Here is a 57,694-nt window from a genome sequence, read left to right as displayed (position 1 = left end):
CTGTCCTCTGTGTCCCATCAGGTGGTGACAGGTGGGGGTGGCTGTCCTCTGCGTCCTCCCAGGTGGTGACAGGTGGGGGTGGCTGTCCTCTGTGTCCTGTCAGGTGGTGACAGGCGGGGTGACTGTCCTGTGTCCTCCCAGGTGGTAAAAGGTGGGAGTAGCTTTCCTCTGTATCCTGCCGCGTGGTGGCAGGTGCAGGTGGCTGTCCTCTGTGTCATGACCCCACCTGTGTGATGGCAAGGCCAGGCTCATCTCCAGAAACCTCAGGTCAGCGATCCCCACCGAAGCCTTTTTACATCATGGCAGAATCTGGAAAGTCTGTTTTCTTTCATTATCTGAAATACTTTTAAGAGCTGATAACAGTAGCATTAGACTGTTACATGGATCTGGGACATCTGTAGCACTGGTGCATAAACGTCAAAGCCATTTCCATCATTTAACTTGTCCAGTCCTTTCAACAACCTTCTGTGCTGGGTGTGATGACCTGCTGTCTGCACAGATAAGTAAACTGAGGCACAGGTGCCACGACCCTTGCCAAAAAGTGAGGGAGCCAGAGATTCTAACCCAGGGCCCCGGCCCCGAGCTCGCCCTTGCCCTCTCCCATCCACCTGCTCCCTCCACAACCCCGATGCCCGACCCTGGGTGGAGAAAGTACAGGGAGGGTCTGCAGCTGCCCAGCAGTGTCCCAGCGACAGGACCCGGAGCGAACCAGGCCTCGGCATGGGCGCGGGTGAACTCAGGGCACGGGCGGGCCATTGGCTGTTTCTGGGTAACTGACCTACAGGTGATTTCTTTTTCCTCTTCTTTCTAAGCTTTAAAAATTAGTATTGTGATATAATAGAACTTTTCAGAATTTTAGATACAGTTTCTCTGTGTGAACAAGGCTTAGAGGATATGAGAATGTTTCTGTAGCTTACAGGTCATAATACTATCTTTGAATACACATATTGAAAAGCCACTTAAATATTAACCTTTGATTCTGAACAGGATGAGCTTAACGGTGAGGATCTGCAGGGCGTGGCTGGCTGGAGCCCGGGGCCGGCAGCCATGGCTGAGGGCATGTACTTCAAAAGGGATGTTTCTGTCCCACTAATACTGTGTAAATATGTACGCCATCCAATTTTTAATCAAATAAAATGTTCTGTCTGATGGATCCCTTCATCTGTATGACAAACAGTTTTAAGTAAAGAGGATCTCAGCTTGCAGAATAAGTAAAATTGTTTAAATTCTAGATGAATGTGTTCAGTGCTTGATGGGCTAATGCTGGCTGGATTTGTGAAGGTCAGTCATATACATGGAAATTCTTCTGCATTCACCTTAGGAGAGCGATATTTTTAGGCAAATAGAGCTTGCGATATTTTCTTTCCATGCCACCTGCCTTCTTGGTATCTGGCCCTGCGTCCTCAGAGGACTGTGGTGGGCTGGTGTGCTTGGAGAGGAGGCCTCTCCAGGACCACCAAGAGGGGGCTGTGGCCTAGGGTGGGCTCTTCTAGTGGCATGACGGCCACCCTTTATTCATGTAAGCGTTGTGAGGTGGGAAGGGAGGCCAGGCAGGGGAAAAGTAGAAGAATGCCTGTTGCTTGGGTTGGACGCTCGATGAACTTTCACCACTGGACATAGTGTGAACATTGGAGAGGCACGTTCAGCTATCACGTTCCACTCTCCCATTCCCCGGACCTCGAATTCAAGCCTGTGTAAGCAAAGGTTCTGTGCTGCCAGGCTGGGCCTTTGCCCAGGGAAGGCACAAGAGAGTGAATGCAGGGCTGGCCGCTGGGCCTAGCGACTGGGCTGCTCAGCATGCCCACAGGGCGTTCCTTGGGGTGTAGCCCGGACCGGGGCAGTAGGCTCCCTTGGACAGGGCTGTGTCTGGCTCACATGAAGCTGCCCTCATGGAACGGGGTGCAATGGGGTGTTTGTGGTCCTGCTGCCGTTGGCTGGGCGCAGCCATCCCTGCCGGCCCCCTGGCCTGCGCCCTGGGCCCTGCTGCACCTGGATGGGCGGGGGTCTGGGGCTGGCGGGGGAGTGAGGCCGCCAGTCACCTCTGCTGTGGTTGGTGTTAGGGCCGGTGGGGCGCAGAGCTGCTCACCCGGCTGACACCCCTTGTGCCCTGCTGGCCTCTGAGCCAGTTCTCTGGGGCCTCTGTGAGCGCCGTGGCCGTGAGGACCAAGTCTCTGCTCAGCTGGGGGGCGCCCCTGCCCCTGCCCTGCTGCAGCCTGGGCCACCGGGAATCCTGACAGATGCGGGGACACAGCCACCGACACCCAAACGCCGGGGTGTTTCACCCAAGTGTAAAAGTCTACACTTCCAATCAAAACCACAATGAGATACCATCTCACACCAGTTAGAATGGCCATCATTAAAAAATCAGGAAACAACAGGTGTTGGAGAGGATGTGGAGAAATAGGAACACTTTTACACTGTTGGTGGGATTGTAAACTAGTTCAACCATTATGGAAAACAGTATGGCGATTCCGGGCTTCTCAAACAAAAGAAAACAAAGGAAAACTTCAGATGCCCTGTCGATGGGCGTGTGTGGCCGCGCTGAGCCGCTCTTCAAAGCCGGCAGCATCTGTCTGACCTGCGCTCCGCCCCCTGCCCACAGGTCCTGTCCTCTGGCTTGCCCTGTCCTTCCTGGCCGGCTGTGCTGGCGTCTGTGACGCTCGGTCCTCTCTGCGGAAGTGCGGGGCAGCACCTTAAAGGCTGAGTGTGTCCCACACAGTGGGGCTGGAGCTCGGCACCTTCGGTTCACCCCAAACACCGCCCTCCTGCTGTGCATAGCCACTGCTGCCCCTGCTGCACCCTAACACGTGGGGAGTTGGTCTGAGCCTGCCGCACCCGCTCCCCTGTGATCTCCCCTCTACCACCCCCATCTCGGGCTCCATGTCCCTTCCTCAGTCCTCCCTGCCCGGGGCTGCTCTCCCGAACTCAGCAGAGCAGGGCTGGCCAGGAGTAAGGACAGGGGCGACCACTGGTCCCAGAAATCCTGAATCCAGGAAACCCCTCAGTCCAGGGCAGACTGGAATGGACGATCACCCTGCCTGGGGGGGGGCCTCCAAAGTCTTTGACCCTGAGCTAAGTTCTCTCTGCTTCTCTGAGTCTCTGTCTGTCTCTCTCCCCCTCTTTCTGTCTGAATGTCTGCCTGCCTCTCCCACACACACCTGAGACACAGGTCTCACAGAACAGCCCTTGGCCCTCTCTGCCAGGAGGGTGGTTCTCGGAGGTTCCTGTCCTCTGTGGGGATGCTGACAGCTGCAGGTCATGGCTGGTGCCACGGTTCCCATTCTTGGCTGCACAGAGCAGCTGGGGGCTGCAGGTCAGGCCCTGCCCAGCTCCGCATGGCCCTGGTTCACTAAAGTGACAGGCTGGGGTGAGGGGAGGATGAGGCCAGTTTGGGACCATCGGTTTCATTTCTGCTTTCAACCAGCTCCCTGAGTCAGGCACTGGCAGAGTGGCAGCTGGTTTGTGGGACACCCATCTGTCGATAGGGCATGAGTATCCTCGGCTCTGTCCTGCTGGGAATCATGGGTCCTGGCCGTGGCGCCAGGGCCGGCTGTGTTTGTGACCTGGTGCATCCTCAGGAGAAGGAGAGCAGGTGAGGCGCCAGGGAATGTAGGATTTGCTAATGAATTGTGTTTCAAAAAAGGTGGGTTTTTTTCTGTTGTCAGACATCAGGAAACAGGTAGAGGCTGTGACCTTTGGGCCAGTCAAATCTACAGAGATTAAAGGAGGATTGTGCAGTGAAAACCAAAACAAGCCAAACGTAGAAGAATCCGTTTACCCTTTCAGCTGCATGTTTCACTGTTGCCGAACCTTTATTAAAATGCTTCTCTCAAAGGGAAAATTGTATAGTTTTTTCCGGCTTTAAAAACCCAGGCCGTGCGTCTAAAGGTCACTTGACGAAGAGCACAAATCCGATGGTAAAGTGCAGGGTGTGGAGGGGTGGGCCTCCCGTCCAGCACCAAAGCGGGCTCTGGCGGGCTCATCCCTCCCAGGGAACTTGGGTGCTGCACGGACTTAGTGTGAGAAGAAAAGACTTCTTCAGACATTTTGAAGTTAACATATTTCATTTGTATTCAAGAGCTCACCCCTCCTTGGAGAACAAGTGCTAAATACGGCATCCACACAGCCAGCCCTGTAGGGGAATTTGAGATTGGACCGGAATGGTAGACTTGTTCATGTCATCCAGGACCTTCCACCCATCCATCTGCAAATCTGTCTGTCCCTCCACTCACCCATCCACTCATCCATTCCTTCATCCATCATCCATCCATCCATCCATCCATCCATCCATCCATCCATCCATCCATCCATCCATCCACTCATCCATTCATCCATCTCTCCATCCATCCATCCACACCTCCATCTATCCATCCACCCAAGCATCCATCTATCCATCCACTTATCTGTTCATCCATCCATCCATCCATCCACACCTCCATCTATCCATCCACCCATGCATCCATGCATCCATCCATCCATCCATCCATCCATCCATCCATCCATCCACACTTCCATCTATCCATCCACCCAAGCATCCATCTATCCATCCACTCATCCATTCATCCATCTCTCCATCCATCCATAACCTACCCACACATCCGTTCACCCATCTATCCATCCATCCATCCATCCATCCATCCATCCATCCATCCATCCACAAATCCACTGGCCCATCCATCCATCCATCCATGCATCCATCTATCCATCCACCCATGCATCCATACATCCATCCATCCACACCTCCATCTATCCATCCATCCCTCCATCCATCCATAACCTGCCCACACATCCATTCACCCATCTACCCATCTATCCATCCATCCATCCACAAATCCACTGGTCCATCCATCCATTCATCCATCTATCCATCCATGACCTACTCACCCCCTGCATCAACCCATCCACCCACACACCACCTATTCATTCATCCATCCATCACATACCCACCCACCCATCTGTCTATCCATCCATCCATCATCAACTCATCCACTCATCCATCCATTCACCTACCCATTCATCTGTCCACCCATCCATCCATCTATTCATCCAGCCATCATCTGCCTGCCCATCCATCCAACTATCCATTTATCCATCCACCCAACTGTAATCAACCATCCATCCACCCAGCCATCTACTCACCCCCTTTCCCTCTCACCCTCCCTCGGTTTCTCCCTTTCTTCTTTCTTTGGTCCATTCATACATCCATTCATTTACCCGTCCAACCATCCAACTATCCACTCATCCATTTATTCATCCAACCATCCACCACTCATCCATTAACCCACCCGTGCATTCATCAATCTACTTATCCCTTTCTCTTTCTCCCACCCTTTTCTCTCTCTCCTTTCATCCATCCAGCCTTCCATCTATCCATTCATCCCTTATCTATCCACCCATCTATCCATCCACCAGCCCCTTCACCCACCCATTCATTCATCCATCTGTAGACATATATTAAATGCCGCTGTCTTCCATGTACCAGGCCTGTTCAAAACACTGGCTGAAGTGAGTGAGACTAATTCAGTTCCTGCTGAGAAAAGAGACAATGAGTCATCTGCCTTTAATATGACACCTGCTGGGGAAGACCTGGGGAGAATGGAGGTTTCAAGGAACACTGGCCAAGGACCAGAACCCAGAAGCTGGAGTGGGAGCAGACTTCCAGTGGTGATGTCTAGGAGAAGCTGACATGGCATACGAGCTAGTGGGTTAAGGTTGGAAAGTTCATGGTGAGAACAAAAAGAAGGTAGTTCCAGATGAGGGAACAAGAGGAAGTATAGGATAGGAAGGAGAGTGAAGCCTGGGAAGGCGTCCTAAGGGCTGGTAGTGTCTCAGGTACCCAAACGCCCAGGCAGGATGGACGTGCTTTCTCTGGCGCCCTGAGAACATCCACCACAAACTGGATGCTTGAAACAGCAGAAGTTTGTCATCTCACAGCTCTGGAGGCCAGAAGTTTGAAATCATGGTGTTGGCAATGTTGGTTCCTGCTGAGGCTCTGGGGCAGCATCTGTTCCATGTGTGTGTCTCTAGCCCCTGGTGACGGCTGGCAGCCCTCAGTGAGCCTTGGTTTGCAGGCGCATCTCTTGATGTCTGCCTCCGTTGTCACACGGTGGTCCTGTCCTGGACTCTGTTTCACTGTCTGTCCTCCCCTTCCAAGGACACCAGTTGTGTTGGATTTAGGGTCTCAGTGTCTCTCCTCTCCTCTTATAGGATCCCTGTCATATTGGATTTAGGGCCCACCCTACTCAGGTATGACCTCGTCTTGTCTAATTGCATCTGCAACGACCTTATTTTCACATAAGGAGTCAGGACTTCAGCCTTCTCAGGGGATACAATTCAGCTTTTCCCACCACCCCACCAGCCGGTGCTGTGGCTCACAGACCCTTCCTGCCATGAGCGCCCACTCAGTGCTGGCCCTTCCTGCTGCTCCTAGTCTCGGCTTTTATGGCCACTGCACACGCCTCTCCATGTGTCTCTGTCAGGCATGCAGAGAGAACTGTGGGGCTTGTGATTGTCTCCCTTCAGTTGGAATCCTGCAGACTCTTGAGGGGAGATTGTTGTACTCCTGACTCGCTGGGACTCACAGGAGAAAACCAGAAGGAGAGAGTGGGAAACAGGCCAAGGGAAGGGAGAGGCTGGAGCAGACGTGGTTTCAGGTGGGGTCCAGTGGTCCTGATGGGGACTCTGGACATACATCAGACTGCAGGTCGGGATGGGGGCTTTGACCTCAAGGTGGTCGGGGTCTGGCCCTGGGCCACCCTGGCACAGGCTTCAATTCCAGGAGCCCCTGAACAAGGGCCCAGCTGCCCAAGGCAGGCCCTGGGGGCTCCAGGTGTGAGCTGTTGGCACGGCACCTGCAGCAGGGGGGCGTGGCCACCCCCGAGGGTAAGGGGCACCCTATGTGACAACAGGGAGGGTGGGGAGCAGCAGTAAGGCTGCAGGCAGGTTCAGCCCTCGTAGGCAGCACAGCACTTTTCCTGCCACAGAGTTCACACACCCACCTGAAAGGCACGAGCGTCCTTCCTGTCCACATGCAGCCACGTGCGTGTGGCACCTGCTATGATGCAGCAGTAGCGGTGCCTCACGTGCTGCTGGGCACAGAGCCCTCGGTGTGGGGTGTGCCCTCAGGCAGTTCGGGGCAGGGCTGCAGGTAGGGCTGGCAGTAGTTGCACTTGTCTTATCACAGGTCACTGCCTGGATGGGTGGCTGCCATGCTATCACAGGTCATGCTGAGGGCATTGGCATTTACTCCAAGCACCAGGATAACTCTGGGGTTTCCTTGGGATGTGGCCTGATCTGTTGGTATCTAGAAGAATCCTTTAGGCCACAGAACAATGAAAGACGCTTGGACTGAGGGCCAGGAGCCACTAAGATCTGGGATGGGGCTTGGAAGAGGCTCTTGGGTAGGGTAGCAGCAGTGGCCAGGCAGTATGGTTGGAGTCTGGACATGTGGGGAGCCCACAAGAATGTTGACAGGCAGGTGAGGGGCTGGGGGAGAGTGGTGCAGGATGGCACGGAGGTCCAGCCTGAGCAAGTGGGCACAACATAAAGCAGGTGCCATGACCTGCCACAGGGGACCCTGCAGGAGTGTGGACCTGGGTGAGGGTCACCACTGCACCCAACACTGTTTGGGAGCCCAGGGAAGGGGAAACAGGTCACACCCAGCACACCTGTGTGGGAGCCTGGGGGTGGGGGCAGGTCACACCCAGCACACCTGAGTGGGAGCCTGGGGAGGGGGACAGGTCACACCCAGCACACCTGAGTGGGAGCCTGGGGAGGGGGGCAGGTCACAGCCAGCACACCTGCGTGGGAGCCTGGGGAGGGAGACGGGTCACACCCAGCACACCTGCATGGGAGCCTGGTGGCGGCGGCAGGTCATACCCAGCACACCTGCGTGGGAGTCCGGGGAGCGGGGGCAAGTCACACCCAGCACACCTGCATGGGAGCGTAGTGGATGTGTTACCTCTAACATCTAGGCTTTAGGGGAGGCCAGAAGGAGAGATGGGCCAAGAGGCATCAGGTGAGGAAGGTTTGCTTGGGTGGCCTGGGGTGGGGCGGAAGCTGACCTCAGGGTATGAGCAGGTGAGCTCGGCCTGTGTAAATGGATGGCGCCCAGCGGAAACAAGGCAAGGAGGCTGAGGCAGTTTTTCCATTGTGGACATCTTTTATTGTGCTTAGGGACCCACACGATGCTGACTAGAGAGAGGTCGACAGACACGGACAACACCTGGGTCGCTACATGGAGCCCCTTCCCAGGAGGCGATGGGGAGTGCTGACTGCAGCGGCCAGAAGGCGATGGGGAAGCTGTCCTCTGTGCTAAATGCAGCCGCCTGGCAGTTCACAGGCTGACGGCTCCCACTGAGCATCACACTCCAGCCCCTGGAGCCCATGTCCACTTGCAGAGAACAGCCATGACTGGCCCTGCACGGACCCTGCCCTTGGGCAACACGCAGGCAGGCCCACCGACTCGAGGCACGAATTCAAACCGTGGCATCCACCTTCCCGTCAGTGGCAGAGGGCAGCGCGCCGTGGAGAGCAGCTTTTGGCCCACATCCTTCACTCAGTATTGCTAATGATTCTTGTAAACAAAAACTGCAGTATCAGCAGACAGGTTTGCAGATACTGCATTCTTGAATTTGTTTTGATTCACAGGTAAATATGATTTTAAAAAGCCATTCCCAAACATAGAAACTGTTGTTACTGATGTGACATGCACCTGAGAGAAATAAAATTCCAGTGGGGTCCCTTCCTGGAGGTCATGGCTCAAGGCCAGGCAGAGTGTGGTCTGCAGGCTGCCTGCGTGGGGGCCCTGCATGCGTCCTGGGGTAGTACACACTCCTGTGGGGTCCTGCATGCGTCCGGGAATAGGACATGCTCCTGCCAGGGCTTTCCCTACACTGAAAGGACCCACAGGCTGCCCGAGTGGCAGTAGCCTGAGCTGGTTTCAAGGAGTTTTATTTCTCTCTGCTACAAGAACATAAACAGAATTTCCTGGTGAGACGTACCAGGACCCCTGTCCTCCAGTGCCTCTGAACAGACTGCGATGTGTCAACTGAATGCTCAGTTTACAGCCTCTGCTGGGAGCCACGCATCAGGAAAGGACTTGGCGTGAATCCGTGGTTTCTTCCATTTCACCTTCTGCACAGCTAAACCAAGCAGAACACTTGGCTTTTTAATATGGGCAAAGTAAATGGTCTAGGAAGCTACTGTGAGCACGGGGATTCTCGGATTCTCAGCACAGGTGTGTCTACAAGGATCGTGATCCCCGCCTGAGAACACAGTGCCCCCGGGGCAGCCTCAGAGCCGGGAGCAGGGAGCAGGGAGGGAGGGAGCCAGCCTCACACAGACGGCATGAAGTTAGACATTTTTCTGCCCTGCAGGGACGGGAATGGGGTGGACCTCACTGTACAGATCTACGTCTTTATTACAGCAACACAAGACACGGCGAGGTGTGCTCCCGGCACGGAAAGGTGTAAACAGTCAGAAGAGAGGAGTCTTCTGCTTGGTTGGTTGTGTTTTCAGTAGAGGTTGAAGAGTAGAAGTTGCCCTCCTTTCTCTCTAAACTCAGATTTCCTTGGTTTGTTCGTGTCTCTCCCATTGCGGGATGACCTCCCGGGGTCTTCGTCTCTGCTCCCTCTACACCTTGAGCCAGTGGTGGAGCTGGAAAGAAAACAGGTTTATTCCGAAATGGAGTGTGTGGCTGCTGGGAGAAGGGCAGCCCTGGGGCGATGCCCCCTCTTGTGGCTAAGAGCAGCTGGAGGCAGCGAGCAGCCTGCAGCCTCCCGGCCACGTGGCCTGGGAGAGGGGGAGGCTCGTCGGGGGCCTGGACCAACACGCCCCGACGGGTGCCAGGGATCCGATGCCTCACTCAAACTTCTATAAATCAATGATTACTTGATTTTTTAAAAAGTCGTGAGACTGTGGTTGCCGTGGTGGCCGTGGTGGCCTCTGGGGCATATTGATCAGCTGCTGAGTCTGAGAGATGCCGGGCACCCTCAATCCGAGGCTGGTTCCAGATTGTACCCCAGTGACTCGGGTGTGACGTGGTGATGTCACCTCTCCCCCAGGTCATCCCACCTTCCTGGGGGCCTCAGATGCTCCATCCAAGTGACACACTACCTCTGCAGCTCTGTCTTGCTCTCTGCGACCCGGGCGGGCGCAGGAGCAGGGTGTCCTGACTGCTCAGGGACTGATGACATAGACAAGAGCAGCTATTTAGACCGCCAGCAAATGTCATTGCCTGCTATTATGCAGCCGTTAGTTCAGCCTATTTGTGAGCACGAGCCCCTCAATAATACTCAATGGCAAGAAGTGTGCTTCATAAACATTTCCAAACAGGGGCACGCAGGGCTTGCTTCTGACAAAACCGTGCCAGCCATGGAAAGCCACTGACGCTACCACTGGCCACATCACAGGTTCCTCCGGCCCCTCCACCGAAAGCCTGCAGGGACCTCCTCAGCCTGGGTGGGATCACACTGCAGGCCAGGGGTCTACTGGGGGCCTGGAGCAGCCACAGTTGACGCCAGCACAGGCAGCATCCAGGTGCAGCTCGGGGCTCAGTGAAGGAAGCTGGGGCAGGGAGCCCGGCCGGGACCCACAGCCAGGGGTGGCCCAGCGGCCAGAGCCCTAGAGCAGAGGTTCTGGGTGGCAGCCCCACTTCAGGCCAGCGATGAAGGAGCCATGCTTGGGACTCCAGCTGTGAGCCCCGTACCCCCGGGGGTGAAGCAGTTCTCTGCCCTGCCCTCTGACAGAAGCAGAAGGTTCCCCTCTGGAGGGAGGTGTGCTTGGGGGCTCCCAGATCCCCACAGATTAAGATCAAGCCATAAATGTAAAGACTAGAAACAGAAGACAGCAGCTCACTCTAAGTGAGTCCCCAGAAACCAGACCTCAGTTTGATCCCAAAGGACCGGAGCTGTTGCAACAGATTACAGGACGGCCACATAGGGGACCCTCGAAAAAGTGACACGTGCACATCGCAGTGATGAGAATTTCACAAGAAACAGCAGAGCACAGGCAGCTTCCAGAGATGAAGTAGAAAAGAGAAGGGCTGGGATGCTGGACCGGGGCAGGGCAGTGGGAAGCCGAGCGTCCATAGCTGAGCTATGGTTTGTTTACGTGACGGATGGTCAGGGACCAGTCACAGCAGGCGAAGCGTAGCTATGGACACAGACATTTCTGACCTAGACAGAATAACAGGGACCGAATTTACTCTACTGTCCGAAACAACCCCCAATCAAACAAAACACATGCACCAATGGCCTTCCAGACTGTGGACACCAGACCATAAGGGTCAGCGGTCCCTGAGGGAAGTCAACAAGGAGCCCCCCGCTGCCACCCTGCTCGCTGCCTCAAGGGAGTTTCCAGATTGCAGCACAGCGAGGGTGCAGCATGGTGCACTCCCTGGGTTGAGAGGCTGGAAAGGAGAGCGAGGGAAATGGAGGTGGCTGCAGTTTGCAGGCCAGAGCACCAGAGAGGAGGTGGCCACACAGAGAGAAGACCCGGGACAATGGCCCAGGACCCCTGCTGAGGGTTCAGTCAAGCACACCCGCTATGTATGAGGAGGCTGGGGAGAACCGCGGACAGGACCAGAGGGAACCACCTCTGATGCCCACACAGGGCTGGGCACAGTGCCTGCTCCCCCAGCCAGGAACAGTCACGACTCTCGGGAATTTGCATGGAGTGTGCACAGGGTCTTGCTTCAGTAGGGGTTGGTTAGGGCTACACCAAATGCTGAAGCCAAATAATACACTTTTTAGGAACTCAGGAATATCTAGAGATGTAACAAATGAAATTGTAAGAATGGCAAGGGAAAGATCAAGCTAGACTCGGAGACAGATGGGTGCAGGGCAGGCCGTTTCCACAGTGTCTACTTTTCCTGCTGTGGGCTCACAAGGGTCTGTTTGTTATGTGGACAAATTAATAATTTTAAAATGGCCACATGTGGATTAATGATAAGAGTGTGCTACTCAACTGTGCCCCTAAGATTCGAATGAAAACAGAATCTAAGTGAGGTAAGAGACCTGGAGGACCCGGGGCAAAGTGGATACACCAGAGCCTCATAACGGAAAACACAGAAAGGCAGACGCCCATCTTTCCACGTGTGGCTGCAAAATTCACAGAATGACAAGATGTGTGAATGCGCAGATCTGGCTACACAACATATCCAGAGAGGTTAAATAAAAAGAAACTCAGGTCCCGACACTCCACAGTGAACCCGCAACACGGAAATTACAGGAAACTTGGCCGTGTGCAGGGGTGAGGACAGAGCTTGCCACAGAGCAGGCTCACAGGTGCACACATCTCAGCACAGCCACGGAACACTGCTGCCTCCAAAACGCAGAGATAGTCACGGTCGGCCTGGACCCCTGAGCCCACGACAGTGCTTTCGTGAATGAGAGCAGCATAAAGACGTTCCCAGACACCAATAGTGAGGGAGGTTAGCAAGAGACCTCCTCACAGGAATGTCCGAAGGATGCTTTTTGAAAAGCAAGAAAATAGTCCTAGAAGAAAAGAAGTCGATAACAAAAGTATGGAAACCAATAAACACCAAGCATGCACATTAGTCCAAGGAACAGGATGAGTCCATACAAAATAGTAACAGCAACGAGAACAGTAACAGTGTCTAATAACAGTGGGTTAAAAAGACAGAAATAGTTCTGAGCAATCATGGCATATTCATCAGTAGGAGGAAGATTTAAGTCCTCGTAATGAGATGGGGTAAAAATACGGTTTAACTGTAGAGTTTAAGTGAAATATGTATGGTACAACCTCAAGAGTAGCTATTAAAGGAATAGAATAAGGCCAGGCACAGTGGCTCACGGTTGTAAACCCAGCATTCTCGGAGGCAGAGGTGGGCAGATCACTTGAGGTCAGGAGTTCGAGACCAGTCTGGCCAACATGGTCAAACCCTGTCTCTACTAAAAACACAAAATTATCCAGGTGTGGTGGTGGGTGCCTGTAATCCCAGCCATTGAGAGGCCGAGGCAGGAAAATCACTTGAACTCGGGAAGTGGAGGTTGCAGTGAGCAGAGATCACACCACTGCACTCCAGCCTGGGTGACGGAACAAGACGCCATCTCAAAAAAAAAAAAAAGAATAAAGTATATAAGTTCTAAGCAAGTAGAGAGAAATAAACAGAATAATAAAAATGAGTGAACCAAGAAAGAAAAATCAATCTATAAAAAGGCAATAAGGGAGAAAAATAAACACTAAAAATGGGACAAATAGACTAGAAAGATAGTAGAATCAAGTTCAAATATATCAATAATCACAACAAATGTAAATGGATTAACCTGCCCAATTGTCAGAGTAAAAGATTCTGGGTATATTCTGGGTTTGCAAAAGACACTTAAATCTTAAGATCACTGCAAAGGTGAAAGTTAACAGATTGCAAAAGATATTTCAGGCAAACTCAAAAGACACCTGGTGCAACTGTATTCATCCCAGACAAGTCAGACTTTAAGACCAAAAGCATCATTAGGGGGTGAAGATGCATTCATGTCAGCAGGAAGAGATGATCATTCCAGACATGGATCAACCTCAGAAAACAGCCTCAGACTACAGAGAGCAAACCCGGATAGAACTGAGGGGAACAGCAGACAAATATACTATCGAGGAAGAATATGCCACAGGCGTCTCTTAATTACTCACGGTCAAGCACCCCTAAAATTGAGAAAGTGTAGACAACGTGGGTAACACGATATACAAGCCTACTCAAATGGACAGAAGCAGAACTGTGTATTGACAATTAGAGAATAGCACATTCGTCTAAAAGATGTGCAACGTTTATCAAAGTGGATCAGGTGCAAGGCCCTAAAGAAGTCTCAATACATTTTATTTTATTTATTTATTTATTGGTTTGTTTATTTATTTTGAGATAGAGTCTCGCTCTGTCACCCAGGCTGGAGTGCAGTGGCGTGATCTCAGCTCACTGCAAGCTCCATCTCCTGAGTTCTCGCCATTCTCCTGCCTCAGCCTCCTGAGTAGCTGGGACTACTGGCGCCCGCCACCGTGCCCGGCTAATTTTTTTTTTTTTTTTTTGTATTTTTAGTAGAGACGGGGTTTCAGGGTGTCAGCCAGGATGGTCTCGATCTCCTGACCTCGTGATCTGCTCGCCTAGGCCTCCCAAAGTGCTGGGATTACAGGTGTAAACCACCATGCCCGGCCAATACATCTTAAATAATAGGTATCATGTGTGTTTGAGAACAATGAAATTAATTTGGAAATTAAAACCAAAAAGATGAGTAAAACATCCCCATATATTTGGCAATTTAAAAACAGACTTTTAAGCAAGTTATGAGTTGACAAAGTCACGATGGAAATTAAAATATACTTAGAACTAAAATATAAAGAAAAATGCTATGTAAAAAAATGTGGAATGCAGCACATGGAGTATTTTGAGTGAAATTCATAGCCTTGAGTGCTTCCATTAGAAAAGAACAAAGGATGAAAATTAATAATCTAAAGTCCAAATTAAAAAGTTAGCAAAACTACAACAGAGTAGATCCAAGAAAAGCAGAGGAAGAAATGATAGAAACAGTAGCTGAGATTAATGCGACAGGACGCACAGCAAGAATCCCACATGAAGTCAAATTTGGATATCTGAGAAGACTAGCAAGATCCTATACAAAGTGTAAGACCCCCCGGTATAGGATGCTCAGAGGAGAGAGCTCTGGTGGAGCTGGACCGGAGGCCAGTGGAGAGGGGCTGGCAGCCCCTGGACGGATGGGGTGGGATGCCTGGACACTCCTCCTGTGTTTGGAGCAGGCAAGTCACTGAGAGGACAGAGGAAAGGGTGCCAAGGGAGGGAGGCAGAGCCCACACCAGAACCTGACTTGCAGGGAGGAGGAACAAGCTGGGCAGATGTGTGCCTAGAGGTGGCTTCTCCCCACTGCCTCCTGGCCTGTTCCCTGCTCAGCATCTTGTTCTGCCTGACATCACCCCTCACCTCCCAGGCACACGGTCCCCCTCCCTCTGCCTGCATCCTTGCTCCTGCCCCATGTGCAGGTCCACGCTGGGCTCCTCAGGCGTGAGCTCACGAGACCCTGCTGGGAGAACTGTTTACGAGGACGAGGTGCAGAGAGGCAGCCAGAGGGAAGAGGCAGGCCCGAGGTGGGGCCGTGGTGCCCTCCACACTACGACCTTCTCTCCCCTCTGCTGTGCATTGGACTCTGCTGTCAGCATTAGGCTGCCTTTAGTGTCTGGAATCAGGTTGGAGCTGAGGCCGCTCTGGGGTGGAGGAGGACACTGCCACAGGCCCGGGGCACAGCCCAGGCTCCTCTCCTGCTGGCCAGCTCTGTGGTCTTGGGCACATTCCGGGGCCTCTCTGGGTCTCAGGGACCCTTGTATAGAGAGAGTGGTGGGCTGCCTCTTAGGGTTGGGGGAGTAAAAACACACCAAGTGTTTACTCTGTGCCCTGGGAATGCACCTGCTCCACGGCGTGCCATGAACATGTGCGCACACACCTGGAGGGCTCCCAGGGTGCAGGAAACACCTGGCATGACCATCCTCTCACTTGAAGCCCGCCCCAGGCTCCCAGGCCTCTCCCAGCCCCTCCAGGGCTCCCTGTGGCTCCCCATGGCCAGGCCCAAGCCTCCTCTCCTGGCACTGTCCCTCGTGCCCCCATGAGGCGGGTGGGTCCCTTGCTGGTCCTTAAGCTGGCTCAGCCGGCCCCACAGGGGGCTGCTCCCATGGTCTGGGACATGCCCAGGTCTTTGTAAGAACCATGCTTTCCTCAGGTGTGCGTGCAGACGCACCTCCCGGGGCCCCCGCATCATGCACCCCCCGTCCCAGGTGCACGTCTCCATTGTCACCTGCCACCGCCGGCGGCCTGTCCTCATAGAGCACATGGTGGCTGAGTAAATGAATACCATCTACACCAGCCTCGTCTACACCAGCCTCGGAGCCCTCTGGGGGCTAAGAACACCGAGCTTGGGATCATTCTGAATTCCCCTGAGAGAGGCTCAGCGGGGACCGCGACCTCACCGTGAACTGGCGCACCTCCCCTCTGTCCACCAGCTCGCGGTCCTTCTCAGGCGCGATGGCGTAGGCCAGTTTCTGAAAGAGAAGGAGAGTGCGGGGGCCAGTGCAGACCAGCACCCACCGCCAGCACCCACCACTGACTCACACTGCCAGGACCCTCACCTGCCAGCACCCTCACCACCAGCCCTCCTCACCTGCCAACGCCCACCCGCCGGCGTCCACACCACCAGCGCCCACCACTGACTTAACACTGCCAGTGCCCACACCGACCAGACAGTGATCAGGCCCGAAGCCGACATCCTGACGGTCCCCTTAAAGTCTAGTGCAGAGCAGGACATCAGCACTTGAGCCCTCGCTTGAAATAAAACATGGTCCTGGAGATGGCCCTTGTCTCTAAGTCATCACATGTGCCGGGCTCTGAGTAAGAAAGTGCTCACACCCAGGTGGGCTGCCTCTGGGCCACGTGCAGCGGACCTGTTCCAGGAGCACTTGCTTTTTGTCACCTGCAGCTCCTGGGAGAGTGAATGCAGGACCTGCCTTTCTTTCACTGCCTGCTGCGGGAGCTCCTGGGGCCCGGATGGCCCCAAGTCCTCCTAGAGCAGGCGGCATCTTCAGGAGCTCACACTCGGAGACCATCTTCAGGAGCTCACACTGGGAGACCATCTTCAGGAGCTCACACTCGGAGACCATCTTCAGGAGCTCACACTGGGAGACCATCTTCAGGAGCTCACACTCGGAGACCATCTTCAGGAGCTCACACTGGGAGACCTGGATGCCTGTGTCTGGATCTCTGAGGCCAGGTGACCTTTCCCAGGAACCCCTGTGTGTGGCTCCACCCTATGTCATCACCACAATTCCACTTGTACCTGGCTCAACTGCTGAGGTTTTACTTGGCTTATGTTCAGAGTTTGGCTGTGCGAGGGGTAAGGGCACTGGCTATTCAGGCCCACCAGGCTGCAGGTGTCCTCCAGCTCTGTGCGGACCTGGGCCCCGCTTTCCGAGTCCGTCCAGCCTCCCAGAGGAGCTCTCTCCCTGCAGGGACTGCCTAGCTGCCTGCTCTTCCCCTGTGCTGGGTCCTGGCAAGTCAGCGCGTGGGGGTCTGAGAGGGACCGTCCACAGCAGGGTGTCATCAGCTTTCCTAGGGCCATGGCAGCCCCAGAGCCCCTCCCACTCCACAGAAGCCCCCAGCCACACACTGTGCTTTGCCTGCACTGGGCCCTGGCCTGGCTGGGCTGCTGGAGAGACGGGCTCAGTGCCAGCCTGGCAGCACCTGCGCATGTCTGAGCCCAGGGGACACCGTGTGGCCCTAAGTTGGGATCCTTGAACACAGCAGGTACCACTCTAGGGTTTTGCTGCCCAGGGCCAAGCCAGTTCTTTCCGAGAAAGGCTGGGATTTAAGGAAGCAGCTTCCGGGAGCTCCCAGTGGTGGTCTCTCAGGTGAGGTCAACCCTCTTCCAAGGAAGGCGTGTCTTTGTCTCTTCCGGGAACCACAGAGCCAGGGTGTTAAAGGAGGACCCCGTGACTGGTCCACCTGCCTTTCCTCCACACAAAGGTGGCAAAACCAAGCAGAGGAAAGGAGGTGTGTGTCAGGGACTCCACAGAGCTTCCTCCACTGCCTGGGGCTCCAGCTGCCCCTGTTTAGCCAAAGTGGGGCTCAGCCCTGGGGGGCCTAAGTCACCCCTGATTCTACCGCCCTATGATGGCTGCTGTGTCCGCCCCACCACACACCATAGTGTGTAGGCATGCATGCACTCAGTACACACAAACACTCAGACACGCATGTGAGCACAGACCCAGGCACACACACACGTGCACATGGAGACAGCACATACAGACACGGATATACAGTGGACATACACACAGGTACATGCACACACAGATACATGCACACATAGACACACACATGTGGACATACATAAAGACACACACATGAATACACATATGTATACACACCCATGGACGCAGGCGTGTAGGTGGACACACACACACACTGTTGTGGTGGCCACCTCCAGTCTCCTCCTCTTGGTCACAGATGACCCAGGCAGGTGAGGACTGGGGCCGTGGACACCTTTCTGGTGGCCTCGCACTCAGGTGAAGGCGCCGTGTCCAAATACCCACCTCTCGAAAGGACCCAGGCAGGCTGCAGAACTTGTAGGCCGCATAGATGGGCACCATGGCCATAGAGGATGTGGCGATGACCCAGCCCAGCGCATTGGCCCAGTCGGGGAAGATGTAGGCTCCATAGTGGGGGGGCCTGAAGGTCACGATGCTGACCACGACCACGAACTGAAACCAGCAGACACAGGTCAGGCAGCTCTCAGTCGGCGGTGCCAGGACAAAGCAGGGATGGGGCAGGCACTTCATGGCAGAGGGTCTCTCAGCCCCTACAGCTGTGCACGTGCAGAACCCGGCCAGGCCTGCAGACATGGCAGCTGGGCATCCCAGGCAATCCATGTCCTCCTGAGGCATGATCTAGCCTGTCCTGTCCTATCCTGTTCCCTCCCTTCCCCTCCCCTCCTGCTTCGTCCCCTCTCCTCTCCTCCCATCCCGTTGTGTTCTATCCCATCCCATCCTGTTCTATTACACCAGATCCTGTCCTATGCCGTCCCATCCCATCCCATTCCTTCCTGCTCTATCCCACCTTGTTCTATCCCTTGCTTGAAATCACAACACACACAAAACTGGCCCCCAGCCAGTCCACTGAATCTATGATCCATGGCCTGAAGACACATGTGACCCATGCGGGGCCACCCGGGCCACCCGGGCTCCGTATCTCTACTCTTTCTAGAAGCAAATCTGATGAAGTCACAGACCTGTCTCAGAACCACCACCACGAAGGTAACACAGAGGGTGGCATGGATGCCACTCGGAGGGGCAGCTTCCCCCTCTCCAGAGGCTTCTCCTGAGGCAGCTCATGCATTTGTTCCTCCACTCCACAAACATGCACTGCCATCTAAAAAGATCCTCCACGTGCCTCCACATGCACCTCATGCCTGAATGTGTTCTGTGCACCCACATGTATACTGCACGCCTGAATGTGTTCTGTGCACCCACATGTGTACTGCATGCCTACACGTGTGTTCTGTGTACCTGAGTCCTTCCCAAGGAGACAAGGGAAGCTCTGATAGATACGGTTTATGATGTAGCTTAAAATGCATTTTTTTCCAAATTGTCCGTTTTTCCTCAATTTCAGAAAAGTTAAAACATCCAAGCCTTGCACCCGAAAAGCATGTTGGATGCGTGTCTCATGCCAGTCTCAGCATCTTCTTCACGTGCTGCTTCGAGCCACCCGCAGGTTTGGAGCCGGGTAGCGAAGGACTGGGATGGGGGTTGGGGTTGTGTCTGTCACGTGACCAAGGCCAGGGTGGGCAGCCATTTGGCAAGCAAAGCCAGCGTCCTGGAGCATCTGGGATTGGGGGGCTGCCTCCGCTGCACAGAGAGCCCTGAGCATGCTTTAAAGAGCCACGCGTGCATCCCTGGACATGTCGGTCTTGCATATCTGACATGTAGGTATGGCTGTAACGTGCTTTCTTGTACTGTTCAACTTCTCACTAGATACCACTTTTCTTAGAAAGAACTATGCCTCCCCAGGCCACAGTCTGCTCATGTGGGTTGCCTTTGCTCTGGCATAATTTCCCTTTAGCAGTGCTGCGGCGTCATCTGCCACAGAGTCATCTGAACAAGTCTGCAGCGTGTACACCCCTTACAACCAGAGGCCAGCACACGCCAGGGGGCAGGGGACTACGCCGCAGCCAGAAGAAACAGATGATAATACAGACATCGTTTTTCTGCTAAAATCAAAACTTCATAGGAATTGCACTGTAATACTAAATATAAAATGACACAGAGCAATGAAATGGTCGTGTTTCTCTCAAGAAGGCAAAACGAAGTCCTGTTTCGTATAGTTTGTAGGTTTATCTAAAACTGTACAGACATGTGTTTCTGTATGAAGTTCAAAGATTTAGTCTAAGACCAGTAGAACATTTTATCTTCTAAGATCGAGGTCAGCCCTCTGGGTGTTAAGAGGAGACACCACCTGAAGGGGAGCCGACGTCCTCATGCAAAACAGCTGTTTCAACTAAAGGCCGGGGAGAGCGGGAGGTGGGCAGGAGGCTGACTTTCCGGGAGGGCTTCCTCACTTTCCCCTCTGAACAGCTGTGTAGTCTGTGTCCTGTTAAAAGGCTGCCCCGTGCATCCAGGAGCCTTCAACGGGAGCCTCACAAGCACAGTTAACTGGACTTGGGACACTTACGTACAGTCATGCCATGCGGCCTGGAGCTCAGATATGGTGGAATTTCTACAAGATGCCAGGCGGCTTCTGTCACACTATGTCTAGCTTTTCCGGGATAGGGCCTGTCTCTCATCTCTTTCCTGTACCCTGGAACCTCTCTGCTTGCAACTACGGGGCTGTCCCACCTGCTGTATGCAGGTGACGAGGGGTCTCCATGCACACAGGCCCTGCTGACCCCGGGGCCAGCCTCGGTCCATGAGAGGGTGCGGCCTGAGTCCCCCGCCCTGTTCCAGGCCCCACCTCGTGCCTGCTGGACTCGGGACCCCAGGACCAGCCTCATCCATGAGAGGGTGCGGCCTCAGTCCCCCGCCCTGTTCCAGGCCCCACTCGTGCCTGCTGGACTGGGAGGTGCTTCTCTCTGTGAACAGCTCACAGACACTCTGCTTAGGCCTGGACAGTTCTTAGGTCTCCTGCCCAGACCAGGCGGCACAGCTTTGCTTTGTGAGCCTCTGGGCCTCTGTAGTTCAGCCGGGGAAGCACTGCAGGCAATCCCTAACGGATGGGCATGGCCACGTGCCAACAAAACTCTATTTACAAACACGGGCGTCCAACGGCCTGGCCTGGTGGGCCCTGACTCAGCGGCCCGGCCCAGATGATAGAAGTAAGTGCCTACTGGACTCAGTGATGCTGCTGAGCCACAGGGAGGCAACGGGACAGCGCCGAGGCCCCTGCTGAGCCAGAGGGAGGCCTGCGTGAGCAACAGGACATGGCCGAGGTCCCTGCTACTCTCAAGGTCTCCAGCACTCGTCATCCTCTGTCCCCGCCACCCTGGCAGCTCTAACTTCAACCTTGATCCTCACAGGTAGAGGTGAGTGGATGGCCAGACTCACCTCCAGCTTCCCCTCCCAACACAGCGGCACAGCCCAAGTGCAGGCCTCACACGGACTGTGGAAGGGGTCCAAGACCACCTGGGACCACACCTAAGGTTTTCTTGGTGGGTCTAGAGGGAAGGGCGGAAGGCACCTTCAGGAGACTAGAGATGAGTTCAGGGACCGGCCTGCCCTTCCAGGCTGAGTCCTGAGGCCCCTGACTCCAGCCACGGTGAGCTCAGTCTCAAAGCAGCCTTTAGGGGCCCACCCCAGGCCCTGCCCCCAGCCTCCTGTGCACACAGTTTGCTCAAGCAACAACCCATATGCGGGCGCTGGACCTCGGGGCAGGTGCCAGAGTGGGGGCAGTGGGCAGGGGGAGGGGCAGGCGACCCGAGGTCCCTTACCAGGAGGAAGCAGGGGCTGACCAGCTTCCAGCACAGCCGCCAGTACAGGCTGGGCCGCTGCCCGGTCATCTGCTGGATGTCATCGCTGAACTGCCCGACGCCTGAGGGGAGAAGAGGCGGCATCAGCGCCCATCAGGGCAGTGCATTCCCCTGATGCTAGACACACGTGGGGGTCCTTGCTGACTCCCAAGGGTCCCACCTACCGGCCCCAGGCTCCAGCTGCACCCAGCCTCCTGTGGAGGGGGCCGGGCCACACCCCAGCCCACTGGGTGCCTCGCTGACAGGTGGGAGCCACGTGTCCGCTCCACCCTGGAGACCCACCAGGAACAGCCGCACCCCGGTGGGAGCTCCCCGCATCCCCACAACAGCCCCTCAGGTCCTCCTCCTCATCCCACGGCTCTCCCTGCCTCCCTCTGCCACCGGTACTCCTTGTTCACTTAAAAAGATTGTGGCAAAATACACATAACATAAAACTTCCCATTTTAGCCATTTTTATGTGTAGAGTTCATAATGTATTAACACATTCACGTACTGTGTAACCATCACCACCACCATGTTCAGAACTCCATCTTCCAAAACGAAATTCTGCCCCCATGAAACGCCAACTCCTCCCAACCCCCAACCCCTGCCAGGCCCCGGCCCCATCTGCTTTTTGTCTGAATGAATGTGACTCTGGGGGAACCTCCCGTCAGTGGAGTCACGCAGCATGGGGCCTCTGCGACTGGCGTACTCCCTGGAGAGTGTCCCTGAGGCCACCCAAGCTGCAGCCACCTCAGCATTCCCTTTGGTTTTAGGGCCGAATCATATTCGGTTGTATAAGTATACTGTCACTGTGTCTTCAGAAAAGCTATTTCTAGAAACACAATAAACATTTTTTTCTACCCAAAAGCAAGTACCAGCAGTCCGCTTTAGAAAGGCCTGTTTTTCTTTCACTGGTATCATCTAACTTCTAGGAACTGACCACAAGACCTTAAGAGTGATCTCTCCCCCCACATCTGGCCTGGTCTGTGACTCGTGTGCCCGCGGCTGATCTGCTGAGATCTGGGGCAAGTCCTGCAGTCGTCCCGCGTCCCTCAGAAAGAAGCCTCCATGCAGAATCCCCTCTTCACACCCCACCCTGGCATCCGAGCTCTGGACATGAGAGATGGACGTGGGAGGCAGCGGGGATGCAGAGAGGTGAGGCAAGAAGAAGCCAAGGGGGGCGTCCCCAAGGCCCCTCTGCCCCCAGACCCTTCCTCCCCGGCCCCTGCTGGAGCAGGAGTCATCAGCTCCAAGACCTACAGGACCGCAGTGCGCTGGAAGCCCGGCGTATTCCAACGCAGCTTATTAGAGCACAGATTTTGTTTCATTTAGATGAGAGGGGCGTGGATTTCTCTTTGGAAAAATAACACAGATCTCGGTCTCCGGAGGCTCATTTCACCAGGGCCAGCTTCTCCCCATCTCCCGTGGTTCCAGAGGCCATGGCGCTGGTGAATTCGAGGCACTTTCTCCCTTCCTCTGTGAAGGTCTATGTTTTGTTCAGGGAACATGACAATGAAAGCGATAGACAAAGTATTGATTCCAGGCACCTGCGAAAGTACGACATTGATATTTCCCTTTTCTGTAGAGCAACACTGAAAACCAGCACTGAAAACAGCGTTCTCAGAATAGGAGCTATTTCTCCTATTTGTCTCAAAGCCAGGGCATTTATCTGGCTATAAATTCCATGGCTCTGCGGCAGAGAAAATGACCCCCTCGTTTGCAGGTGAGCTGGGCATCCTCCAAAACCAGGGCTCACACAGCACCACAGACGTTCAGCCGGATCCCCACATTTTTTTTTATTTTTTGAAACGGAGCCTCACTCTGTCGCCCAGGCTGGAGTGCAGTGGCACAGTCTCGGGTCACTGTAACCTCCGCCTTCCGGGTTCAAGCTGAATCATATTCTGTTGTAAGTACACCATCACTGTGTCTTCAGAAAAGCTGCAGCCTCCTGAGTGGCTGGGATTATAGCCGTGCGCCACCACGCCCGGATAATTTTTTTTTTTTTTTTTTTTTTGGTAGAGATGGGGTTTCACCATGATGGCCAGGATGGTCTTGATCGCTTAACCTCGTGATCTGCTCACCTTGGCCTCCCAAAGTGCTGGGTCACAGGTCACCGCGCCCAGCCTGCACATTCATGGTGAGATGCCCGGGTTCAGCCTTGCCACCTCCCTGGAAGCGACCTGGCCAAGTGAGTGGAGCTGGCACTCTGGCCCATTTTACAGAAGAGAGAACTGAGGGGAGTCGAGGTGACTTGTCCAGGTCAGCACGCAGGGAAAGGGCAGCCCTGGCTCCAGGCTGGGTTTTCTGTTGCTGTTTAAACCCCTGGTGGACATCCCAGGACCCAGCTGGGGCAGACCAACGGGCCGGCAGCTGCACCCGTTGGAGCACCTGTTGGAGGGCCACCCGCTGATCATCAGGCCCCGACTGCTCTGGGGCTCTGGTCAGCAGTCTAGGCCATGACGGCACCTTTGAAATGCACCATGTCACATCCCTGCTGAAACCCCCAGCATGGATCTGATTGTGTGGGACGGACTCGCCAGTGCCTCTAGCGTGGAGGAGGCGGAAGACGCCCGGCCACTGTGAACACCTCTGACCACAGTGTGCGTCTTCTGGCTGCCATCCAAGCTAAGCACCTCACTGATCCCATCAAAAGGACCAGGGCCAAGCCTCTCCCCTGTGCAGAGCTGTGATGACCACAACCCAGGCTTCCGGCAGCTGAAAGGTGTTTCCTCACAGCAGCTTTGTCAGAAGGGGAGCGGCACAGCCACCAAACAAGAGGGAGTTGGCCTGGCTACCTTCCCCCAGACTCACCGTAGAACCAGGCCACTCCGATGGCTTCAATGAGCACTCCAAAGAGGATGGACGTGCCGGCTGCAAAATGGTCCAGGAGTGTGAAGACGTAGATGCCACCCTGGAAGAGAGGGAGCCTGTGGACCTGCAGAAGGACTTTCCTCAAAGGTAAACCTGGCCTGGGACTCACTGTGCACACAAATGGTCTCACTCAAAGGTAAACCTGGCCTGGGACTCACTGTGCACGCAAATGGTTTCACTCAATGCAAACTCTGGTTTGAGTTCCTAAAATTCAATCCACATGCAGCTTCTTAGGGCCACGTCTATTACAAAAAAATAAAAATAAAAATGACCTCTCCTTTCCCTTCCCAGGGCTTCGTGTGCAATTAGAAATGGAAGCAACCGCACGTGGAACTTGGCAGTGCCTCCCTTGGAGAGGACGTGGCCTGGGCTCCCCCTCCCATGTAGATAGGCTCCGCCACCCCCTCCCACATACATGGGCTCTGCCACCACACCCCCAGCGCCCCCCAGTCCCCAAACCCTAGAGGGAGGCAGCTTCAGCCTTGGGCGCTTCTGGGGGAGCTGTCCAGGTGCTGAAGTGACTCTGGGACCAAGCTCCCATGGGCAGTTACCCTGTGCACTGCTGTGAGTCATTTTCTGGGGTGGGTGGGGACGCAGCTTCCTGAAAGTGCTGTGGTTCTGTCTGGCCTGACAGTCCCAGCCAGGGCACCCCGTGCCACGTGCTAAGGAGACATGACCAGGAAAAGGCGAAGCCAGCAAATGGTACGTACATTGGTGACACAGAACAGGGAGAGAAGGAAGGTCGCCAGGACGATGAAGAGCGTGAAGAGCTCACGGTGTCTGTGCAGCAGCTGGAACTCATCGATGAGCCCGGTGATCACTGACTCCATACCGCCCATCTGCATACAGAGCACAGGGTTGGGCTGCAGGCTGGCAGCGCTCCTGACCGCAGCCTGGGCCAAGATCTACTTGTCACCCAGGGGACACACACCCGGAGAAGGACACAGAACAGGGGGCGTGTGGCTGTCCAGGGTGCAGGACACCTGGTAGTGAGGACAGCTGTTGGTGAGGGCTTCTATGGTGGCACGACCACAGGAGAGAGGACCCAGAGGGACCACTCTATCCACGGCAGGGGGTTTGCAGCCTCTTCGACGTCTCTGGGTGGGTAAGATGCAGGGTGGCTAAAACAATGCCACCCCATCCACTGCTGCTGCACAGGCTCGGCTCAGCCAGATTTTCCTGAGCAAGATGCGCCCCCCACACAAAGCTTTCGGGTGCATCTGGCCCGGTCATTGGCTACACCTTCTCAATAGAGCCTCCCAGCTCCAGGCATCCTCCTGTGGGATGCCATCCAGGCACCTGACTCCTACGTAGTGACCTTCTTCACCTTGCTCGGTCTCGGTCTAGGCCCCCCCTTCATGCTTCCATGTCAGGAACACAAGGCCTGTGGTCAACCCAGGAGCTGTGGCTGAGCTAGATAGGATATGAGTGGGGGCCAGGTGCATGACCCGTGTTTATAAGGAAACGGATTCTGGGTTCTTTGGTCCCCAGCAGCTAACAGGGAAGAAGGAGCCTGAGAAAGTCCAGCAGGCCCAGGGCTGATCGAGGGCTCCACCCGCCACCCCCAGCAGGTGGAGGTGCAGGGGCCACACACAAAGCATTCAGGGCCAGGCCTGGGGTTGGTGGATGCCAGGAACTTCTGTTGCCCTCCTCATTTCTCGTGGGGTTGCCGAGGGTTCCAGGGAAAGCCATGAGATATGAAGGACCTGCTGTGTGCCCTCCAAGACCCCACCACTCTGGTGTCCTGAGCCAAGTCTTTGGTGGCTGGGGCCCTGCTGCACGTGCATGCATGTGTGTGTGCATGTGTGTGTGCACTTATGTGTGCACATGTGTGTGCATACATGAGTGCATGCATGCATGTGCGTGTGTGCGTGTGTGTTCGTGTGTGTGTTCATGTATGTGTGTGTTCATGTATGTGTGTGCATGCATTCGTGTATGTGTGTGCATGCGTTCGTGTATGTGTGTGTGTGCATGCGTTCGTGTATGTGTGTGTGTGCATGTATGTGCACATGTCCAGGATCTGTAGGTGGCTCAGGGCAGGGCACACGGGTACCCCAGAGTAGAGGGATAAAGGGAAAGTTAAACTCCAGTCACCACTCACCCCAGCCCCAAGAAAGGTCTCCCAAATAATCGCGGGGCTCGCCCAAGTTGAGCACAGGAGGTCTGGGGGCCATCCGTGAGCCCAGGGATCTTGCCTGGCCCTGGGAGGGCAGGGCCCCTTGGGTGGAAGGAACCCAAGTGCCGAGGACAGGGCCGGGTGGCGAGGGTTACTCACAGCACTATCGATACCCAGGGTGAGCAGCATGATGAAGAAGACCACGGCCCAGGCCGAGGACAGCGGGAGCGTGGCGATGGCCTCCGGGTAGATGATGAAGATCAGCCCCGGCCCTGAAACAGAACCCGCCCTGCTTGCCACAGAGCCCATGCTGTGCTCTCCCACCCATCCTGCCCCACCCGCCCCAAGAGGCCAACACGGCCTATAGAGACGGGCTGGTGCGGCCCTGCTGAAAAGCCTCCCTCCTGTGCATCCAGCAGACCCTGGCCTGGGACTCAGGAAAACGGACACCCAGAACCGATCGGAGGGCTTTGGATGATGCCTACCACCCAGCAATGGAGCTCCTCCAAATTACCTGTGTCCTCGCGGGTTATGGGGGCACTGGGAGAAGGAAGGGCAGAAACAAGGAGAGGGCAGGAGGGGCTTCCAGGCTGGTCCTGCCCTTCATCCCAGGGACACCTGCTAATGTCCTTCTAGTTAGTTTTTCCTGCACGTATCATGTGATACACACGCAGGCACATGCACGCACATATTTGTGCATTCAAACTCATCCATGCAAGAACACATCCACGTGCACACACACGAATAGACGCATGCACGGGCATGCACACACACACACACAAGAACACACACATCACACACGTCCACACTATTCAGTAGCCTAATTTCTAAATTTAGCAAAACATTAGGGATGCGTTCCTGACCTCTGCCTTCCAGGCACACGGGGAAGCTGAGGTCCTCCCACCCTCCCATGAGGTTAGACATGGCTGCCCTTGGCCAGTGTGCTGTGAACCCACGATGAGCAGGCCCCTGTGAGTGAAGCTTGGTAGAGGAGTGTGTCCTTTACCACTGCCCCTGCCACGGCGTCCCGGAGGCCACATCGAGACGGGCTCCTATCAGCTGGGGCCCTGAGGGCTCAGAGGAGCAGCACATCCTGACGGATACAGGGGCTCAGACGGTGGCTTGGAAGATAAGAGATAAACGTGCAATCTTGCTATCCCTGCAAGCTAGGGGCACGCCAGGGTGAGGGCGGCATGGCCAAGGCAGAGGAGGTGTCCCCCACAGCTCTCTGGGGAGCTGACGCGTGCTTCCTGCTACGACCTGGATGGAGGTGGAGGGGATGAGAATGTGGCAGGCACGCGACCAAAGTCAACGCAATTTGGTCTCCGATGACCCCAAAGTGAAAACCAGTCCTATAGGCAATTGACCACTGACCATTTCAGAAGCCTTGCATCTTCCACTGGCTGGGACAGTTTCCAGAGCCCAATCTGCCTGCAACAGGGTCCCCTGTCCTCAGCAGGCACGTGTCTGGCCCTAGCCTGCAGGAATAGGCCTGGGCCTGGTCTTTTAAATAATCAAAGGCCAGAGCCAGGGGCCGTTCCTAAAGGTCTTTCAGGGGCCTTACTGTCAGCCAAGCAGCGGGGTCAGACCTGGGCTCTCACAGCTCCCGGATACCCTGGTGGACGGGGACAGTGTCCACGTGGGGTGGGGGAGGCAGGCTTGCCTGAGACGTTCCGGGGCTTGGATGGTACCAGCTAGGAGCCTGGGAAGATATTCATCAGCTCGGGGAACGTAATGTCAACACCCTTGCCTTCGTTTCGGTACCTAAGTTAACATTTCACCTTGTTTTCTTGAGAATTACGCCTGTAAATGACATTTACTTTGCTTGTTATGAAATGCACAGAACATTCAACTTTATTTTCAGGGGTTAATAGAGGTTTCTGCAAACTATGCTAGTTATCATAATAAAGGGCAAAAAGAATGGAGAAAATGCATTAACGCAGCACCGAGTAAATTTCACTGCCCTGCATTTATATGCATGATGTTCCCTTTCTCTCGCTTTGACTGAATTTTTTTTTCCTAGAGGAAAGAACACGGGATTCGGAGGCCCACCTCTGAGCTGCGGCTCCAGCTCCGACCCAGGCTTTCTGTTGCAAGCACGGAGGGGCTTTCAGGTCTCCGAGCCTGTTCCTACCTGCGGTGCGAGGGTCCTAGTGCCTCCCTCTGTGAGACTCAGATGGGGTCAAGGCTGCCCCCGCTTGGTGCTTGTCGCTCCCTGCCCTCACTGAGCCCCAACACCCAGGCAGAGGTCAGTCAGCGACAACACCCACACCAGACAGGCTTTTCTGAGCACAATCATTCCTCACAAATGTAGCCTCCCCCCGTCACCCCCCACCCCCGGAGAAGACAGTCCAGAGGAAGCAAGGATGGGGATGCAGGATGGGAGCCCACCCAAGCCAGGGGCCCGTGTCTGGAAAGAAAGGGCCTCCTCCACATCTGTGTGGCAGAGCAGGCCTGGAGGCAGGCGGGGGTTCTGCTGGCTGACAGAGACTGAGAAGCCTCGGGACTCCCTGGAGCTCTCGGTTGGCCCAAGTTAGGGCTGCCAACGCCACAGCTTTCCACTACAAGCACCAGAGCCGGGCAAGTGGCCCCAAGTGCCTGGACCTGCCCTCAGCCCCTGCATCTGTGCCCGTCCTGCCGGCTTCATCCTGCCTGGCACACTTCCTGCTGTGGCCGAGGCCTCCCCCCAACTCACCTGCGCCTGCCCAAGACCTGGACCCCTCCCCACCCTCTCGGAGACAACTCCAGGTGTGCAGGGACACTCAGCGTCATGCGTCGGCCTGGGCAGCAGGCAGGGCCACCCTGTGCTGGAGGCCTCAGGGATCTCCCGGCTGCTCTGTGGCCAAGCCGACGTTTGCGCCATCCCAGCCTGCCTCCAGGTGTTGCTGGAACGGCTCATTCCTCCCCTTCCCTGAGCTGCACGTTCCCATACCACGTGGCAAGCAAACATCTAGAGGGCCTCAGTGACAACATCCACGCCAGACCCCGGTGGGTCAGCCTCATGTGGCATCTGCAGGGAGCAGCCGAGGGACCAAGGCACCAACTGTGCTGCTCAGTTGCATCTGGGCTTGAGGCTCCGCAGCCCAGGGTGGAGGGCCCACGAGGGGCAGGGCAGGGAAGACACTGGGTTGGGGGCAGGTCGGTACTGGGATGTGTACCACCACCCTTCAAGAGTGAGGCAGCAACTCTCACTGACGTCGCTCAGGGCCCGTGCGTCTCCTTCCTCTTTCACAAGGAAAAAGGCTTTGCTGAGAGCTGGGCACCGGGGCTACACGGAGCAGGCCCAGGCATGGCAGGAGGGGCTCACCGTCCTTGGCCACGTCCCCGATAGGCACGCTGTGCTTCTGCGCCATGTACCCCAGGAAGGAGAAGACGACGAAGCCGGAGGAGAAGCTCGTCAGGGAGTTGATGGAGGTGGTGACTATCGCGTCCCTGGAAGAACAAGACAAGCCGTCTCAGGAACCAGCTGAGCTGCAGCAGCTGCAATTTTCCAGTCATTATTTTTAATTTACTGTGTCTGGGGAAGGGGGCGGGAGGTCTTTGGAGGGGCCGCTTTTCCCAGTGAGCGCGGCCTTAGCAGCCTGGCAGAGCTGTCCTTGGACCACCTTGGCCCCCTGGCTGAGCTGCTCAAGGCTCAGCCATCAAGGCTCAGGGCCGGCAGAACAGACGACTGCCCCTGTGACCCGTGAGTCCTGCTGTGGGCGCCTCACCCAGGGCAGAGCTTCCAGAACCTCCAGGAGCACACACCTCCCGGGGACCTTGCTAAGATGCGGATCCTGACTGGGGGCGTCTCACGGGGTCTCAGGGCCTGCGTTTCCTGTAAACCCTCAAGGGTGCTGGTGCTGCGGGCCTGGGGCCCCGCTCTGAGGGCTGGGAAACCAGAGGGCTGGAGGCAAGCAAGGGAGGAACAGGGAGGGTGCTGGGGTCGGTCAGAGCACCAGCGTCCTCCTCCTGGGTTCCTGTGTGGCCTGTCACAGGGGTGGAAGGACCCCACACACTTCATCGGCAGAGCACCTGGACCCAGGTGGACGCAGGTGGGCTGCAGGCAGGGGCTGCCTCGGGACCTGCCTTCCAGCACCCACTCTCAGTGGAGCCTGTCTGTGGTCTCTCTGGCCATTCGGCTGCACCCACTGTCCTTGTACTTTTACTGTGTTTCTATCCGCATGATGTGGAAGAAAGTAAGCACAAGTCCATAAAGGTCAAAGAAAGCAGGTCCCAGATGAAATTCTGTTTCTGTTTTTAGGAGGATTTGGGGTCCAGCATGGGGCTTCAGGTGCCTGCTGGTAACACAGGGTGCACATGGGATGGGGGGACACACTCAGGGAGTTATGAAGCTGGACCCTGAGCGAGGGAGGACAGAGACGCCGCTGGGGCTGGTGTGAGGGAGAAGGGTGTGTCCCTGTGCCGGGAGGGGCTGGCCTTGCTGCGCGGGGTCCTCAGTGGGGAATCTGGCCGCAGGTCAAACCTTGGCAGGTCCCTCCCAGGAGGCGACACACCCACGTGCTTCAGTGCCTTCTTTAAAGTTGAAATCAAAATCGTGTTGGGAGCTCCCTCCCTGTCACTTCTGTCTGAAAGGCCATGCAGCTCCCACGCTTGCGGATTCAGTTGATCCGCCCTGTCCTCATCCAGGAACGCACTATTTCTGGAAGTCAGCGACCCCTCCTCAGTACTGATGAGGCCCCTGCCTGGCCCTGCTAGGGACTCACCTGTAGCAGTTGTTGGTGAACTTATTGTAGCTGGAGAAGGCGATCAGGACCCCAAACCCCACGCCCAGGGAGAAGCACACCTGGGTGGCCGCATCGATCCAAACCTGCAGAGCCAGAGGGCAGTGAGAAGCTGTCTCAGGAGAATGCAGGACCCGAGCACCCTCCCCATCCCAGCCCCATGCTGAGGCCTCTAAGCTCAACACCATCCTCAAGAAGCAAATGGCAGCAGCGCGACTGGTGGAAGACGCAGCCTCAGGAAGTGAACCCTCCCGGGTCAGCAGCCTGGAAGAGCCTGAGAAGCAGGGCGCTGTCTGCGTTCATCGATCTGGGATTCCCCATGGAGTGTCCGGGCAGCGATGCCACAGAACCAGAGATGCCCTGCTCCATAGCCGTCAGAACAGCATGGACCCATCCACACAGGACATGACTGTGGAGCCATGATAACCCTCAGAACAGCAGGGACCCATCCACATGCTGCATAATGGCAGCACCCTGAAGCCCTCGGAAAGTCATGAACTTATCCACACACGACATGCTGACGGCGTCCTGATAGCCCTCAGAACAGCATGGATTCATCCACACTCACACCAGCCCTAGCGGAGTCTCCGTCCTCCCTTGATCAGGGTCCGGCTTCACAACCCCCTGAGTGTGTCCCCCTGTCCCATGTGTGCCCTGCTGCATGATGGCAGTGCTCCAAAACCCTCAGAACAGCATAAACTCATCCACACGCTGCACAATGGTGGTGCCCTGATAACCCTCAGAACATCACGGGTCAGCCACACACTGCACGATGGCGGCTTCCTGATAACCCTGAGAAAGGCATGGACTCATCCACATCCATATCCACACTACATGATGATGGTGTCCTGATTGGATGCACACCAGCAATACCTGCTTTGCATTTTCCCCAAAATACCAGCAATACAGGTGCACAGTAGCACCTGGGCATGGCCAGGACCCCACCTGCAGCTTAGACGCTGGTGCTGTGCCTGCCCAACTTGGTGGATGGCACCCACAACTCTGGATGTGAAAGGAAAGGTGGGTGGGTCCATGATTGGACCATTGTGTATTTTAAAAAGTCAGCCACAACCTGCTGAGGTGAGGGCACTGCGGAGACCATTCAGTGACTCACATGCCCACCTTGCCCCTGCCTGGGCCTCGGATGGGGGAGAAGGAGCAGCCAAACCCCCTTGGAGGCATTTGAGGGACTAGTCAGTCAGGGCTGTTCCTGCAAGTCCATGAAGCCCATGGTACAGGCCTGTGGGCCAGGATGCTGAGACAGAGACACCAGATGCTCCTGCTGGGGAGGTCACGTGGGCTCAGGGCATCCCAGGTCCCAGGTCAAGCCTGAGCTTGACTGAACGAGGGAACTGGGTGTTGCAGAGGGGGCGGGGCCCTCTGTCCATCGGGCAGCATGTCATAGCCTCAAGGCCACCCCAGGTCCTGGGACAGTGGGTTTGGGGGCAGATGGCCAGGCCCTGCAGTCAGGGCTGTGCAGGTGGCCAGTGTCTCAGCATGAGGGGAGGAGCCAAGCCGAGAGTGGCTGGGTGGGCAGTGGGTGGAGAGGTTCATACCCTGATGTGGCTCCCATGCTGGTCATCAGTCACCTGCCTGGCCAGGTGACTGCAGGCTGGATCAGGTGTCACAGGGGAGCACCTGTCTCCTCCTCACCCTGAGCTGTGTGTGCAGCTCAGGCCTCTGCCCAGTGCCACCCAGTGCCAGTGCCCACGGCTGCCTCCCTGGGCCTCACCTCATGCACTTACACTCCAGGACCTGGAACTGTCTTTTCATTCCATTTCTTTCCTGATTTCTCTTCACTATACATCAATCCATCATCTAGTATCTATCAACCACTCATCCATCTATCTATCATCTATCACTGTCATCTATCAATCCATCACCTGTCTATCATCTATCTGTCATCTCTATAATCTATCAACCATATATCATCTATGAATATATGAAGTACGTGTGTGTACGTATCTATCACCATCCATCCTATTGTATATCTTATCTACCTACCTACCTATCATCCATCCATCCACCCATCCATCATCCGTCCATCCACCCATCCATCATCCATCCATCCATGCTATCCAGCTACCTACTTATCATTCATCCATACACCCATCCGTCTGTCATCGACCAATCCACCCATCATCCATCCATCCATCCATCCACCCATCCATCATCCATCCATCCATCCATGCTGTCCAGCTACCTACCTATCATTCATCCATCCACCCATCCATCCATCATCCAGCAATCCCTCCATCATCCATCCACCCATCCATCATCCATCCATTATCCATCCGTCCATCCTATCTAGCTACCTACCTATCATTCATCCACCCATTCACCCATTCATCTATCCATCATCCATCCATCCATCCATCCATCCACCCACCATCCATCATCCAACCATCCATCCATCCATCCATCCATCCATGCTGTCCAACTACCTACCTATCATTCATCCATCCACCCATCCATCATCCATCCATTATCCATCCATCCATCCTATCTAGCTACCTACCTATCATTCATCCACCCATTCACCCATTCATCCATCCATCATCCATCCATCCATCCATCAACCCACCCATCCATCATCCAACCATCCATCCATCCATCCATCCATCCATCCATCCAGTCCAACTACCTACCTATCATTCATCCATCCACCCATCCATCATCCATCCATTATCCATCCATCCATCCTATCCATCCAGCTACCTACCTATCATTCATCCACCCATTCACCCATTCATCCATCCATCCATCCATCCACCCACTCACCCACCCACCCATCCATCATCCATCCATCCATGCTATCCAGCTACCTACTTATCATTCATCCATACACCCATCCATCCATCATCCACCAATCCACCCATCATCTATCCATCCATTCATCCACCCATCCATCATCCATCCATTATCCATCCATCCATCCTATCCAGCTACCTACCTATCATTCATCCACTTATTCACCCATCCATCATCCATTCATCAACCATCCATCCATCTACCCATCCATCATCCATCCATTCTATCCACCTACTTACCTATCAGCCATCCATTCATCCATCCTATCTATCCTTTTTATCCACCTACTTAACTATCATCCCTACATCCATCCTATCCACCTACCTACCTACTTATCCATCCATCCAACCATCCATCCATCCATCTGTCCATCTGTCCATCCACCCATCCATCCATGCATCCATCCACTCTATCCACCTACCTGTCTATCATCCAGCCAGCCAGCCAGCCAGCCTTCCATCCACCCATCCTATCTATCCATTCTATCTACCTACCTATCGTTCATCCATCCTATCCACCTACCTACTTAGCATCCATCCATCCATCCATCCAATCTATTCACTCTCTCCATCTAATTTTTGACATCTCACTTTTGTGATTTGTTCGTCAATGGACATCTTTTCATATGCACTGGTGTTTGTTTTGCCTCCTCATGGGGCTGCCTATTCTTCCTGGCTGGAGCATTAGGCTCTACATTGTACTTGTGGTGTTTTTGTTTGATTCTATACATGTCCTACTCCTGCAAATACACCCCTTGGCTTCACTTTGGCCTTTCTGGGGTCCTGACACACTGCTGGCTTCACGGTTTGTCCGGTTCCAGCTCTGCACTTGTGGGTCCCTGGCCACAGCTGATTTTGCTGCCCTGGTTGTCCTCCTCTCTCTTCTGTGGCTCCCGTGGGCCACATGCCTGCTGCACCCATGGCTCCTGTCTCCACAGAGGCTTCCCCTTCAGTGCTGCAGACACACTTCCACCCCCAACCCCACCCAGCTGCTTTGCAGGCTCATAGGTGCCATGTCCAGGTGCCTTCTCCCACTGCACCTGTCAGCTGCTGTCTCCCTGGGGCTTCCTGGGAGGCTTGCAGCCATGCCTGCCTATCCTGTCTCCCTTCCTTCCCACTTTTGCCTTGGGTTTACACTTGCCTCATGACCCCTAGACCTGGCTCCACCAGCCCACCCACACAGGGACATAGGGCAGCACCTCTCAACGGCCTCCTGCCTCACATTCCAGCTGAGATGGCCTCTCACTGCATCTTCCTCTCACAGCAACATGGATGCCCCTGGGTGGCTTTGGGGCCTGCCACCTCCTCCACCTAGTCCACCTGATTTCCAACAATGCCCCAAGTGAGCTGCCATTTTTGTCATGCCAGCCTTCCACCAACGGCTGCTTCTGTTTCTGGGTCTGTTTGTCAGAAATGGTGCAGCCCCTTCTCCCTTTCTTGACAAGGGACCCATCCCCCATGGCCCAGCCAAGTCTCCTCTCTCCAGGAGGCCTTCTCCAAACATTTTAACCCCGAATTATTTCTTCTTTTGCTGACCAAATCTGCAGCCTGACTCTCGATGGAGTTTTTGGTATAATCTGATTTAGATGACTCATACTGTATCATGGGTACTTGAGATGTGGCTTCCTGAGGAAAAAACCCTGGATTCTGCAACTCTGATACATCTCAGCCCTGGCAGGCAATGAATACGGAAATCTGGGAACATCAGAGCCCCTGTGGACTGTGAAGCAGCGAGCGGGTTGTACTCACAGATGCCTCGCAGAGCCGGTAGAAGTCAACGCTCAGGTACGCTCTGATGCCGTCTATAGCCCCAGGAAGGGTGACCCCACGCAGGAGCAGGGCAGTGAGGACCACGTATGGCATGGTGGCTGTGATCCATACCACCTGCAGGAGAGGACAGTGTCACCAGGCTGCACAGGTAGGGCCCTCGGTGGGAGCAGACACCGGCACAAGGGCACTAGGTTGCCCTGACAGCTTGTCCTCTGACTGGGAAGCCCAATTCCCAAACATCTCCTGGGACGCCAGCTCAGCAAATGCTCATTGGAGTGAGAAGGTCAAATGCTTTCTGTCCTGCACACCCTCCCCAGGGACGGAATGGGAAGAACAGCTTGGCAGGGAAAGCACATTCCTTTTCTGCATTTGGTCTGCCAGAGTAGCTGGGAGTGGCTGATGGGGGTTTTCTGATGTGTGGGATGTGAGTGGATTGACACTGGTGAATGGCACTGTGGGACGATGACAGGCAGCTCTGGCCTGTGTCCCTGCAGGAGGCTCCCATGGCTGGTGCCATACTATACACACTATTCCAAGGGAGGGGCATACCTTGGTCAAAACTGGTTTTTCAAAAAAGTATTTATTTTATTTATTTATTTATTTGAGATGGAGTATCGCTCTTTTTGCCCAGGCTGGAGTGCAATGGCATGATCTCAGCTCTCTGCAACCGCTGCCTCCCAGGTTCAAGCAATTCTCCTGCCTCAGCCTCCCACGTAGCTGGGATTACAGGCACATGCTACCATGCCCGGCTAATTTTGTACTTTTAGTAGAGACAGGGTTTCATCATGTTGGCCAGGCTGGTCTTGAACTCCTGACCTCAGGTGATCTGCCCGCCTCAGCCTCCCAAAGTATTTTTATTAACAAAAAAAATCATGTTGTCTGTGCCTTCCTGCCAGAAACACTGCCATGGGTGCTTCCCTCCTGAGGCCCTTCCCCAAACACAGCCACATATGGACCCAAAACCCAACGGTGCCCTGTGTCCACCCAGCCCAGCCACGGCCACGTGTCCACCTCCCCCCACCCAGCCATGGCCGTGTGTCTACCCAAGCCAACCCAGCACAGCCACAGGTGTACCCCAAGCCAACCCAGCACAGCCACAGGTGTACCCCCAACCACGGCCACGTCTACACTCCCAACCTGATCATGGCCATATGTGTCCCCCAGACTCAACCATGGCCATGTGTCCACCCCAACCTGGCCATGGCCACATTTGTAGCACAAAACCCAGCTGAGGCCACATGTGCACCTCCTGCCCAGCCACGGCCACACGTCCACTTGGTGGCCCCACGGCTACAGGCCCGGTTGGTGACCCCGAGCCTCACCTTCCCCGAGGTCTTCACACCCTTCCAGAGGCTGAAGTAGAGCAGCACGATGACCAGCACCAGGCAGGCTGTGAGCTGCCACCGTGGAGGCCCCAGGTCGTCGATGCCATGGCTCTGGTGGAGGTGCAGCACGCCACGCCTGCAGAGGGGAGTCAGCGGGGGCCTCTGTGGGTGGCTGTCAACCTACCTGGAACTGGATGACTGAGCTTGCCCGGGGATCGGCCCTCCCCATCTCAGCAGGGCAGAAAGCATCCAGTCTGATGGACAAGAGATGCCCTCCAGGGAGGTCTGGCCCACAGGCCCTGGCAGAGGTGTCAGGGCTGCCCTTGAAACCCGCGGAGCACATGGGAGGCCCAGGAAGCCCCGCCTCACCCTTGGCACCTCTGCTCATTGGAGCTGGGGAGAGAAAGGGCACCTTGGGTCTTTGAAGAAAAGGAGCCACAGAAACCAAAAGAAAGTTGCTGAGCAATGCTGGGTGCCCACTGCTGCCCACAGGACAGCCCCAGGGTCCCTCTTCAGGCATGAGACTGAGCAAACTCTAGCAGTAATACCAGGCACACAGCCTCCAGCCAGCACTGTTTTCTGAGGGGACGGCTCACGGCACCTGCTCACAGCCCCTGCTGCTATGAGGATTCCATGAGGAACAGGTTTAGTGGATGACTCTGCTCCAGCAGGAATCACTCGCAGTTCCACTGTTTTTTGCAGGATCCCTCACAAAGGGCAGAACAGAGGGTGAGGGATGGAGCTGACCATCGGCCGTGCTCCTTGCCCCAGGCACAGATCCTGGGCCCCCTTTCTGCAGGAACTCATTCCATCCCGGTGACACTCTCTGCGGGAGAACATGCACCAGGCTATGTGCAGCGGGCTGTGTCACCATTGCAGACGGTGACTTGGGGCCAAGGCAACCGTAACAGCCGTGCCGCTGCCACTGTAGAGTCAGGAGCTGTGACAGCCAGGAGCCGTGTTATGAGAGGAGCTCCCACACCCAGGTTTGCTTCTGTTGTGGGTCCACTGAGGTCCCCGGGAGATAACAACGGACACCCAAGGGGGAGCCCGGCCGACTGCAGCCTCAGGGAGCTTTCCACCAGCTGCGAGTCATTCCAGGGCCATGTCCCAGGAATTCGGCTCTTCAAACTCCAGAATCATACCAGACACCCTGGCTGCTGCCAACAGGGAAGGCCCCACGAGCCCTGAAAGGGCTGGACAGTGCTTCTGTCCTATCCTGGAGGGCGCCCAGGCACAGGCCCCAGGTTGGCCGGGTGGACAGATGGCTGCACCACTGAAACCGTCACCACCATTCTCTGCTCTTCTCTGAGGGCAAGTTGCTCAGTCAGGAGGCTGTCTGTCACCCACACTGTGCAGGGGAAGTCGCCTGAGCCGGTGGAGGTCATGCCTGCCCTTCCTGGGGCAGTGGAGACTCCCAGGGCCTTCTTCTCACTCCGGCCACACACCAGGCTCTGCCCCTGCTGGCCGAGTCCCCGTCTCTCTGCTCCCCCAGCAAGGTCTTACCACGGGGAGCCTCTGAGGCCTCACAGCAACTTTGTGCACCCCGGACCACTCCTCACTCACTGCCCATGGTGTCACTGACCCCAGCATGCCACCCGCCCATGCCTTGGCAGCCTCGGTGCCTCGCACACACATGTGCATGGATTACACACCCAGACCAGACAGCGCACCCTCTCCCCTTTCCCATGTGCCTGGAGAAAAGGCAAACTCAGCCAATGCCCCTACGTGGCACAGGCCCTCCTGAACCTGAGGCGGAGGCCCAGGGAAAGTGTGCTGCCACTCTCGGGGCCTTCTCACAAGGTTGCGTCCACAGCACGCACAGCTGGCTCAGCATCAAACATGAAAGCAACTTCAGAAGCAGCACCTCAACACATTGGGTCGAGCCCCTTCTCGAGATTAGAAAGTCACTGTGCTTTGATTTTATTTGAAATCCCACAGACAATTTAGAGAACTGGACACTCCTGAGTGCTGTCACCCCGAGAAGAGGGGTCCCCACAGCTGACCACAGCATGGGAACTAGCCATACCAGGAGCCGGGGAAAGCTGTGTGGCTCCCAGCATGTCCATGCTTCTGAGGGCAGGCTGGGCAAGACAATCAAAGGACATCTGGGAAGAAGCATGGGGCTCACGTGCAGGCATTTCATAAGCCATAAATAGTTGGGAGGACCACAAAAGCATTGGCCCAAGGATGTTCACCGGGCATGGAAAAGGCATGGCACCTCCCAGTTTCTGCTGGGCTCTTTTTCCTGGTGAATTCGTGGCCATGATTCTTCAATTGGGTGACAGAGGAGCCACTGGTGGTGACCCAGGCATGCTCGGGCCTCCCACACATCATTGTGATGACCTCACAGCAACCCTCTCACCCCGTTTTACCAAGAGGGAGCCACGGCAGTGAGGGGGTGAAACAAGCTTCCAAAGGATAAAATTGTGCCAAAGCACATTAACCTCCCATTAGAACAAATCTAACACTCTCTAAACAAGGACAACAACAACTAAGTACCCATTAGTATAAAACTCACCAAGTCTAGCATCTAATAAAAAATTACTAGACATGACAAGAAGCAAGAAATGTGATCTACAACCAGAGGAAAATCAGTCAACAGCCACTTCACATGATATACAAAAATTAAACCAAAATGGATAAAAGAGCCAAATATTAGGGCTAAAACCATAAAACTCTTGGAAGAGAATATAAGGTAAATTCTCACGATCTTGGACTTGGCAGTGGTTTCTTAGATATGACACAAAAGATGAATTGGACTTCATCAAAATTTAAAACTTTTGTGCATTGAAGGATGCTATCAACAGAGTGAAAAGGAAAACTACAGAATGAGAGAAAGTATTTGCAAACCATCTATTAATCTGATAAGAGAATAATATCTAAAATATGTAAAGAACTCCTAAAACTCAACAACAAAAAAAACTGACAGCCCAATTCAAAAATGGGCAAAGGACTTGAATAGACATTGCACCAAAGAAGGTATACAAATGGCCAATAAACACATGAAGAGATGCCCAATAGTCACTAATCATTATGGAAATAGAAATCAGAAACACAATGAGAGACCATTCACACCCATTAGGATGGCTATTATCAAAATAAATAAGCAGAAAGTGTTGTCAAGGATGTGGGGAAATTGGAACCCTTGTTCTGATTTGCATCCATGGTGGGAAACAGTGTGGTGGTTCCTCAAAAAATTAAACACAGAATCATCACGTGGCTCCAGCAATTCAACTTCTGGGTATCCACTCGAAAGCAGTGAAAGCAGGTACTCAATACTGAAGTTCACAGCAGCATGTTTTCACGGTAGCCAAACGGTGGAAGCAACCTAAATGTCCATCAAGAGATAAATGGATCTGGCCAGGTGTGGTGGTTCACATTTGTAATCGCAGTGCTCTGGGAGGCTGAGGCGGGAGGATTACTTAAGCCCAGGAGTTTAAGACAGGCCTGGGCAACATGGCAAGACCCCACTTTATACAAAATTCTTAAAAATTAGCTGGATGTGGTGTCACATACCTGTAGTCCCAGCTACTTGGGAATCTGAGGCAGGAGGATTGCTTGAGCCCAGAAGGTCAAGGCTGCAGTGAGCAGTGATCATACCACTGCACACTCCAGCCTGGACAACAGAGCGAGATCCTGTCTCTAAAAAGGAAAAAGATAAATGGATAGACAAAACATGATATATCCATATGATGGAATTGGAATATTATTTGGCCTTAAAAAGGAATGAAATTCTGGTTCTGAAATTCTTCAATAAACCTTAAAGACATATGCTAAGTAAAATAAGCCAGTCACAAAAAAAATAAGTGATTCTACTCAGAGGAGGGACCTAGAGTAGACAAATTCACAGAGATGGAAAGTAGAATGGTAGCTGCCAGGGGCTGTGGTGAGGGAGGATGGGGACTTAGTGTTTAATGGGGACAAAATTTCAGCTTTGGAGGAGGGGAAAGTTCCAGTGGATGATGGTCATGGTTGCACAACATGTGAATGTACCTAATGCCACTGAACTGTGCACTTAAAAATGGCTAAGATGGTAAGCAATGCTATGTATAGTTTATCACAATAACCCCTCAAGAAGGCAAAATATTTTTGTGTAAAGTCCAAGCTGAATCACGGCCAGCAAGTCTACACTACAAGAAATGTTAAAGGAAATGCTTTAGATGGAAAGAAGATGGTCTTAAATGGAAACCCTGATCTACATACAGGATCAGACAGCACTAGAGATGGTGACTATGCATGTAAATATAAAAATATGAAAAAAAGAAAACTTCTTTTCTGTGTTAGATTTGTTTAAAATGTAAATGCTTAAAGCAGAAATAGCATCAAGGTGTCATGGAGTTGATACATACTGTAGAAATAAAACCTATGGTGACAATTGCACAAAGGACGTGAGGTAAACAGAAGTCTACTGTTGTAGGCCCTTCTGTTCTGTGAAACAGTATCACGTCACTTGAAGACAGACTGTGATAAGTTAAACGTCAATGTTGTAAATCCTATAAAATCAACGAAAAAATGAAAACAGAAAGCTATAGTTTATTAGCTAATAATGTTGATAAAATGAAAGCCTAAAAAATTAATTCAAAACAGGAAATAAACAGAGGAAACAAGAAACAAAGAAGAGATGGGGCAAAAAATTAGCACAATGGAAGACTTAAAGCCAGCCATGCTGACAATTATTGAATGGAATTACTAATTTAAAAACAGAGATTGCCATATTGGATAAAAAGCACAACCAACTCGATGGTATCTACAATAAATCCATTTTATATGTAATGTCCATATAGTTTAAAAATAAAAGGCTGGAAAAGATAATACCACACAAACAGTAATCATAAGAAAGTTGGGGTGGCCATATTACTATCAGACAAAGTAGACTTCAGAATGAGAAATCTAACCTGCAAGGATAGTTCAAATGGTAAAGTGGTCAATTCAAAGACTAATAATAATAAACATGTATGCACTTCATAGCAGAGTTTCAAAATACATGAATGAAGCAAATACTGATAGAAGTGAAAAGAAATAGACAAATCTACAATTATAGTTGAGATTTCAGTACCCCTTTCTCAGTAACTGATAGAGCAAGTAGACAGAAAACCAATAAGGATGTAGAAACCCTGAACAACACAATGACCTAACATGACCTCTCTGACATTTATGTAACTCTCCAACCAGACAGCAGAATACATATTCTTTCTAGGCGCACGTGGAACATTCACCAATGTAAACCATCTAGTAGGTCATAAACAAGTCTCAATATATTTTAAAATATTAAAGATGTATAAGCACATCATCTTGCCAAAACAGAATTAAATTAGTAATCAATAACAAAAATATCTAGCAAACCTCCAAATATTTCAGATTAAACAACAAACTTCTAAAAATGCCCCATTAGTCAAATAGAAATCAAAAGAAGGATTAGGGAATACTTTGAACTAAATGAAATGAAAACACAGCATATCAAACTTTGTGGGATGCAGCTAATGCAGTCCCTTCAAGGCAAATTAATAGCTTTAATTTATAACTTTATAATTTATATTAGGCAGTGTCGATAAGTATTTATAGAAGTGGAGAAACTGTAAACTGGTCAGAGTTGTGTGGTCCTGTGTTGGGGTTTTGAAATGAAAACACAGCATATCAAATTTGTGGGATGCAGCTAATCAGTAATCTCCAGGTTCCTACAGGGAAGGGTTCCTTTCATTTCTCTGTGGGAACCATTTCTGCCACCTCCTTCTGGTGGGTGGAATACTGCCCAAGAAGGAAGTGGCAATGCAGGAAGGCTGGCTGGGACCCCTGGGGGCCAGGGTGCCAGCAACTCCCAAGGATACCTTTCATTTGCCAACCCTGAGGAACACTGGGTGCAGGAGCCAGCACCGCACACGGCATTCGTGGCATGTGGAGGAAGTGCTGTCAACGGGGCAGCTCAGCAGCCTTTTCTGACTTAGGGCCCAGGAGACACGGCCAGCGTCTCACCCAGGCTTCACGGTTACTTCCTGAGGACCTGTAGTAAAAACGCATGATAAAGCCCTTTCAGATCTACTCCTGCTAACATCTTAGTTGTCAAATTTATGAGGCAGCATGTTTGGTACGTTGTGTAGGAAACTCAGTCCCTTTTGTGGTTACCGACAAAGTCAGGCATACCCATTATCTAGCACAAAGAGCCGCACCACCATGCATCACAACCACTCTGGCCTTTGTGGCCTTTCACGGTGGGACATCCACTCCCTGACTACATGTGCCAGCAGGAACCTGACATCCTTTGTCCAGTGATCTGCTTTATAAAGCAGGTTCGAAATCCAGAAAACTCCCAGCAGACCTGAGCACGTTACGACTGTCCCCCTTGCTTCCTAAGAGTCACTGGGGCCTGTTTCAGGGGAACCTGAGTCCCACTGTTGGGAAAATCACCTTCGGAAGGTGTGGGAGGAGTGCCAAGTGCCTCGGTGCCCTGGGGCATTAATCATTCTTGCATTGATCTTAAACCTTCTCCAACTCCCCACGTCTGCTCTTGGGCTGCCGCCAGCTAGAGTGTACCACGTGCCAGTGTAGACAGGGCTTCCGAGTGAAGAGCTAGGCACCTTTCCATTTCCTTCCTTCCTTCCAGACTGAGAACTTCCAAATAGACTTCACTAGTCTGATCGTTTAAAATAACAACACGTATTCTTTCCTTCTAGCATTCTTAACAACGGATCACTGGACTAATCATTACACTAAATTTTCCTCTCTGATTTTCTTACCTGAACATCACTTAGGTGAGTCAACATTTCTCACACTGCCCAAACAAAAGGAAAGCAGTCCCCACGTGGCGGCACTTGGCAGATTTAACAGGGCATTGGGTACTGGGAACTCTCAGGCTCTCGCCCCAGTGGTGCCTCTGCGGCCTCTGCCCCTGGCTCTGTGCGCCCCCGCTCTCTCCTGCTGGCCCTTCTCTTTGATCACACACTAACCCTGAGATCTGGCCACACAGCAAGGGCACATGCAGCCCGGGCCTGAGGTGTCCGTGGGGTGTTTAATTAGGGAAATGTAGATGTGAACAGGCCATCCACACCCAATGGGAATTTTCTCCCTCAAGAATGTTAAAATCTACTTGGACAAATGGTGTGACTGTGTGTTATTTGGACGATTTCATCATCTCCTGCTTGCCCGTCACCAGGGGAGTCCTGTCAGACGCTCCCACGACCTTGCCTGAGGCTGTGCTTCCTATGGCGATGCTCAGGTGTCTTCAGGCAAACCAACCGGGACTCATCCCGGGTGCATCTTCTCTCCCGCCTGCCCACTTCTGAAACCAGCCCTCCTCCCACGAGCGCCTTCCTGGCGCCCCAGCCTGGACTCTCTCTCCTCCTGACGGGAAACAGTGGATGTAGTGAGAATTGCACAAACGTCCTCTCCTCCTCTCCTCCTCTCCTCTCCAAAACAGTGGCTGAGTTTAAGAGTCCGCCTGTCAGAAAGCAACCCAGCATGAGGCTCCATTCCCAGCAGGGGAATGTGGATGGCACCTGCCAGGTCTGGATTCCGGGAGGGGTCCAGGGGAAACAGGGGACCCATGGTGGGCAGTCACAGCCCTTCCAGGCTGGACCAGGCCACGTGGTGATGAGGGAGGGCCAGCAGGAGCTGGCACGGGGCCCAAAAAGACTTCATTGCAGATATCGGGGTTCAGGAAAGCAGGTGCTGCAGGTGGATGGTGACGGTCAGGCCTGGCTGGGGTGGACAGTGAGGGACAGGCCTAGATGGGGTGGACTGTGTGGGTTGGGGCTGGCTGGGGTGGACAGTGAGGGGCGGGCCTGGCTGGGGTGGACGGTGAGGGGTGGGCCTGGCTGGGGAGGGCTGTGCAGGTCAGGCCTGGCCAGCGCAAAGAGAGAAGGAGGCAGAGACCCAGGAGGCTGCTGGACATGGGACTCACCGGCATGGGAGGTGGAAGGAGGCCCAGAGACAGAAATAAAGCCGTGCACATAAACAACAAAACAAAGTCTTGCGAAAAGTGGACGGCTGGAGCACCCTGGAGACAGGGGCTGCCTACTGAAGCCATAGACTTCTTGTGCAGTGAAGCCCAGAAAGGTATCTTTTCTGGAGAGGGCAAGGGCCCAAGTGAGGCAGTTTGGCCCCAGGCTATGCACAGAGGAAGGAGAGGGAGGAAGGGAGCCCAGACACGGGGCTGACTCACTCCAGAGACGCCGCTGCAGCTCCCAGAGACCGGAGCTTGCCAACCTTCCGCACAGGGCTGCTGTGTTCCCCACCAGCCCCCTCCCGCCCCGAGCCACTGCTGGGAGCAGGATCGCAGCCAGGGGAGCTGCTCAGTGCCCCATCCCTGCTGAGGGCTCGCCCTGTAGTTTTGCTGAGTCCCTGGAGACCATCACAGTGATTCAGAAATGCGCCCCTCTGTAGCACTAAAGGGATGGAGTGCAGGAACAGGTTCCCCCTCCCCGCACCCTGGGAGTCAGCAAGGGCTGGTGGCCAACCAAGAGGCGACCTCGGGGACCCAGCTGCACCGTCTCTCCCATTCCCGAGGACCTGACTCCCACTTACTCGAAGTATTCGGCAGCAGGTGTGGTCCCGAAAGTGTCGTTGAGGCCCGGGCTGTTGCCACTGGAGTCGCCAGGTGGGGCATCCGAGCAGTTGGGGCTGTTCCAGGAGTTGTTGCAGTGAATCCAGGGGAGCTCCGTGGTGAAGGAGGAGAAGAGGTAGTGCAGTGCCCAGGCGATGATAACGTTGTAGAAGAAGCCGACATACAGCGAGATAAGGATGACCGTGAAGCCCACACCTAGAGGGAAGGGGGTGGCCGTGGAGCCCACGTGGGCGGAGCACAGAGCCACCAACAGCAACGCGTCCCTTCCGCCTCCCCTCACAGGAGACATTACCCTGAGCACAGACCCTGAGGACTTTGAGGGTGTTTCTGAGGGACATCCAGGGCCAGCAAGGTCACCCAGAGCTGTGGCGAGTATCCAGGGCCACCCTGATGCACCCAGAGACCCCCAGGGACACCAAGGTCACCCCCAGCCACACATAGTTATCCATCCCCACCACAACCACTCAGGATCCATCAGGGTCATCCAGGATCCTTGAGGCCATCTAAGGGCTACTCTGGGTGACCCAGAGGTTAACCCAACCCATGGTTAACCAGGGCTGTCAGGTCCATGTGAAACCATCAGAATCATCCACGACCACCCAGAAGCACCCAGGGCTACCTAGGGAACTCATGCAAATAGGGCCATCAAAGATTGTCTAGGGACACCCAGTGTCTCCCAGAGCCATCAAGACTGCCAATAGTCACTAAGGGACACCTGGGGTCCTTGACAGACATCCACAGCCACCCACAGCCACCAGGCTCATTCAGGACTATGGAGGGCACCCAGGACCACACATGATCATCCAGACTAATCCAGGGCCACTTTGAGTCACAAAGGGCCATCCATGGCCACCCACAGCCATCTCCATTCATCCACAACTATCCACGGTCATCTATAGCCATCCACAACCATTCATGGCCATCCATGGCCATCCACATCCATCCATGGCCATCCACATCCATCCACAGCCATCCACAACCATCCATCCATCCATAGCCATCCACAGTCATCCATGGCCATCCACAACAAGCCATATCCACCCCTGGCCATCCACAACAATCCACTGCCATTCACAACCATCCACAGCCATCTACAGACATCCACAACTATCCACAGTCATCCATAGCCATCCACAACCATTCATGGCCATCCATGGCCATCCAAATCCATCCACAGCCATCCACAACCATCCATCCATCCACAACCTTCCACATCCATCCACAGTCAACCACAACTATCCACATCCATCCATAGCCATCCACAGTCATCCATGGCCATCCACAACCACCCACATCCACCACTGGCCATCCACAACAATCCACTGCCATTCACAACCATCCACAGCCATCCACAGACATCCATAGACATCCACAGACATTCACAGCCATCTGCATTTACCCACAACTATCTATGGCCACCCATGGCCATCCACAGCCACCCATGGCCATCCAGAGCCATCCATAGCCATCTATGGCCATCGGTGGCCATCTATAGCTGCTCATGCCTCTCCCACAAGACTACTCAGAAGGGTTCATTTACAGCCATATGGAGTCATCCAAGGTCACACTACCCATGCATGACCATCCAGGGTTTCCTAGAATCACCCAGGGCCACATAAGACCACCCAGGGCAAGTAAGATCATCCAGGGCTTTCTTGGGCCACCCAGAGGCTTGCATGACTATCAGGGACTACTCAGAGCCATGTTTGACCTTCCAAGGCCTCCCAGGACCATGCAAGACCATCAGGGACCAGCCAGGGCCCTCCATAGCCATCTAATGCCATCCAGGGTCTTTTAGAGTGTCCTTTCCAGGACCACAGACCTGGAGTTTGGGCTCCATCCTTTATGGGGGCTCCTAGTAAACTGGAACAGAACTCAGTGGTCAGCAGTCTTTGGAGCGGTGTCAGCCTGACTGGTGGGCAGATGGGCCTGGTGGTCAGACGGCTTCCTCTTTGTTCACTGCTGGATGGGCACCATCACGTTCTTGCTACTGGGGTTCACTTTACTAAGCTCCAGGAAGAATTTTTTTCATTTCCACATGTCTTCTCAGTTTGCTGACATGATTAGTTTGGGTACAACTTTGATTTACTTTGTTAAAATCCAGTAGGCATCGTGCCCTGTCTTGCCTGCTCATGGCCAGGGTAGGAGCCTACCTTCAAGGTGACTTTTGCAGAGAGTGGCCTGAGTTGATTTTTATGGTCTCAATCCTTAGGAGAAGCTGTTCTTATGCTCAGGGCACCTCAGTAAAGTTCTCTTCCTATCCTGAAAGCAAAGAGAAGGCTCCAAACTTTGTTTTAAACAGATCCAGGATCAGGAATGCAGGTAATCCTTCTTGGAAAGCGTGCTCAGTGGTGGTGATGATGAAAGTCAAGCTGTTGCTTTTGGAAGGCCTTCTCCCACGTGGATCTGGTCCACATTAAATAATTCTGTATTACAGTCGGTCACGGATTGCCTTTGGAAGGGCTTCTCCCACATGGCTCCGGTCCGTATTAAATAATTCTATATTACCATCTGTCACAGAGTCCCTTAAGAGAGAGGCTGGGTTGTGATCCACAGTGAACTCACCCAGGCAGCCACGTTGGGAGCCACTCTCCCGGGAAGCCACATTGTTTCCAGAGAGCACTGTGAAGGGTTTTCCATGGTGATGACTGACAGTGGATGCCCAATTTGAAAATTTTTCAAGGTTAAAACTTTCTGTACCAAGTCCTTAGCTTGAAACCCTGGGAAGTCTTTGATCAAACTACACCAGAGTGGATCCCAATCCAGAGTCTGAAGGAAGGACTGACTGTGCCCTGGGTCCTTCCAGAGCCACCGCTGCTGTTTCCTGCCCTGCACCACAGATCGGCAGGGCTGCCATGGGATCACGACATCACCACTGGCCACGCTGGCTGACATGGCTCCCAGAGCAAATGGGTCTGCTCTGATCCATGGGACAGTGCAGCCCCCACACCAGAGTCCCCCTTACCAAGAGGACTCCTCCTGGATGCTTCCCTGGGCACCTGGGTGAGGAAACGGCTCCCTTGAAAGGTGGTGGCCAGTGCCAGTATTGGCCAGTCATTTGGTTGCTCCAAGCCCTGCCCTTCGGGAAGGCAGAGCCCCTGACCTGGGTCACTGACGTGTAGCACCTCACCAACCAGCCAACTTCACCATGAGCTCCTCAAGCTCACCGAAGGCCCAGACACACGAAACGCACTACCCTGTTTGCTACAGAACCTTCTAGTGGCCTCTGCTCATGACATCACTGTGGGCTCTAGATGAAGCTTCACCTGACACATTTCCTAAACACCATTTAGTGACACGGGAGGCTGTCTCTCCAAGGAGGTGGCAGGCAAAGTCCCTGCTCACGTTTCCAGGGAAAACGTTCATGAGAACGTGAAGCCTCCCTTCCCTCCTGTCTGACTCCCAGGAAGCTCAGCGCTAAGCGTGAATTTCAAGCATAGCTCTTAAGGTCAATTTCCTTAAATTTATTTTTACTTCGTACCTTTTTTTTATATTAACCTTGTGTGTAGTTTGTTTTGTGTTTGAGAAATCACACTGAAATATGATTGACTATAAAATATTTTATATTCAATACAATTGAATGGTGGGGTTTCCAGGGCGTCTGTAAAATGGGGTTGCCCTTGGCAATGAAACCGCAACCTGACAAACAGAAGCCGGCTGAGGCTCCTGCCTGCAAATGGTGCTTCGCCCACCAGAGCACGGCCACCCTGCACCATCCCTGAACACCAGTACACCCCAGGGCACCCATGAGAGTTGGCTTCAGGAGAGGGTGTTATCAACGCATGCATGGATCCTGCTGGAGGAAGCCAATGCTGGAGCATCCCCGCCACACCTCACAGGAGGCATCAGCAGGTCTTCGGAAGAAAGATGGGAGAGGGCCAGGTGTGGTGGCTCATGCCTGTAATCCTAGCACTTTGGGAGGCCAAGGCAGGCGGATCCCGAAGTCAGGTGATTGAGACCATCCTGGCTAACACGATAAAACGCTGTCTCTACTAACAGTACAAAAAATTAGCTGGGTGTGGTGGCACGCACCTGTAGCCCAAGCTACTCAGGAGGCTGAGGCAGGAGAATCCCTTGAACCCAGGACGCGGAGGTTACAGTGAGCCAAGATCGCGCCATTGCACTCTAGCCTGGCAACAGAGCAAAACTCTGTCTCACCAAAAAAAAAAAAAAAAAGACGGGAGAGGACACCTCTCTGTGTCAGTCTGGGTGTCTTTAGTATGTGGTTGTTGTGTGTGCATGTACCAGAGAGACAGACAGAAGAAGACAGAACAGGAGAGACACAGAGAAGAAAGGAGGGAGAGAGACAGAAACAGACACAGGGAGAGGGAAAGAGAGAGCAAAGGGAAGGGAGGAGAGGGAGAGTTTTAAAGACCCACCTCTCAGGACCCTGGGGTGTACCGTGGGGCCTGAAGGCCCCAGAGGCCCCTCTAGCTGTGGTGCCCACCCCAAGCTGCTCTGGCGAGACTATGGGAAATGCAGGTGAGTCATGGCCTCTGAGCAGCTGGGCCTCACCATGAACTCCACCCTCTGGCTTTCGAGGGTGGATCTTGGCTCCCAGTTATGAGCAGGAAGCAGCTCGCAGGTCTGCTGAAGGGGAAGGGCCAGGGACAACCAGACTCCCTGGAGAGCTGGGCTTCGTTTCCCCATGGAATTGCCATGTGCTCAGGGCTGGATGGCCTTTCAGCTCCATAATGATTGCTTTGGGCACTTTAGCTCATGTCTTAATTTACCACGTGGCACTTCTATTCTATGAGACATGAAAATGCATGCATTTTATTAACTAAATTTTTAAAAAGGACAAAGGAAAGAGAAGGAACAGTATCAGGGCATGGGAAGCATGGTGCACATCTAATTTCATGGGCACTGTCAATCTTCTCTAAACTGGCATCCTGCAGTTGACGGGCAGGCAGAACGAATGGGACGCTGGCACTGGGACCTGCAGCGTTACTGAGATTCAACAATTCAAGGTGTCTCGTCTCTAAGAAAAAGTCCAGCTTTCTTGCACCGACTCGTCTATCCCTTCATGGGTCGAACACTTCACTTTCTGTGATTTGCAATTCTCCTTCCTCACCAGGACTAGGTGGGTGTGAACAAGCTCTTCCCGAGATCCGCCCAGGGGGCCACGAGCCTTCCTTCCTGCGGTCACGCTTTGCAGCCCACCTCTGGGACTAGTGTTCAGAACAAAGCCGGTGTGGGATGCGGGATTGTGGGCATAGGGGCTGTGACATGGAGGAGACAACTGCCCAGCTTCCCCCGGCTACGCATTGCGGGGAACACGATGAGATGCCCGCATCCGCCGGCTGCATTTCTTCAGAATGAGGTGCCACCGCTCACGCTGACGGAAGTCAGAGGTTCTCTACTAGCCCAAGTCAAGTGGGTGCTCTGAAATTCTCAGAAATCGCTTCTTGGTATTTTATGGACTGCCCCATGAAGACCCACACCAGCAGTTTTGTCGGTGAACATCCTTTCCGTGTGACAGACAGAAGGAAATAAGCTCTTATCCGCAGACCCACAGGTCCTGCCCTCCTCACCTGAATCCTGCACGTGAAGAGGTGATTTAACTTGCTCCAACACCAGACTCACTGGCGGGATTAGGGCACGGGGCTGTGCCATGTAAGACACTTGCGACAGGCTCTAGGATGGCTCTTGAAAATCCAGCAAAGCACAGTTTGATGTCGCTGCAGCCTGTGCCAGAGCATGATGTCATCTTTCCTCAGTTTCCCCCACCCCAGTGGGCCGGCATCATCTCTGACTCAGCATCCCGAGGCTCTGAGCTCTCCAACACGGACCACGCTCCAAGCTCAGCGTCGCTTACGACTGCAGGCTCAGAGGCAGCATCTCCTCCCCGAAACATGTCCGTGCCGCTGGCCAGGGCCGGGAAGGACACAGGTAGCGTGTGTGTGTCTTGAACTGTTAGCCTGGGTTCACTGCACCTCCCGATTTGACGCCTGTCTGTCTGTAAGGACATGCCTGGGTCTTCCCTTAGCTGCTGCATTCCTCCACTGGGGACCTGACGATGGGGACGGAGACATGTTCTGAGCAATTCTTGTTCGGTTTGACTTGTACCTGCAGATCCCGCCAAGGGGTCGTCTGGCACCGGTGCGTGCCCAAAGCATCTGTCTCTCACTCTGAAGATGTGTGTGGGCTGGGGTGGGGAGGGAGGCCTCTTTTTGTGGCTCCATTTCAGTGCAGTTCAGTGAATATGGAGCCTAGGAAGAAATGACTGAAGTCGTAAGGTTGAACGAGTCTCGCGCCTGGGAAGAACCATCACACCTGTGTCCAGTCTCAGCATTTCCACGGCTGCGAGAGTGACTTCTCCTCCTGGAGCCTGACCTCAGCCGCTCCCTCTCCCAAGGGAGGTCAGCGGTTCACCTCCGAAAGCCCAGCCCTGACCCACTGGTAAAGCGTCCTGGGGCTGTGCTGGGCTCAGTTGTCTTCTAAACACACAGCTTTTCCAGAACTTCTATGAGTGTCCAGAGGCTGACCTTCTAGTAGTCATTCTCTTGGTGCCAATTATCTGAGTGGTGCCTCTGAGTAAACGCCTGAATCCTCCCTGAACCACCAGCTCCTGAGAGGTGGCTCTGGCCCACTGGGCAAGCGTGACCTGCGTGCATGGACTGGGGAGTCAGAAATATCTGGGATCAAATCCCACTCTGCTCTGATGGCGACATCGGGGGAACGACCCCAGCCCTCTGGTCCTCAGCATCTGCATCTCCAACACGGAGACATAGTGTGTGCCCTTCCCAGGGTCACATGAGGATGGAGTCAGAAATGCCAGGAGAGGGCCTGGTGCTGGGCAGACCACCTGCACTCAACACAAGGTGTGTCTACTTCATGGTGCCAGAGCAGGACACTGGCAGCCAGAAAGTTTCAGTGACAGCTAGATGGATCAAGAGCTAATAGATAGGTGGATAGGTCTTAGGTGGATGGATGGATGGATCCATAAATAGATGAATAGATGGATGGATGGATGGATGGATGGAACAATGGATAACAGACGGATGAATGGATAGATCAATAGATAGAAGATGGATGGATGGATGGATCCATAGATAGATGAATGGATGAATGAATGGATGGATGGATGGATAGATGGATTGATAGGTAGATGGATGGATCAATAGATAATGGATGGATGGATGGATGGATGAATGGATGGGTGGATGAATGGATTGATAGATAGGTGGATGGATCAACAGATAATAGATGGATGGATGGGTAGATGATAGACAGGTGAACAGATGATTGACAGATAACAGACAGACAGAGTTGTGGGTTGTGTCCCTCCCCCAAGTTCATCTGTTGAAGTTCTAACCCCCCAAACCTCAGAATGTGACTTTATTTAGAGACAAGGTCTTTACAAAGGTGATCAAGTTAAAGTGAGGTCATTAGGGTGTCCCTAATCCAACAGGACTTGTGACCTCATAAAAAGGGGGAATTTGGTTACAGAGACATGCATAGAAGCAAGCAGTATGAAGAGGTACAGGGAGAAGACAGTCTCTGAGCCAAGGAGAGAGGCTAGAACAGATGCTTCCTCACAGCCTCAGAAGAAATCAACCCTGCCGACACCTTGATCTTGGACTTCCAGTCTCCAGAGCTGTGAGACAATAAACGTGTGCCTTTTAAGCCTCCCAGTTTGTGTCATTTGTTACAGCAGCCACAGGAAATGGATACAGATAGATGATGATAGATGGATGGATTAGGTAGATAGGTAGATAGATGGGTGAATGATTGATATAAAGATCAATAATAAAGATAGATAGAGATAAATAATGGATAGAGAGATAACAGATGATTGATGGATGGATGAATGGATGATGGATAGATGGCAGATCCATAGATAGACATGTGTTTTATCTTAACTACATTTTAACATCTTGACAAAGTAATACCACAAATGAATTGCAAGACCCTCACCTAGAGCAAGGGAATGAACTATCAAGTCCTTGTCATCACAGATCTTTAAGGTAGGACCCAAGTTCAAGTGGCGTGTGCCATGCCTGTGTCTTAGCAAAGCAGGGCTGGATGCCCATGATGCAGCTGGCTTGCTTTGAAAGCTCCAGCATCACCAACATGGTCTGCGCTGCGCCAGGGTGAAGGGAGGCACCCGCACATTACCTTTCAGTACGGGGCAGATCTTCCAGACACCAGCGGCTCCTTCCCTGTTGAACTGGCCGAGGGCCAGCTCCATGTAGAAAAGTGGCATCCCAGCAATGACCATGAAGAGCAGGTAGGGGACCAGGAAGGCACCTATGGGGCAGAACAGCACCTCGAGTTTGGGGCCGTGGAAGGACCCATCTCTCCTCATGGGAGCTTGGGCTGCTACCCCAGTCGACCACCCATGTCTTGGCCTGACCCCTTCACCCCACTCTCCAACGAGAAGTCCCAGGCTGGGGTAGATGAATCCCAAAGCTCGCCCTCCACGGCTGTCAGTGCCCGACACGTCCCTCCTGGATCCCCTTGTCATTGCACACCCTGAGCCGTGAAGTCAAACCCAAGAACAGCACAGGGAGGCCCTGCCCATGCTCGGCGGTGCTCTAGGTACTGTCCTTCCCTGTGGTGGTTCGGGGTGCCCTTCCCTGGCCTGCATCCCCCCACGTTGCCCTGATCCTCTTTGCCTCTTGAGTTGTGAATCTGTGATCCCCCAACTCTGCCCCTGAGCTGAGTGGGCCCTGCCATCCTGTCCCCAGCTTCCGGGCTTCAGGGACTGCCCCTATTGACAGTGGCTCCCAGCTTCCGGGCTCTCAGGGGCTGCCCCTGTCGACAGTGGCCCCCAGCTTCCGGGCTCTCAGGGGCTGCCCCCATCAACAGTGGCCCCCAGCTTCCGGGCTCTCAGGGGCTGCCTCCATCAACAGTGGCTAAGGGTCTTTGCTGCCCCAGGTGCTGGGAGCCCCTCCAAGGTAGGGCCTAGTTCCTCTGAAACCTGCACCTCCCCTGCCCCTGGCACAAAGCCCAGGGCCCCTGGTCTCAACCTCCTAAATCCCCTCTGCTCCCGTGATCTGACTGGAGTGGGGGAGAGCTTTGCCACTCTCTCTTCTGGGGAAGGGGAGGGGGAGGCATGGGGCCCCGCAGCTCTGTCTTTGGGCAACTTCCTGTACCTGCTGAGGCCTCTGTCTTCCCCTCTTCACGATGGGCATAAAAATGCCAACCTCCTCACAGGCAGCCTGTGAGGCTTCCCCCCAAATTCTTCCCCAGGCCTCCCTTCCCAGACTAGCATAGAGGCCGATGAGGGAGGCCAGGCGCGGAGGCTGGAAGGCCGAAAGAGGCTCCTGGGAAGGGATCACCAATGTTCTTGGATGTCCCTGGTGGCTCTGCCTCAATCTTTGTTTTCTGGCTCTGTGGCTGGGTTCTGGAGGGTGCAGGGGACACACGCACTTTCCAGGGGCCTCCTCTGCCATTCCAGGCTCCAGGACCTCCACATGCTTTGCAAAGGCTGCCAACGTCAGTCAGAGGCTGTTCTTTGGGCCTTTGAGAACTTTCTTTCCAAAGTGAAGGTAGAGCCAAGCTGCTCCACCCCCACCCCCACGCCCCAGCTTCTTCGCTGGCCTCCCCTTCCTGAACTCCGAAATGCAGGCATGGGACCAGGCAGCTCTGAGCCCTGCTCCGTGGTTTTGTGACGTCCTCTGGGAAGATCTGCACTGGCCGCCAGCTCTCACAGGGAGCTCCGTCCTCGTGCATGGGAACAGCTTTATCTTGTTAGGGCGCACGCCTTTCCTAAAAGGCCTAGCCCCGGCTGCCCCCATGACCCCCGCCTGGCCACTGTGCTCAGAAAGGCTGACATGGGACTTACCTCCGCCGTTTTTGTAGCACAGGTAGGGAAACCGCCAGACGTTGGCTAGGTCTACAGCAAAGCCAATGACGGACAGGAGAAAGTCGATCTTCTTGCCCCAGGTCTCCCGGTCCTGGGCCTCCACGGGGCTCTGCCGTGGGTTGGTGAGGGTGGAGCTGGTGAGCTGCACTCCGTTCTGCTCCTTCACAAGGATGAGCTCCACCTCCTTTGGGCCCATGGCGTTGGGTTCCTTAGCCGGGGCCACCACGGAAGACATGAGTCCCACAGAGCATTTGCTCTTACTCATGGGCACACCGGAAATTGAAGAATTCTGTGCTTCTTCCCTCTTGGTCTTCAGCCAATATGAAAAATAAACACACAACAGGAATGCAACAATTCAGCAGCCAGGGCTAGGGACGCGCCTGCTGTGGAGGGCAGAGCCCCGAGGCATTCATGGGCATTCCTCTGGGAAAGGATGGGTGCATTCCCAGGGCCTGAGATGGCACAGCTGGGGTGCAGGAGCTGGGAAGTGCCAGCCCTCACCACAGGGCTGGGGCACTGGCCCATGGAGGCCACAAGACAGGCACTCTGGTTTGCCCCTCCTTCCCCTGCACCCCTCCTCACTCCTATCAATGTGGAATGCTATGTGAGCTCTAGCGTGGCTTTCCAATAACAGTGCATGGATGTTACCTCCACCTTCCCCCACACTTCCAGAGAGCAATTTTGCAATCTTCAAAGAGCATTCAATAATGTCTTTATGACTGTCCATCTGTATTCCTTTTTTCTCGCTCTGTCGCCCAGGATGGAATACAGTTGTGTGATTACAACTCACTGCAACCTCAAACTCCTGGGTTCAAGTGATCCTCGCACTTCAGCCTCTTGAGTAGCTGGGACTACAGGTGCGCACCACAGCACCCGGTAAGTTATTTTTGTGTGTATTTTTTTTTTTTTTTTTTTGTAGAGTCAGGGTCTGACTATTGTTGCCAAGGCTGGTTTTGAACTCCTGGTCTCAAGTGATCCTCCTGCCTCAGTTTCCCAAAGTGCTGAGATGACAGGCATGAGCCACCAAGCCTGGCCGTGTATTGTTTATACTCAGTAATAAAGAGCAAAATTTATATAAGCAAAATCAGCCACTGTCAGGGAGCGTTTAGACATAACCATCACAACCGTTTCCTCAAAGAGTGTACAAGCCACATCCACCTAGGGCAGGTGGCACCACCCCACCTGAGAGAGCTGGGCAGAGGATGGACAGGGCTTCATCGCGGGAACCAGCTCCTGGGCCAGCAGGGCAACCCAGGAAATCCTGTCCAAAACCGCATAAACCCCCCTGCAACGCAGCGCAGGAGAATCGGAGCGTCTACACCTCCCCAACCAGGGCGACTTCTGCCATTTGGATCCAACAGCAGCATGTTTCAGTCGCGCGCGCGCACACACAGACACACAGACACACACAGACTCACAAACACACACACACACACACACAGGCGCGCGCACACACAATGACTGAAGCAGGTCGCAGGTAGAGGCTCCAACAGGCAACTTTCCCTGCATCCAAGTTCGCACAAAACCTCACCCACGAGCTATCACGAGCTATGCCACGCTCCGTTGCTGGGCGGCTTCTGCACCTCCCGGTGACAACCCCAACCCGCACGAGCCGTCCTATAGGTAAAACACCCGCCGAAGGGGCTCCGCGGCGCGAGCAGGGGGCGGCATTGGGAGAGGGCGCCAGGTGCGGAGCTCCAGAGTCTCCGGGAAGCCGCCGCCGCCCTGGGGCCATCTGACCCCGAACGCGGGGCCTCGGAGGCGAGTTTTGGGTGTACACAGCCAAACGTGGCCCGTTAGAAAGCGCCCTTCCTCACCGCGCCCAGAACAAGAAGCGGCACTGCCTGGTGAGCCCTCGCCCTGCCTCCCCGCCCTGCCCAGAGCACCAGCCAGCGCGCAGCCGGCGCCCGCCACTACCCCAAAATCAGACAAAGCTCCCGCGAGATGGAGCGGCGGTGTAGAAAACCCACTTCGATAGGATCTGGGGTGCGCCGCACCCCCTAGTAGGGTTAAGTTCCACGAGAAGAAACCAGGACCCCCGAGTCACAGCCATAGATACCCACGCGTCCCCTAAGCCGGTGACGGTACCAGGTGCCCACGCGGTCCTGAGCCTGGGACGGGCCAGGGGGCAGCCCTGCACCCTCCTCGCGCCTCGGACGGCCTCAGGGTCCCGTGCGGCGCTATCGGGGGCGCTCGGCACC

At 54.1% G+C, this 57,694-nt stretch overlaps 1 protein-coding gene across 1 annotated transcript; it reads right to left on the bottom strand.

Annotated features, from left to right (window-relative positions):
- Positions 1-8,797: 8,797 nt before the first annotated feature.
- On the bottom strand, positions 8,798-55,799 carry SLC6A3 (solute carrier family 6 (neurotransmitter transporter), member 3). The gene is made up of 14 exons (XM_011953133.1): positions 55,473-55,799; positions 53,801-53,932; positions 45,640-45,874; positions 37,117-37,255; positions 35,774-35,908; positions 31,197-31,300; positions 29,798-29,922; positions 26,650-26,762; positions 25,085-25,213; positions 24,315-24,414; positions 21,483-21,583; positions 18,097-18,264; positions 15,982-16,053; positions 8,798-9,657 (listed from the first exon to the last, which is right to left on the bottom strand). Exons 1-14 carry the CDS (start codon positions 55,756-55,758, stop codon positions 9,634-9,636), a joined length of 1,863 nt encoding a protein of 620 aa, XP_011808523.1. The 5' UTR covers positions 55,759-55,799; the 3' UTR covers positions 8,798-9,633.
- Between the last annotated feature and the right edge of the window lie 1,895 nt (positions 55,800-57,694).

The sequence above is a fragment of the Colobus angolensis genome, unplaced genomic scaffold (assembly GCF_000951035.1).
Source record: "Colobus angolensis palliatus isolate OR3802 unplaced genomic scaffold, Cang.pa_1.0 Scaffold358, whole genome shotgun sequence".
NCBI classification, from domain to species: Eukaryota; Metazoa; Chordata; class Mammalia; order Primates; family Cercopithecidae; genus Colobus; species Colobus angolensis.
Note: the sequence above shows the minus strand (reverse complement) of the source record. Positions and strands in the feature narration are given on the sequence as shown.

Bases quoted from the DNA above. Each gene is read 5' to 3' on its own strand.
- SLC6A3 (XM_011953133.1), bottom strand. From the start codon at position 55,758: ATGAGTAAGAGCAAATGCTCTGTGGGACTCATGTCTTCCGTGGTGGCC. The intron at 35,909-37,116 runs GTGAGGCTCGGG...CCTCTCCTGCAG, and splicing joins GTGTGAAGACCTCGGGGAAG to GTGGTATGGATCACAGCCAC. The intron at 26,763-29,797 runs GTGAGCCCCTCC...GTTCTGTTTCAG, and splicing joins CGGGGACGTGGCCAAGGACG to GGCCGGGGCTGATCTTCATC.